Below are 72089 nucleotides of genomic sequence, written 5' to 3'. Positions count from 1 at the left end.
TTGTATATTTATGAAAATTAATGAAAAATCTGGTAATGCCATTGTCAAAATAGAATAAGCTTTGACTTTTCTTCCCGATCATACCCAATATTTTCTTCAGGAGTAAGCTGAGATATAGGCTTCTTTGAAGTGTCTTATTTTAAACCAAGAGTTTCAACCTGTAGAGGATTATATCCTTCCAACAACATAATCAAATAGTTTGAAATGTAATTCAAATCTCTTGATCCATTTCAATAAATCATAAAAGTTTTTCAACTTTGAAACCTTGGCATGTGAGCCATTCTTTGTGTCAAATTTCAACATTGCTTGAATTGTTGCGTTTTGAGAGGCTAAAGCATAGCAATCATATATCTTGTAGTAGTTCAAGTGAGAAATGTGAAATTCTGTGAATGACAAGGGTGAAATGTGAAATATTTGAAAGCATGAGGGTCAAACTTGTCAAACAGTAAAGTTTAAGGATAAAACTGATAAATTAAAAAGTTTAGGGGGTGTAATATGTCAAATATGACATATTTAACAAGTCATTTTCTTAAATGAATAACTGAATAAGAGAATGAGACATTATGAGGCGAATGTCTTGGAAGTGAATGAGATCTAGTCAGCAAATGAGTTTTAATATCCACAAAAAGCGAACGGATAACAAATCATCTGAGGCGAATGGGTGTTTGTTATGCTTTGTCGGCAAAAAAGGAACAATTCCACATGCACTCTGTCCCAACAACTAAGAGAATGATGATCAATCACCAAAACAAAGTAAGCGAATGAACTCAAGATACCAGCGAATGAGTTCATTGTGATCTTGAAATCTTCAAATCCTTTCCAGAACACATATTAGACTAAATCAATTGCGTAGATACATTCAAATACCTCGAATTAACAATCCGAACACCACAACTTCTACAATTTTGACCAATTGTAGTAAATATATGTCCAAACCACACCTCTGTTTTACGCAGCAATTTTAGTTTCAAATCAATACTTGATGATTGAAGGAATTTTATGAATCTTATGCTTTGATTACTCGTTCAATACAAATCCTAATCATCGAATTCATCAAATAGTCAATAATATGGTCCAGTTTTGATTTAATCACAGTTTGTCTAACTATTCTCTCAATTTGACCAAATATGTCGTTAACAACATCAATTAATCTTCTATTTGAAATCAAAAATCAAAAACACTTAATCAGAAAGCCTTAAGATCTGATACCACATGAGAATCCATGTAGCATCCTACTTATGATAATAATAATAGTAGTAGTAATAATAATAATAATAATAATAATAATAATAAATAAAAGAATTTCGTTTATGTGACAAACTGAAAATTTTTGCCTTTTTTAGGCAGCCATCGAGACATGACACAAATTTTCGGGACGAAAATTCTTTCAGCAAAGAAATGATGCGACACTCGTCAATTTCAGGTCAACTCCGTTAACCCGAACTATGTTAATTCAAACTCAAGATCACATGAACTATGTCATTCCAGTTAACGCATTCCTCATTGCATTTAATTAGGGTTTAAATCAAATGTGTCAATTATTATACAAATAGTCTTTCGAACTTTCACCGAACCGCACACGAGTCGACTCAAACCGTTGGTGAACAAACAATAATTAATATGGACAAGTACTTGGTATGAATACATATTATGTTGTAATAATATATGTTTATATGTGACTACGTTCTTGCATGTGTAACATTATATCATAGAAGTAAACAAAGTTTGTTCTAGAATTAAATTAACTAGAAGATTAGGGGGTAAAGTGTAACATGTTAATATTTAACAACTTATTTACCCAACCCTAATCCCACCCCACCCTTGGAACGGCTGCCCATCCCCTCCCCTCCCCATTTTCTGCCACAAACACACACACACCCACACACACAAAATAGTTTTCAAGCTTGTTTGAAGGATCCAAGGTGCTAACTAGGTAATTAACACCCTCTCTAGCCTTCCTATTGATTTATTTGCATCATTAAACATGTTAACCAAAAACCCTAAATCTTAAAATTGATGAATAATGATGAGTTATGGTTTATTTATGCATTTATCGATAAACACAAGTAAATGGATTACTAGTTATGTTGAAATTGATTGTCAATTGCATGTTTGTTTGAAATTTAATTTTTATGTAAACCCTAGATATGCATGAAAAGTGAAATTGAGATTCAAGGTTGATGGATTATGGGTCTAGAGGATTGTACGCATGATTAATTGTTCATAAGTTATTACTTTGTTGGAGTTTCGTGAAAGATGCTGGACAGAATCATAGATGCGTGTTAATACAGCTGGAACTTGATATTAATGATACGTTTTGAAGTGGTTATCGATTCTATGGTGTAGTAGGTCGAGTCTAGTTTCTAAGGAATCCAAATTCCTAATTTTTGGACGTGTGGAAGTCACTTTTTATGAATTTACAAATTGGTTGCGCAGTTCTGATTCGGGAAGCCTTTTTATACACTCATTTGTTAATAGCATATCTCACAAACAACAAGACCAATTGAATTGATTTCACCTCTGGAAGTTAATAAATTAAGTTTGGAATCTAACCCAATTGGTATTGCATTAATTGGATTAACCATGTAATGGAACTAGTTGAGAATATTTTGTTGCGCATGTTAATGACTGCTTTGTACCTACTGTGTTGATTTAATTCTTGTGATAAAACCGTAGATGCTAAAAATATAATAAAAATATTTCCCAAACTCTAACTCATTTTTTCTTCTTCGGTAAATTTTTGTGATTTTATCTGCATGTTATGAATAGTGAAATAGAGTCTTCTTACCGTGCTAAATTCTGTCTCGGAAAACTTAGCTGCTGAATTCTTGTTGGAATGTGAAAAATTGATTGCTTGATCGATGTTTGAGTTGTGTTTGACATATATGCCCTTGTAATTGATGATGTAACGAAAATATAACGTAGTGACATTAAATGTCATACTTGATCACACCCGTAACTTATCACCAACGTGTTTTTGAGTCGCACTTGTTTCTCAAACGTAACACGAACACACCTCATGCAGAATTTTTATGTATCGAGTCTAGAGACTCACTCATAGTTCAAAACACTTAGAAATCTCATTTTTTTTAGAGCACTAGTGAGGATTTCCTTTACGCACGCTTTTCTCGGACTTCAGTAACTTCGCAAACAGTGAGTTTCACGGCCCCTTTTACCTTTTAACGTTTTATTGGGGGAGATAACATACTCCAAAAGCTATAGATTTTGTTTATTATGTATGTATCACTTGTAAGACTAAGTGGCAACAAACCAACTAAGTCCTTCAGAAACAATCGAACCAGTTAATATTGGATAATAGCGGGTCAGTGTTGAGTAGTACTATTGGGTTTGACAAACCTCACCCGAATCTAAACTCAACTGTAGGTCGAGTGGGTGTAATTTTGGCTAACACATTACCATGTCGTGGTTGACATGGTGGCAAGGAAAACGTTTAATCAGTCAGCTTCGGTGTCAAACACTGAGTAATACATGCTTAATAGGTTAGCTACCTACTGATATATATTTGAATAACTAAATCTGGTAACGCTAAAACGCAACGATTGTTTTACTTAAACATGTGAACTCAAAAACCTTGTATTGACACTTTTAGTATGTTTATCTCAGGTAGCCGAGGCGGGCGCGCGGTTTAGGACATGCATGCAAAATTCTCATATGTTTTAGATTGCTTTTAGCTTTATCATATCAACTGTTGCTTTAAGTCGTCCTGTGTTGACGCAACAATTTACTTTACTATTTATGCATCCGCATTGTTTCAGACTTGTATGTTTTGTTTGTTTTTAAAACTTTAGTAATGATGTTTGATATAACTAACGACTACAATCCTTTTAGTTCACACCCTCTAACGGTAAAATTCCGTTAGTGGATTTTGAGGGTGTGACAGTTTACTTAATAACGTGTTATTATTTAGTTAAGTTAAATTCAAATAATAATAATAATAATAATAATAATAATAATAATAGAGTGTGGACTTGGACAATAATATGTGGAATAAGGGATGGTGATGGGCCTTAGGTCCATGGGCTTAGGGGTATTTAAATACTCTTAAACCTCCCTAAAACCCTAACACCCTCATTTCCACCAACCATGCCTCCTTGCACACTCAAAAACACACACAAACACTCTCTATCAATCCGAATCCGAATCCAAATCTGAGCTAAAGGAGGGCAGATTCATGTTCAAGCATCATTAAACAACTCGTGAAACACCTATATTTGCGTGTTGAATCAAGTCCGAAGCAAAATGAGCCATAAGAGGTACGCTTGAAGTTTAAATGCCATGTATGTCATGTCGGTTTGCCAAACACTTTTGTTGGATGATGAATCAGACCTCATATTGTTAGAAAAACACAAACTTTGTAATAAAAACGAAATGAGTGTGATACGGGAGAACGGGTAACGTTAGGGTTGTATATAAGCAAGAAAATGAAGTTGTTATGGCCAATAACTTGTTTCATCAGTAAATCGGGCATAACGGGATGAAAGAGTGATTACAATGGATAGGCATGAAAACCATATTCGAATCGAGTTCCTGGGAAACTCGATTCGTTAGGAGGAAGAACGAATCGAATCGAAATGAAACTCAGTTCGATTAGAATGAAAACCCGATTCGATTAGACTAAAACTCGATTTGTTTAAACTTCAATTTTCTGATGAATTTTTAGTAAAGGCTTACTAATGAAAGTAAAATTCTTCCAAGCTAACCTGGAATATCGACCCCAGCCAGGTGCTCTGCCTCTTGGAGCATGCTAGGGGTTGCCGCCCCTAAAACCCCGCTGCCAGGGGCGCTGCACCTGACCCCTGTCCGTTAGGGGTTTCACTTACTTAGAATATGATATAGTTAGGGGTAGTTAAATTGACACTTATAATTGTTACATGGTTAGCCGTGCATAGCTTAGGAGGGGTGTTATAGTTAACTCCGAGAGAAACACGATCTAGATGAGTTTCTAGCCCCTTTTCTTTGTTATGTGTTCGGGGTTGTGTGCATACTCTATGTGATAGGTTAATACACTCACTTATATAGTAAGTGTATGATGTGTGAATGTTGTATGTATATAAAGAGATTAAGATTATGTGATTATATATATATGTGTGTGTGTGTGTGTGTGTATTGGAATGTATGTATGGTTGTATGGAAAGACTACACCGCACGCTAATAACATCTAAGGTCTGCAATAGTATGGTATGAAAAGAAAGGCGTCGGACCCTAATAATATTTGAGGATGAATGACACCGGGCCCTAATAATATCCGAGGATAAATGGCACCAGACTCTAATAATATCCGAAGTATGTAGGGCAAAATGCTCTTTAAAATGTAGAACGACTATGTATGTACTAAGTAATGAAGGCAAGTTAAAAATACGAAAGTATGAATGTTTGAAAGAATGAAAGTATAAAAGTACGAATGCATGTATGAAGAAAGGTAAACAGGTTAAGTATATAATGTGTTTCTTCGGATACGTATATGAAAGTATGTGTATATAATGTGTGTTGCATGATTAACTAGAACACATTCAGTGTAGCTGCCTTTTAGTATGCACGCAGGAAAATGAATGAGACAGCTGGCCTAAGATGGACACATGGCATAGGAAGAAGGTCTGGCATTGAAGGAACGAAAAGTTTATGTTATTTCATATTTTGTTTTGAGACTAGTTTGAGTATTGACTGAGACAAGATTTGGATGTTATGTAATATATGGTTAACTTTTAATTATTCCGCAAAAGTTTTAATTCACTCTGATATTTAGAATTGTGTTTATGAGTGAATCCAACACCCAATGTAAGGCACCAGGACCGGGGCCTTACAATCCATGTGCACTCGGATATAGTCTTTGATATAAGTGTTAATTGAGTCAATTGTGTATTGTAGTTAATTGTGTTACTATGTGTATTAAGAGAGAATTTAAACAGAGTAACAATGTATGAATGTAATAAAAACCATTAAATTATCACACACCAAACAGGATTGCATACACATAAATAATAGACTCACTCTCTGAACATACTCACCAAATGACTCTTCATACACTGACAAAACTATCATGTTAAGCGAAAGACACACCATACGCCAACTACATAGGCGTATGGAATTTCTAATAAGTGAATGGCTGACATACGCTTAGACTCTAAGCATATGAATCCATTATCTTTACATAAATTACCCATATGGTCCCTACACATTCAAAATATGACCGTATAAGTACAAAGTACAAGACAGATTATATAAACATTGTAACAAAAATATGCGTGGTCAAGGCTAATTGTAACATTCGTCAGTTTCTGAACCCGAAAACCCGACCCATTTAAAGTTTTGGATCTTTAATATGGTTATTTACTTTAATATAATTGAATTATATTCGTTTGTTTATTGGTATTTTATAAACTCGATCGCAAACTCTATTTCACGTATTTTGTACTTAAATTTGTATTTAATCAAAATCTTGAGGTCAAATCTGTCAAATGCTAAACTTTATGTGAAATCTCAATCCTTCACACTATGAGATGGACCTAAGCCTAAGTCTACATGATGCGCGACGATTTTAGGGTTTGTTGGGTCACGCTACACGACACAACACCAGTTTGCGATAATTATATTCCAAGTCAGTTTGATTCACCAAATCACCTTCAATCTTGATTATAATTCGTTTAGCCAATTTCTAGATGATTCTAAAGCATATTCCATGAATTTCCCTCAGCTTATTCTCCATGATTTACCATTATTCGTTCGAATCACCTAAACTTTTTCTTTAAGTTAGGGTTTTGATCATTTTAACGAATTAATGCGTTTCTATCTCAATTATTATAAATAACCACCATCCTAGCATATGTTTCTTCGTTCACAACTCTCAAATTATCTCCCTTTTTCACGAATTCTTCATTGATTTTGGTTCTTGTCCATCTTTGACCAATAAGCATCATACTGAACCTTATTCTCTTCATTAGTTGGTATTTATTGTTCTTCATCTATGGATAAAAGGCACTCTATCAAGTTCATTGATTTGAGGTGTTGGTGTGTCCAATTTTAATCGATTTCAAAGTTAGGGTTTATGTTCAATTTTTCATATTTTTCGTTTAATTCTTCGTCTAATTGTTTTAAAGCATAATAAATACTTAATATTTGACGTTTTTACATAGCGAGTTTGTTGAAAGCGAATCCGACCTAGTTCTAGGTTGAAGTCCAATAGAACCGAATCACTCGCTTGACTAACTTCAATTGTACAAATTCGATGTTCTGTTTAAATTAATCAGACTAATATATTTAAAAGTTGATTAATAGTTATTCACCAAGTTTCATTAATAAACCCAAACCTCTACTCGTTTAAACTTACTTTGTTTCATTTAAACTTGATTTTTAATTAATAAATATTTTACCCAGATTCAAGAAACTAACTCATAGTTTTATCTACTTATTGTTCCCATTCTTTTCAATCTATTTCTAAAAGTTTGATATTTTACCTAGAGTTTCTCGTTTGACCGAGATGCGTCCCTTTGCTCGCTTAAAAGTTTGTTTTGCTCTTTTACATTTGCTTTTACTTTTAAGATGAGTTTGCATACCCCTTTGCCACATTTACATATTTTGGGGATAGCATGTATACCGTATTTAAAATATTCTAGTTTTTTTTCTCATTTATTCAAATACAATTAAACCCCATTTTTATGCATGATTATTTGTATGCTATGTGTTTATGCCTCATGATTATGTGCATGTGTTTAATTCTGATTGGAGCCACATCCTTATCATCATTTAAGCATGGTTACGCTACCCTTAGTAACTTGGCTTTGTGCTAAAGAGAAAAAGGTCCATTGTTGATATTCAAGTGATACAAGTTATTCTATTTACACACTCATATGTGCTTCCAAATTAACTTTCATAATCATGTGAGTTGTAATTCTTTTTCATGGTACTATATATATATCAAAACCTATGTATTCTCACCAACTATTCGTAGTTGAAACTCTTTATTTTTTATATATGTTACAGGTAAAAGTGTTTAATGTATATCAAGATTGAAGTCATTTAGATTTACCATAAGGTTATATTCAAAAGACAATGTATCATGTTTTATATATATTTGGTAACGTGTAGTTGAGACTGATATGAATAAATTAAATAATTATTATCGTTTTTAATAGTATCTTGATCTTTTGAGCAATCAACGTTACGCCCCGATGTATAATCCACCTAAGGCCGGGGTGTGACAACAATGGAGCAAACATGAAAGGAAAACATAGTAGAGTTCAACGAAGATTCTTGAAAAAAAAACCTTAGAGCTTTGTATAGTGCTTATGGGTGTCATGGTCTTAATCTTGCATTACGTAACATGGTTAACACTATTACTAAGTCTAGAGATTTTTTTGGAACAATACAACGGATTTATACTATCTTTGCCAGTTCCATTAATCGGTGGCAAATTTTAAAATAAAATGTTGAAGGATTGACTCTTAAGTCATTCTCGCCACTCATTGGGAAAGTTGTGTAAATAAGTCTATTAGAACTTAACTTGTAGATGTAAGAAAGGTTTTGAAACAAGTTAGAGCCTACGATAAAAATCCTAAAATTCAAAGCGAAGCTAAATCACTAGAAAAGTATGAAGTTGGTGAATTTGAATTTTTGGTACAAATTGTCATTTGGTATGAAAGAATATCAAACGAGAACGTGGTAAGCAAAAGTTGCAATCAAATGATGTGGTTCTTGATGTTGTTATTGATGAAGTGAACAAATTGATGAAATACTTCAAGAATTTAGAGTAATAGGGTTGTCTAAGGCATTTGATATGGCTAGAGAAATTGATAATGAAATGGGTGTTGATGCGGGATTTCCTTCAAAGTGTGTGATACATAGGAAAAAAACAATTTAATGAGAAGTTATATTTTAACCTGACGAGGATTTTAAAGTCAGTTACTATTAATGCATCGTTGATCAAGCTATTATTTTTTTTGAAACAAGATTCGATCAGTACCAAAAGTTCAAAAAAATATTTGGTTTTTTATTTCCTAAAAATTTGAAGACACTTTATGAAAACAATCTTAAGTCTTGTTGTTATCATCTTCAAGATGTATAAAATTCAAAGAAGAATCGGCCGTTGATGCTGATGAACTTTATCTAGAGTGGAAGTTGATTGAAACATTCTTACCAAGTCACAGCCCTTTTGATGCTTTAAACAATATCAAGCGACTGGGCCATTTTTCTAATGCAATAAATGCATATATATATATATATATATATATATATATATAAAGTGCTTTTGTCGAATTAGGTAATAGTGGCATTGACATACATAAACTTTTCAAAATTGAAGTTGTTGAAGCCTTATTTACGGTCGACAATGTCCCAAGAAAGATTTAATGGATTGACGACGATATCTATTCTATTGAAAACGATATATTAGAAGGTATTGACTATAAAGACTTGATGGAGAGCTTTGCTTCCCAGAAAGCATGGGGAGCCACAAAATTCGCTTAAGTGAGTCTGATCGTTTTGAATCACTGCTTTTGTTTTGTTATGTTTTGTTTGTTTTATAAAAATTATATTCGTATTGTGGTTTTTTGATGTATAATTGACAAGTTTATATTATGAAAATGCTGCAATTTTTTTCGTACGAGGCCTAAATTTTTTTCATTCTCGGGGACAGGCTATTAGGGATTGGACATTGAAAGAAGGTCACGAGCGATATCTTCGTTTCCAGAAGCCGAGGCCACGAAGGATGAGAGTTTGGGACACTTGTTTGCAAAGTGTCCATTGGTGCGGCACAGTTGGCAATGGGGTGGCCGACTATAACAACTCGGGTTTTGATTTATAATTTTAATAATTGTTACCCGACCTGTTTCGGGTTATTCTTGATAAAACTTCACTTTTATCGAGATATTTAATTTTATTATTATAATTATTATTATTTATTTAATACACATATAATTAACTTAGATATATATACAGTTCTAGCCCAAAAATATACTTTAAAAACGTATTGCTTCCACACTTAAACTTCAAGGACTAACTTGCAAAATATTTAGAGGATATATTATAATATCTTTAATCTTCAACCCAAACTCGTATCCATATTTAAACCCGTAACCCGTTTTAGGTTTTCTTGGTCCTTAATCTTCGTTAAAATCAAAATAGATCTTACTAAATCACGGATAATGTTTAACCGATCTCAATTGTAGCTTATAATTGGAAAAACGAATATTAACTGATCATAATTTTTAATTTATCAAATCGTCTCTATACCCGTTTCTCATTACATGCGTAAACAAACACCAAAATTCAATTAAACCAGCATACAACATCTTCTCATCAACGCAAACACTAACCCTATATCCAATTGTGTTTTAATCACGAATCTGTGGGTGTTCTTGAGCCTCTTCTGTCGTCACCTGTCTATACAATTAATCCATCGTTCTTTAATTGTTTAAGGTAATATCTAGATGCATTATACTCGTCGTTCATCGTTCTGTACTAACCCTTTGACTGATTAAACTAAAACATAACGAATCGATCGATTAATAAATTAGGGTTCTTATTATTGAATTGGGTTATGGTAACTGATGTATATAAATGTTTCTTCTCAATCTTTAACCATCTGGCACACCAGCCCAGTTGGCTAGTGTGGGTGTGCGTTAAACCTTGGAGCCGTTCATTGGCGGGGGTTCAAGTCCCGGTCATGGCAGTTTTTATTTTTATTTTGTGTTAATTATTTTAATGGATTTTTAAGGTTTTATAAATTGAATATTAATTATTAGATAAACACTATTTTAATAAAACCGATATCTTGGAGTTATGTTTCGTGTCGAATTTCGTTAAAAGTTTTCATTTACATGTGTGTGTATGTGTGTGTGTGTGTATATATACCAACCTTTAAAAATTGTAATAATTGTATCCTCAACGTATTAATTATATTTATAAAATATATATTTTAACGTTTGTTTTAAATTATTTGATATATTACGAGTTATATTTAGATATGCACACATATATAATTTCATTATATTTAATTAAATATTATTTAAATAATCATATAATTATTTCAACTCATATTCATTCATTTAAGCTAATAATAATGATTTCATCATATCAGTAACCTTATAGTTCGATCGATCAATCAATAACACCTCAATCTCAAACATAACTCAAATCACATCGAAACTTTAATTCATTATACGTGTTGACTCATTATTAATTAATTCATATTAATATTATTTAACTAAGAATCCTTGATGGTATATCCTGAAGGGTTCATCTTTCTCATCATCATCCTCACTTATATTTCGTTCATCCGATCAGGTGAGTAATCACTCCCCTATTTTACTTATTTTTAAACCTTTTTGGGGACATGTGCGTATCATATATATATTTAACTATTATCTAGTATTCAAAACCACAACTGTTAATCCTTGTGTGTATATCGGTATATGCTTAACTTGTTATTTGTTTACTTGCTTTATTTGAACGCTATTTGCTTACTTCGGCAACCGATGTCCATTTTTATGGCACGGTTTAGTCCTTGCTTAGTAACCAATGTCCATTTATATGGATTGGTTGTGCCCTTTCTTTATGATTGATTATTTGTGAATGTGCTATGGCTTAACTGTTATTCTCACAAGAACAGTTTGCATATTTCTTTATTTATTATATAATATTATTGTAGTGTCTTAAACTGGTGTTTTACTCACTCAACATGTGTTTTTGACAAATATTTTATTTTATACGCATATGCAGGTTATCGTAGAATTTAATGCAGGTTGGTGAAGACTTAGTGAAAAATTTAGTTAGAAGAATATTTTAATCAATAAATATATAATTTGTATTATTGTACGAAATATGTACTTGTTTGTAGTTGAATTATTTGATAATTGAATTTAAATTAATAGATATTGTCATTTAAATATTGCATGATAGTACCTTGAATGCTGTGACTATCAGCTCACGCCCCGATATTTCCGCCTTAGGTTGGGGTGTGACAAATTGGTATCAGAGCCGAAGGTTTATGATAGGTCGTTAGTGGTGCCCTAGTAACATGCTTAGGATCCCCATACGTGCTTATTTGTTTACCTGATGTTTTATATTTGATTGTTACAACTTACGTAATTGCTTGCTAGATTAAGTACTTGTTTAACTGTTTAAATAATGATTATTCTTATTATTATATTGTTATGCACACACACACAAACAACTCCGAGGCTATGCCTAAACCTTCAAAGAAAATTTTTCATAAATATTTCAAATTAAATTAGATTGCCTTTTATTTTTGGGAAATTCCTTAAGAATTTCCTACTTTTGTTTTTACTCCTTCGTCTTAAGGCTAGGTAGCATGACAAGTTCCTCTTGGCTAAAGAGGAACACAACTGTCATACGACCGACACCTTAGGCTGTTTTTAAACCGAATTCACGATGGATCGTGGCTTAAATTCGGTAACCTTTCGATTATGGTTTTTACGTTATTTTAAATGGTTAGTCGGAAATCCCGACTATTCATTTCTCACATTGTTTTAAGTTTTTGTTGGAGTCATCCTACGTGGTGATTCACGAGATGCTCCAACTACTCGTATTTTTCTTTCGTTTATTCGTTATTTTGTTTGGTCGGTTAAAACGTCATGTAACGCTCATGGGCCGACTAACTTCATTACATTGTTGATTCATTAATTAGTTGGGACAATCAAATTGCCATGTAACACTCATGGGATGTCCAACTCAGTTATTTTATTTGTTAGTTCGTTGGGCTATTCAAATTGCCATGGAAAGCTCATGGGAGGCCAACATCCATAATTTATATTTCGTTAGTTTATTGTAAACTTAATAAATAAAAATCTAAATTTTTAAACAAACTTATCTACTCGTGTAGTCATCACACTTTAATCATATTGACTACATCATCTAAAAAATCTATTTACGCTAGATACCCCTTACCTTATAAACTCTTATCTTTATTCCTCATGATACGACGCAACATTTATGAAAAACAAAGTTATTATAAAACAGTTAAACTTTTATTATTTAAATGATTTCCTCAACTCATCCTTCATCTTATTAATCTTTATTTTTTGTCCTCATAGAATGTCTTAACTAAGAAATCACCGTCGTCCTCGACATCAATCGTCTAGTTCTCATAACCAACCCATGTATATTCAATGAGTTAACTGCTGCAACCTCTAAAATGTAAACTCAAATTCGAAACAATAATACAACCAATACAAACTTGTTCATTAACTTCCTTGATTGAAATTTTAATTCATTTACTCCTACTCATCTTCGCGTCAACAACAAGCGCAAGTCTAATTATAAAAACTATGTTGTTAATCAAATCAATTATCAACCTCAACAAAATCAAAGTATCCTGAGCAAGAAACTATCCATTGGTATTCACTCGTTATGCGCCACTAGTAACTTTCATCATTCGACTCAATCCTCATGTCGTTTTTGCACCCAATGTTATCGCTTCGATCATCCTTGCATATACTTGCTCTACACCACCGAATGCACAAGTTATCCCGCAACAGCCTAACCCTCATTCTCAACCTAATTCCCCTACTACCCGTGCTTGCTGCCATTCCGGAGACCCTAATCCTCTTCGAGATATGTGCCCTCAAATTATCCAAACTAATCAAGTTCAAACTATATTTACACCCGACTACATTACCCATCAAGTCCAAACCTATAAATCCCACTTCCATCAATTTTCTCTCGTCAAATCATTCACGCTCAAGTTATTCAAGCAACACTGAATCAATCTACCTCGACCACTCAATCTCTCATGAATCAAATCACTCAAGATGCTCAAGTTTTAGGGTTCCAAGACATGTGCAACTGAAGATTTAAGCTACTAAGAAGACCTCTTATCCTATCTTAGTTGAATTAGATTTTTGCTTATTATCAACTATCTAATAAATTTTAAATTAACGCTTTTATTAATTATTGAAGTACTAACTACGATTTTCTATTACTATGCCGAGTAAAGTTTAAAAATTATCGAAGGGTTGTTTTATAAAATTCCCCATTTTAAATAACCAAACTATAAACTTTTGTCTATTTAAAGACGTCTCACTTAAAACTCCTTTCCCTAAAGGATTTCTATTTCTATAATTTTACTTTCAAATGTTTGTAAACCCACATGATAAGACAAGTTATGTGAACCATCCGACGATCTAAATAATTATGGTCCGGAACATAATTATCAAAGTCCTCGCATGGAAATCATGATGCGTAAGATTGTGTGTCACAATATAGAATCGAAAGTGGCTGAGATAACGGTACAAATGTAAAAATGATAAGGACATGGTGGATACGCCGCTGGTACATCCTATATATAAATGCTCTTATCGGATTTTCATTTGAAGCGTTGTTTTAACTATTCAAAGTTCTATGTCATGATAAAATTTTATATTCTATTTTAAATTTTTCCTTCAAAAAAAGGAATATTTAATTGTGTTGTTATAGTATTCTTTAATTTCGGGATGAAATTCCCTAAAGTAGAGGAGACTGTAACAACTCGGGTTTTGATTTATAATTTTAATAACTGTTACCCGACCCGTTTCGGGTTATTCTTGATAAAACTTCACTTTTATCGAGATATTTAATTTTATTATTATTATTTATTTAATACACATATAATTAACTTATATATATACAGTTCTAGCCCAAAAATATACTTTAATCACTTATTGCTTCCACACTTAAACTTCAAGGACTAACTTGCAAAATATTTAGAGGATTATATTATAATATCTTTAACCTTCAACCCAAACCCGTATCCATATTTAAACCCGTAACCCGTTTTAGGTTTTCTTGGTCCTTAATCTTCGTTAAAATCAAAATAGATCTTACCAAATCACGGATAATGTTTAACCGATCTCAATTGTAGCTTATAATTGGAAAAACGAATATTAACTTATCATAATTCTTAATTTATCAAATAGTCTCTATACCCGTTTCTCATTACACGCGTAAACAAACACCAAAATTCAATTAAACCAGCATACAACATCTTCTCATCAGCGCAAACACTAACCCTATATCCAATTGTGTTTTAATCACGAATCTGTGGGTGTTCTTGAGCCTCTTCTGCCGTCACCTGTCTATACAATTAATCCATCGTTCTTTTATTGTTTAAGGTAATCTTTAACCATCTGGCACACCAGCCCAGTTGGTTGGTGTGGGTGTGCGTTAAACCTTGGAGCCGGCCATTGGCGCGGGTTCGAGTCCCGGCCATGGCAGTTTTTATTTTTATTTTGTGTTTATGCTTTTAATGGATATTTAAGGTTTTATAAATTGAATATTAATTATTAGATAAACATTATTTTAATAAAACCGGTATCTTGGAGTTATATTTCGTGTCGAATTTCGTTAAAAGTTTTCGTTTACATGTGTGTGTGTGTGTGTGTGTACCATCTTTTAAAAATTGTAATAATTGTATCCTCAACGAATTAATTATATTTATAAAATATATATATATATATATATATATATATATACGTTTGTTTTATATTATTTGATATATTACGAGTTATATTTAGATATGTACACATATATAATTTCATTATATTTAATTAAATATTATTTAAATAATCATATAATTATTTCAACTCATATTTATTCATTTAAGCTAATAATAATGATTTCATCATATCAGTAACCTTATAGTTCGATCGACCAATCAATAACACCTCAGTCTCAAACATAACTCAAATCACATCGAAACTTTAATTCATTTTACGTGTTGACTCATTATTAATTAATTCATATTAATATTATTTAACTAGGAATCCTTGACGGTATATCCTGAAGGGTTCGTCTTTCTCATCATCATCCTCACTTATATTTCGTTCATCCGATCAGGTGAGTAATCACTCCCCTATTTTACTTATTTTTAAACCTTTTTGGGGACATGTGCGTATCATATATATATTTAACTATTATCTAGTATTCAAAACCGCAACTGTTAATCCTTGTGTGTATATCGGTATATGCTTAACTTGCTATTTGCTTACTTGCTTTATTTGAACGCTATTTGCTTACTTCGGCAACCGATGTCCATTTTTGTGGCACGGTTTAGTCCTTGCTTGGTAACCAATGTCCAATTATATGGATTGGTTGAGCCCTTTATTTATGGTTGATTATTTGTGTATGTGTTATGGCTTAACTGTTTATTCTCACAGGAACAGTTTGCATCTTTCTTTATTTATTATATAATATTAATGTAGTGTCTTAAACTGGTGTTTTATTCACTCAACATGTGTTGTTGACAAATATTCTATTTTATACGCATATGCAGGTTATCGTAGAATTTAATGCAGGTTGGTGAAGACTTAGTGAAGAATTTAGTTAGAAGAATATTTTAATCAAGAAATATAAAATTTGTATTATTGTATGAAATATGTACTTGTTTGTATTTAAATTATTTGATAATTGAATTTAAATTAATAGATATTGTCATTTAAATATTGCATGATAGTACCTTGAGAGTTGTGACAACCAGCTCACGCCCCGACATTTTCGCCTTAGGTTGGGGTGTGACACCGATGGGTTCCATTGGAGGAGGAGCTAGAGGAGCCGGATGGTTGACCACGGGTATAGGAACCGGATGATGAACCACGTTTTTTACTACGGTTTTGGGAAGAGCCAGTGGATCGGTTTTGGTTATTTTGAGCAATAAAGGCCACGGGAGGGTTGGTTAGGGGGTTAATGGCCAAATGAAATTGTTCTTGGCTCTCAGCTTTTGTGAGTAAGTCACGGAAGGGAAGCGGATCGCGAGTGGTGCGGATAGTGGTGGACCAACTCTCAAAAGTAGACCCGAGACCACAGAGAAACCAATGAGTTTTGTCTGTGTCTTTAACGGGATGGCCAATAGCAGAGAGTTGATCACAGATGGCCTTGAATCGACGACCATAATCGGCTACGGTTGAGGATCCTTTCGTCAAGCCACGAAGATTATCACGGAACAAATGCATCCGTTCAAGAGAGGTTGTTGGTGCATGTTTTGTGACCGTCGCTATGCAATTCTGTTCAGCGTTGTGGAAGTACAAAGTTAGAGCAACTTCGCCTACAGGCCCAAGCCCGCGAAGTTTATATATATATATATGTGTCTTGTTTAGGTTTGGAATCCAGAAATTAAGAGTTTTGTGTGTTAAGTTCAAGTAGCTAGAGAGAAACCGAGAGAGAGAGTCGTGTGGGACGACCCAAGGTAGAGCTCACCTCGGGTCGGCCGTCATTTGTTTTCATGTTTGGTTTGTAAGTGTTTCGGTTATTATGAAAAGATCTGCAGATGTGTTTATTCCATTCGTGTGTTTGTTCGTGTATGTGTTTGTGTGTAATCGTGTTCTTCGTCTTCTACACCATAAACGAGTCTAGGAGGATTCCGCACTCCTAGACCTCGTGCGGATCTCGTATCGATCGGCGACGCCCCGCGGGGGACCTACAAGTGGTATCAGAGCCTTAGGCTCTTATGCTATGGTTCGAGATCTGCGTTTTGGTGTTTCTGGCACGTTTCTGATGCGTTTCTGGCCGATCAGCACCGCAGGCGAAGTTATGGGGATCAGGCGAAGTTGTCGCTTAAATTTTAGGGTTTAGGCGAAGATATAAGGTTAAGCGAAGTTATTCACAACTTCGCCTACCTCACAAGTTCGCTTATCTCAGGCGAAGTTATCTGTCAGGCGAAGTTTTGGATAGGCGAAGTTATGGACAGGCGAAGTTAAGGAGGAGCGATGTTGACTTTAGGCGAAGTTAACGAAAGAAAAAAAAAGAAAAAAAAAGGAGTGTTTTGGAGTTTTCGTCTGTATGGCCAGGTGTACACGATTATTGTGAGACCGGAGATGTTGTTCCGTCAACGAGTGAAACTTGTTATCTCTGGGTCTTACGTGTGAACAAATACGTGTCAACTCTGGATATGGAGTTGAGTTTGTGAATGGGATATTGATTGAAACTGGATATTGACACATATTTGGGTGTTTGTGGGCAATGAAATTGTTGTTGTTCAAGGTTGACCAACTGAAGAAAGTCAAATTGAACTGAAGGTTTTCGTCATTACTGGATTGCGGTCAGAGCATATTATTTATGTTATTTTCAAGGCGTTCGAGAATTGGATCCTGAAACGTGATGCTTATTTATTAGAGTGAAAATTCTGGAACAAGTTGGATTTAATCGGGATTTAAAGTGTTTATGTTCTTGATCTTTATCCCTGGTGATTGAAGATGCTTCGGATTAATTAATGGTCATGTGTGTTAGATTCTGTCAAGGTGGTTTTGTGATGAAATTGATCACTTGATGTTGAGTAGTTGAAGATTAAACCTTATCGTATGCCGACGTGTTGGTGAAGTTGTGGAGGGAGCCCAACTTGACGTGTTGGTGAAGTTAGAAGAACTTCATGTGTTTGTGAAGTCAGAAGGACTTCACGTGATTGGTTGAGATGATCAATTAGGCACGGGGATGCATGCATTTCAAAGACCTCAATCTATTTAGTCGGAGAAGCTTACACTGAAGGGGAGATCTGATATGGAAGACGCTGGGTGATTGGTAGATTTGTGAAGCTACAAGACAGTTTCAGACACGGCTGGTTGAAGAACAAACAGAAGATCATCAGTTAAGAGGGAGTCTGTTGGTGCATGTTTTGTAACAGATGATCTTTTGTGTTTGTTAGAATTGAGAGAAATGGTCAAAGGGGAGTCTGTTGGTGCATGTTTTGTGACCGTCGCTATGCAATTCTGTTCAGCGTTGTGGAAGTACCAAGTTAGAGCAGCTTCGCCATAGGCGAAGTTGTAACAACTTCGCCTACAGGCCCAAGCCCGCGAAGTTTATATATATATATATGTGTGTCTTGTTTAGGTTTGGAATCCAGAAATTAAGAGTTTTGTGTGTTAAGTTCAAGTAGCTAGAGAGAAACCGAGAGAGAGAGTCGTGTGGGACGACCCGAGGTAGAGCTCACCTCGGGTCGGCCGTCATTTGTTTTCATGTTTGGTTTGTAAGTGTTTCGGTTATTATGAAAAGATCTGCAGATGTGTTTATTCCATTCGTGTGTTTGTTCGTGTATGTGTTTGTGTGTAATCGTGTTCTTCGTCTTCTACACCATAAACGAGTCTAGGAGGATTCCGCACTCCTAGACCTCGTGCGGATCTCGTATCGATCGGCGACGCCCCGCAGGGGACCTACAGAGGTGTTGCTGTAGGCCACTTCAAGGGTGGTCCAGATTTGGCGAGCCGTGGTTAAGCCAAGAATTTCAGCAACAGCCTCTTCGGTGAGCGAAGAGTTAAGAATGAGGATGGCCTGTTGATCGAAGATCGACCAGGCCGTGAACTCGGGATTAGGCTGCTCAACAGAGGCAGCGGTAATTGATTTCGGGGGTGGAGGGATAGAGCCATCGACATGGCCGAGGAGCTCTTGGTTGGCGAGAAGAGGAAGTAATTGATTTTTCCAATAGAGGCATTTAGTGGAAGAGAGTTTGATTGTGAGCATGTGGAGAATGGTGGCCATGGGAAGCTTAGTTTCGATGGTGGTAGAGGAAGAGGATGAAGCGTTGGTGGTCATGATGGTGAGGGTGAGGGTGAGGATGATCGGCTGATTTGAGAGTTACAGGGAATAGGACCTTGAGGGTGATACCATGAAAGAATGTAAATCTCTCTTAATTTTATTAATGATTTAAAACACTATAAATAATAATACTAGGCTAGTTACATGGAGAGAAATATGGTAAGTTACAACTAAATATTGACTATACAATTTGAATTTGGAATTGAGTAATTCTAAAAGAGAATGGTGGATGACTATTGACTTTGTTGATTTGATTTACTATGTTGAGTGATACGGTTGTTAGACATCACCAAATAGAAGCAATATGTAAAAGAGTGTATGTTTGCTTTCGAACCTGCGCTTAAAGCTTCATTCATACAATGAACTTTTGAGTATATACGTCTTATTATGTTGTTAGTTGATGCGTTAGTTAACTAAAACACATCTCGGAGGAGATCCCAACCACAAATTTTGATCGAGTCAACATCTTTTCAAGCTTTCATCAATCATCATTCTCAACCCATTTTTTTTAAAATGTTGGGAACTTTCACTTATGTGAACTCTTTTATTATTGACTTAATTTTTAACATGTTAGTTTTATTCAAATAAAAATTTTGTACAGTATTATCACGTAAAGATTCTGAATAGTCTTTTATTGTCGAATAGAAGTTATTAGTAAAAAAGGAAAACAACCAACCTATAACCACACAACAACTATTTCCAATACATAGGCTTCACTTTTTTAAGAGAAAATCAACTAATTTTTCAAAGTTGAGATAAGATGATCCACCAATAGCTATTGCGTCCTGGGCCTTTTTCTTCCACTCCAAAGCCTTGTTTTTCATCATCTTCCCTTTCTTCCCATCCAACATCTCTCTCACTTGAGCTTCCACCTCCTCTCTCTTCACATCGGTATCGATTTCCATTCCAATGCCCCATTTTACACAACAATACCAACAATTTGTTTGTTGTTCCGCAAAAAATGGCCAACAGATCATCGGAACACCGCTACTAATACTTTCTATAGTCGAGTTCCATCCATTATGAGTCAAGAACACCCCTATTGCTGGATGTTTTATAACCTACACACATAGATTAATAGAAAAACAATTTAGCGTCATATATTCATGATCATGACATGGTGTGTGAATTGTCCACAAGATTGAATGATACATATATGATCATGACATGGTGTGAATTGTACCACAATAACTCGTTTCCCATCTATATCCCTATAATTACACTAAAAAACACTATATTTCTCTCTCGTGTTTAATTAAATAATATTTTTTATACATTTATCATTACAGTTTTCTCTCTCATCTACTCACAACCAATCCAACAATATTAAAAAATAAATAGGGAAAACAATGTCTCCCCAAATTTACAGAAAATCACTATATTTCTCTCTCTACCCTATAATTTACACTCACAACCACTAATCACCACACCCTATAATTTGCAAACTTTCCTCACATAATTATAGGGAATGGGATGAGAATGCTCTTAGTAGATGTCTCTACACTCAATATATTATTATATTTGTTTCATCTAAATTTTTTTGTGTTGTTGATAGTAGGAAACACGCATTTCCTGTTGCTTAGTTTATTGCATGCCAGAATTAGTATGAATCAATGAGGAGTATTTTTATAACCTATATGTAAAAAAAAGTAAAACAAATATCAACAATTTGCTTCCCTCTTAGAAAATTCAGTTAGTTCACTACCCACTCCAGTAAGCTGTCTAGTTTTACATGTAGTTTCGAAAATACCTAGAAGTGTTTTGGTGGTTTTATATGAAGCACTAGTAATACTAAAGGAGTGCCCCATGTTGTATGTCTTGTCAAAAATAATCCAAAAGGTTTTTATTTGTAAATTTTTTTTCTAATGTAAAGCAGATCGATTGCATACCTCTTCTTGAGGGCACCAGCTAGTGACCATGCCTCTTCCTCTTGTCTCATCGACAAACTCTGGTGGCATCATGGCCTCATCGCCTCCAACAATATCCGGCCTCGTTATCCACAAGAAATCCTTCTTGCTATTAGCAAGTCCCCACCCAAACTCAATTAGTTGTTCTTTTGTCATAATCGTAATACTTTCGAAGTTCACATAAACAACCGAGCCAGGGTCTTTTGTGTCAAGCCAATTGACGCAACTCGTATCTTCCTTCCAAAGGTTGGACCCAATGTTTTTAAGTCTGTCGTCGTGAACATATTGTTGCATCATGTGTAGTGGACCTATGGTGAAGATGTTTGGGTTCAAGGCAAGTAACGGTTTAACACTATCTTGTTCTAGCTGTCAAAGGTGTTCAGAATGACGGCAAACCCTCGAGGGATAGCTTCTGCTTCCGTAGTCAGATAGTTGAGCATGACGTCGTTAATGTCTGTGGTTCGAATGAAGTTAGGAAAATCCTTTAATCGGATGTTTTTCATTTCAGGAATCCAATCCAGGCTTGTCTCTGAATACCCATTTGTCATATCGCTCATATCTGTAACATTTAATCATATAATATTAACTATTAGTAGTACAATACACAATAAAATCAATTTATAACAAAATTTATTGTTATTTTATCAAATCTTAAAAGACAAAATTTAATTTTATGAGAACATCTTTTTGTCTTCTTCAGTTTATAAAATAGTCGTTGAGTAAAAGTTTTTCAAATATTCCATAACTAAAACATCGCCACGTGCACGTTTTTTTGGACCCACCACGAGATCATCGATATTTCAAGATTTTGTTCCAAGAATCAAGCAGATCTAAAAGATCACATTTTTTAATAACGGGCAGGTTGGTGGTCATTCAAATCACTATTCCATGTGATTGACACACATTTCAAAATTGCATATAATAATAAATAAAAAATAATTAAAGAATAATGAAATTCAGTTATATCCTATTATTATTATTATTATTATTATTATTGTTGTTGTTGCACGACTAACAAATAAAACCAGACTACTCGAGGAAACCCTATAATAAATGGCGACCTTATACACCAACGTCGCTAACAGTGAAGGGTAACACAAGACAGCATCTTCGGTTCCAGAAAACCAGCTTCCCAAATGGTCACTGCAATAAAAGCCAACTGAGATCGGATTTTGAACTCGAAACCTTGAAGCCTCCAACTCAAATCTTCGATTTCTCTTTTAACACCAACTTATTGTAGTTAAGAGTATCACAACTTATATGTTGTCATGTCGTTTGCGTGGAATAGATATAATTAATAATTAAGCGGTGTTACAAATGCGTAACTAATTTTTTAATCTAAATTTACTATTTAAAGCATTAAAGAATCTCCTAACGTTTACAAAGAAGGAAGGTGAAATAGATCTAATACAGAGTGATTTATCATCTATTAATTTTTAATAGTTCTTTTTTGTTTTATATCTGAAATATATATTTTATATAACTTATTTTGAAAATAATTGAATTATTTGCTATATATATACAAGTTAATAATTGGCTCGTACTACTCAATCGTTGCTTTTCATATTGACTATCAATTCTCAATCATTGCTTTTTGTGAATTATTACGATTTTTCCAACTGCAAACAAGTTGTCGGAAATTTAAGAAGTATGCTACGAAAGTTCACGGTTTGACACTTTGATCCATCGTAAAACATATATATTTTTTTATTTACCGATGAGTTTATTTAAAAAAAATTATACTGTTGCAACAAGCTAAAGAGTTCATGAAACAAATCTCATTTCTTAGTAATTTTTAAACCTAATATTATATTCAGTCTTATATCCAAAAGCTCGTCTTATTATCTATATCGTATGTAAAGAGTTCTAGAATTCTAGTTTAACCATAGTATTTGGGTTAATTTGCCATCCTTGTAACTATCGGTGGAAGATGAATGAGAAAAGGATGTAAGTTAAAATACATATACAATGCCATTTATATATTTGTTGTCATGTGTACCTTTGAAGATATGAATATTTATATTGTTGCAACAAGCTAAAGAGTGGGAAGACTGGGACGGAGAGAAGGAAGAAGATTCCAAGTAACAAGAGAAAAGTTTGATGAATTTGTAAGGATTATGATTAGGAATTTGTCCCTCCTCCTGGCTAGTATCGATCCCACTTGTTAGTTATATGGTAGTGAGAGAGATGTGCTCTCTACGGGTATGACTCATGGTCGTCTATTTTATAACTCGTGTAATACACAGGTTGGATAAATTATATTACATATAAAATCAAATATAAAGATGCATCTATAAAATCTAATAAATTACAGACTAAAGAAGACAAAAAAAAATTACATGAGGTTCTCATAAATCTCTAAAAACATTAAAATATGGATATTAGCGGTCTGGTTTTGACGGTTTTTAGGTCATATCGTGAACTAAATCGTTAGCAACGGTTTTTTATTGTAAACGAAACCGAACTTTTAAAATTTAAAACCGAACTGTTATTTACAGTTTGGTTCCAGTATTGTTTCGCGATTTGAGCTCGTGGAGTCTTAATAGTTAATATACAAGATGTTCAAAATATGACAAATATATAAAAAAAATTTGCTTAAAACAAAGTTACAATTATTATATATAACAATAGCAAACTATCTAACAGGGTAGTAGAGATGGGAGATCTTCATAAACTTGAGGTTATAACTTAACGTTGGATTGTGTTGTACGATGATGAAAAAATGAAGATTGACACAATACTGACAAGGTTTTATTAGACGACATACTTTGATACAAATCTTACACAACTGATAAAAACCCACTCGGAAATTTAGGTTAATATATTACAATTAATTAACAAAGCACAATATATATAATTATAAAAATTATAAAATTTTATTGTCCGGTCCGGTTTTAAACTGTCGGTTTTTGAAATAAATCGTAAACCAAACCGTTTGATATGGTTTTAAATTTTCAAACCCGAACGACCAAAAGTTAAGAAAATCAACCATGAAAGTTATAGTAGATGGTAATCAAGTTGGGTTTTATTTAATATCATGTCCATCTCATATCTATAATAATTTTTAAAACTAGTATCATACTCGATCTCATATCCATAAAGTTATGTAATTACCCCTTTGTAATACGTGAGTGTAGGTTTACCAGTTGCATGTAATATGCGCTCATTTGCCGTCCAAGTAATTGTAGGTCGACAAATGCTATAAGGACGTAATATTTAGAATATAGTATTATTTATATTTATTTGTATCTTCCTAGATGTAAAGATCATCGGAAGCCAAAAGTGTGAGCCTGAAAAGTGGGACCGGGAGGAAATTAGAAGATTACAAAAAATAGTTAATTGATTTGTTTCGACTATGAATAGCCCCGTTACCGGTAGCCCTACTTTCGTGTTGGATTTACTCATAAACGCAGTTCTAAATATCAGAGTTAATTAAAACATTCGCAGAATATAAAAGCTTTCATAAAACATTTCATAACAAAACACGTCTTGTTTTAAAACATCATTTTGTCTTTCAAAATGAACGAAACATTAAACTTAAACGTCTTGAGTCTTCCGATGCCAGCCTCTTATTCAGTGCCACGTGTCTCCTCAAGCGAGCTGCCTCATCCTACTCACCTGCGTGCATACTAAAAGTCAGCTACGCTGAGTGAGTTCTAGTTAATCATACATTATACAATACACATAAACTTATATTCTTTCATTCATACTTTCATACTTTCTTTTGTATTAACTTATTTTCATATCTTACGTTATAAAGAGCATTACGCCCTACATTCCTCGAGTATTATTAGGGCTCGGTACCCTCCTTCCTCGAGTATTATTAGGGCTCGGTACCCTCCTTCCTCGAGTATTATTAGGGCTATTATTAGGGCTCGGTACCCTTTTTCCTCGAGTATTATTAGGGCTCGGTACCCTCTTTCCTCGAATATTAATAGGGTTCGGTTCCCTAGTTCTCGAATATTAGTAGGGTTCGATTCCCTCTTCGTTAACATACAACCATACATCATACCTCGAGTATTATTAGGGCCCGGTACCCTCTTCGTAACCATACAACCATACAACCATCCTTTCCTTCTTTTATTAACTTTATCATATTCATACACATAAGCATACATATCATACTTACCTTATACATAGCGTTACAACCTGACAGTACGTGCAATATCCGAAGATCGTTCACGTACCATCAAGCAATCATTCATATATTTCACATTATTTACATAAGGCATACACTTATCTCGTAGGATAAGCGTATTAACAAACATATCGAGTATGCACACAGCCCCGAAAACATAACACATAAATGGGGCTAGAAACTCACCTGAACACGGTTACGTTCACCGTTAATCGTAATCCCTTTCTTCAGTTGTGCACGGCTGACTGTATAACAAGTATACGTATCAATTAACTATCACTACTCATATCATCTGTCTAGTCTTAACTAATACCCACAACGAACGGGGGTCCGGGGGCAGCGCCCCTGGCAGCGGGGTCTAGGGGCGGCAGCCCCTAGCAGGGTCCAAGGGGCAGAGCCCCTGGCTGGGGTCGAGCTGCCAGGTCAGATTGGAAAAATTTTATTTACATTAACTGTCTTAACACATTTTCCATTATGTTTTTAATTTATTTTCTAAGCGAACTTAACTTTAGGCGAAGTTAAACCTTAAGCGAACTTAGCTTTAGGCGAAGTTATCAGTTAGGCGAACTTGGCCTTAGGCGAAGTTATCAGTTAGGCGATCTTGGCCGTAGGCGAAGTTATCAATTAGGCGAACTTGGCCTTAGGCGAAGTTACCAGCTAGGCGAACTTGGCCGTAGGCGAAGTTACGCTTGGAATGCGAAGTTAAGCTTTTGCAGGCGAAGTTGCCCAGTTCAGCTACGAGTTTAGTTTTTATCAAGCATTTTGGCGATTTTAATACCCTTGCTATGGTTCGACATCACCCACTACGTTCCCTAACCGTTTTCGGTCGTATATATATCCCGTATATACTATAAAGCTTGGACCTTTAAGTAAAAACGTTCAATACTACGTAAACTTTAAAGGTCAAGAACATACCTTTAGCGCTCGTTCGATCTTGGTTAGCTTGTTTATGCACTCTAGATCTCGTGTAATAAGATCTAATACCAACTAACGTTTACTCTCTCTCGGGTCTTGCTCGTTTATGGTGTGTGTGTGTGTGTTTGGAGGGTGTAGAGATTATGATGGAAATGAAATGAGGGTTTAGGGTTTTAGCTTGGTTTAGGGGATATTTATATCCCTTAAAGCCCATGGACCTAAGGCCCATTCTCATTTAACCCATCTTAATTAATCTAAGTCCATGATCCGTTCTTTACTCGACATTAATTAATTAATAACGCGAAATCACTAAACGTAACTTTCTTTATTCAACATTATAAATTTTAGGATGTTACAAGTCTTCCCTCCTTAAAGAGGTTTCGTCCCCGAAACCTAACTATTACTTAAACAAACTAGAATAGAACTTGCTCATCTCATCCTCAGCTTCCCAAGTAGCATCCGATCCTTTGCGATGTTTCCATATCACTTTTACCAAAGGTATAACCTTGTGACGAAGCTGCTTCTCCTTGCGATCAACGATCTCTATCGGTTGCTCGATGTAGTTCAATTGTTCATCAACCTCAATGTCCATCAATGGCACGTGAGACGTGTCATCAGCTAGACACTTCCTCAGATGAGAAACATGGAAGGTTGAATGAATTCCTTCTAACTCATCGGGTAAATCCAGTTTATAAGCTACTTCACCCACACGATCTACAATCTTGAACGGTCCAATGTACCTCGGACTCAACTTTCCTCTTTTCCTAAAACGGATAATCCCCTTCCAAGGCGTGACCTTGAGCATCACATTGTCACCAACGTTAAACTCAATTGCTCGTCGCCGCTTATCTGCATAAGACTTTTGTCTGTCTTGAGCGACTTTCATTCTTGCTTTGATCTGATCGAACTTTGAAGACGTTTCTTGAACCACTTCTAGGCTTCCCATTTATTTCTGACCAATCTTACCCCAACACACCGGGGTTCTACATCGTCTACCGTAAAGCATCTCAAACGGTGGCATACCAATACTTGAATGGTAACTGTTGTTATAGGAGAACTCTGCCAGATGCAGATGATCATCCCAACTTCCACCAAAATCTAAAACACAAGCACGTAGCATATCCTCAAGGGTTTGGATCGTCCTTTCAGACTGTCCATCGGTTTGAGGATGATACGCCGTACCGATGTTCAACCTTGTCCCCATAGCTTCATGGAATTTCTTCCAGAACCTCGAAGTAAACCGTGTATCTCTATCAGACACGATCGATAACGGTACTCCATGCTTGGTTACAACTTCTTTAATGAACAAGCTTGCTAACGTTTCTGACGAGATGGCCTCTCGTATGGGCAGAAAGTGAGCACTCTTGGTCAAACGGTCCACAATCACCCAGTTGGTATCATGTTGCTTAGCTGTACGATGTAGCTTAGTTATGAAATCCATGGTGATGTGTTCCCATTTCCACTCAGGTATCTCTAGCGGTTGCATCTTCCCATAAGGCTTTTGGTGTTCGGCTTTGACTTGTAAGCAAGTTAAGCACTTACTAACATAATCCACTACATCATTCTTCATTCCTGGCCACCAGTAATCTCTTTTCAAGTCTTGGTACATCTTTGTAGCTCCAGGATGGATTGAGTACCTTGACTTATGAGCTTCATCTAAGATTCGACTTCTAAGATCACCATGGCGTGGGATCCACATGCGGTCGAACCTAGTCTTAACTCCATGAGTGTTTTCCATCAACTCATTTTGCTGGCCATGCATCCTTTCTTTCTTTACTAACCCTTCATCTACTAACACCTCTGACTGCACCTTGATGATTTCTTCAAAAAGACTTGAGTTCATAATCAGCTGGTATGACTTCACTGTTGCAAGGACTTCCTCATTCTTACGACTTAGCGCATCAGCGACCACGTTAGCTTTACCGGGGTAATACTTAATCTCACAGTCGTAATCCTTTATCAATTCTAACCATCTTCTCTGCCTCATGTTCAATTCTTTCTGCTCGAAGAAGTACTTTAAACTCTTATGATCTGTATAGATAGTACACTTAGTACCGTACAGATAATGCCTCCATATCTTAAGAGCATGCACTACAGCTGCTAACTCCAAATCATGCGTCGGATAAGTATTCTCATGGACCTTCAACTGTCTAGACGCGTAAGCTATCACCTTCCCTCGTTGCATCAACACGCAACCTAACCCTTGATGCGAGGCATCAGCACAAACAACGAAATCCTCGTCACCATCGGGTAGAGCAAGGATTGGAGCTTGCGTGAGTCTCTTCTTTAATTCTTCAAAGGCTTCTTCTTGAAACTTTCCCCAACTGAATACTATCGACTTTCGGGTCATACCGGTCAGCGGTGCGTCTATCTTGGAGAAACCTTCGATGAATCTCCTATAGTAGCCAGCTAACCCTAGGAAGCTTCGTATATCAGTCGGATTCTGCGGAGTTTTCCAATTCGTTATCGCTTCAATCTTAGCTGGGTCCACGGTAATCCCTTCCGGATTAATCACGTGACCTAAAAATTGCACTTCTCTTAACCAGAACGCGCACTTCGAAAACTTGGCATACAACTTCTCTTTCTTCAGAGTCTCCAATACCTCTCTCAGGTGCTCAGCATGGTCAGACTCGCTCTTTGAATAAATCAATATATCATCAATGAAGACGATAACCGACTTATCCAACATCGGTCGACACACCCTATTCATCATGTCCATAAATGCTGCAGGAGCATTTGTTAGACCGAATGACATTACGAGGAACTCGTAGTGTCCATACCGCGTTCGGAACGCTGTCTTAAGGATGTCTACCTCCTTCACCTTCAGCTGATGGTAGCCTGATCTGAGATCTATTCGTGAGAACCAACTTGAACCATGCAGTTGGTCAAACAGATCATCAATCCTTGGCAAAGGATATCTATTCTTTACCGTAAGCTTATTCAACTCACGATAGTCTATGCACATTCTCATACTTCCATCCTTCTTTTTCACGAACAATACTGGTGCGCCCCATGGGGAAACACTTGGTCTTATGAAACCTTTGTCGAGGAGTTCTTGCAGTTGAGACATCAATTCTTTCATCTCGGACGGTGCTAGACGGTAAGGCGCTTTCGCGACGGGCTGGGCTCCTGGTACTAAATCTATCTGAAATTCTATCTCACGCTCCGGTGGTAACCCCGGAAGATCCTCAGGGAATACTTCTGGGTAGTCACACACGATAGGAACATCTTTCATTTCTTTCGTCTCGGCCGTAGCGTTGACGACATACGCCAGGTAGGCACAACACCCTCGCCATAGCAAACCCTCGGCTTTTATCATCGAAATGACATTAAGCCCAGAACTTTCCTTATCACCATAAACCGTCACCGCACTACCATCCAAGGACTTTAACCTTATTATCCTACTCTTACATACTATCTGAGCCTCAAACTCAGACAGCCAATCCATCCCCAAAACCACATCGAACCCTCCTAAGGTCATAACATACAAGGTAACAGGGAACTCATGTCCCTCAAATTCTATCCTACAGTCCTTAACCATTTTCATTATTTTAACCGAAGTGTCACTAGCGGTTTCTACTATAAGAGTCTCAAACACTCGGCAACATTTCATTTTAGCTAGTTTACTAAATGTCGTAGCTACAAAACTTCTATTCGCACCAGAATCAAATAATACGGAAGCAGAAATGCCGTTTACTAAGAACGTACCGGTCACAACATCAGGAATCTGTCTCGCTTGTTCCTGGGTCAGCATTTAGGCTCTGGTTCTTGGCCTAGCTTGATCGGCATCCTTCCTTCCACTACCTCCAGCTTCACCCTCGGTGCATTTTCTAGCAAAGTGACCTGTCTTACCACACTTGTAGCATGCAGGCTTAGAACTGCACTCATGAGCATAATGACCAGCCTTCCCACACTTGTAGCAAACATTCGACCCAACTCTACACTCTCCAGCATGCATCTTTCCACACTATGACATGAATCCGAACCCTTTCCCCACCTACACTCACCACTATGTGCCTTGCCACAAGTCTTGCACGACCTGTTCTCCCAAACTCTCGGCTGCTTGTTCTTAGGGTTCCACATCTGGGTACCGGGTAGTTTAGCAGGAGCGACCCATTTCTTCTCTTTCTTCTCGTCTCCCACCACCACATCATCCGCAGCCAGGTCTGCATAGACCATCTCTGCGAGTTCGACAGCAGAATCGAAAGTAGCATGTTTACTTGTCCTGACTAACATGCGGACTCTCTGTGGTAATCCCCTCACATAACACTTGATTCTCTTAGTCTCAGTGCTGACCATATCGGGTACCAACCTAGACATTCGATTGAACTCGGTGGTGTACTCACGATGTGTCATTGTCCCAGCTTTCAAGTTCAGGAACTTCATCTCCGCCCTTTCAACCTCGGCGTCAGCACAAAACTTCTTCATCACTAATTCCTTCAGATCCTCCCACTTCATCGCTTTGATCTCTTCACGGGTCTTCCTCTGCTCCACACTCTCCCACCAATACATAGCCTCATATTCAAATGATTGGGTGGCATAACCGACAGCTTGGTCAGGACGACACTCGCTGATTCGGATAATTTTATCCATGGCAGTTATCCACTGAAGAGTGGCGATTGCGTCTCCTAAACCAGTCAGCTTAGGCGGGTCACAACCTTTGAAGGACTTATTGTTGCAACCGCCTCGGCCCCTCTTCCTATCATCAACTTTCACAGACCTTACCTCACTTGAATCACCCTTTTCCCTCTCATCATCTTTCCTACCATTACCACCTGCCCCTTCAACAGTTCTTTCACGGCTTCCAGCAGACCCTCCCGGAGTAATATTCTTCACAGCAGTGGCTACAGCTTTGAACAATAGCTGCTTGAATTGCGGGATCCAGTTAAACTCCTTCATTGTTTTCCGGGTTTCTTCCAGCTGCGCTTCCTTCAGCTTCGGTGTTGGAAGCTGTCTCAACCGAAGGTTGCTGGACACGACGAGGCCTGCCGCGTCGTCCAGTGCGACCTCCAGCTCCAACAATGTCTCCAGCTCCAGCCATCGTATTCTAAAAGGGAAAACACAAGCATCATCACTCAATGAACTATTTAGTACAATGATAGCAAGGCTAACAGGTAATAACAGTGGCCAGCTGTGACTAGCTGATCAAGTTGCTTTCCGTGTCCTATACACTTCCCTTTATGAGTCTATTTGTGCTGGTTCTACTTAAGCAGTCAAATCAAACAATCAATTATTCCTATCCCTATCGTTCACATATCTTTTCTTTCTCATTAACATATATCATTTAATTATACACTTTACCTTTACTGATCTTGCTTGAGCGACACATGGCATTCTTGAACTGGCATCTTCTTTCCTTTCTTACTTAAATCTCATTCTCTGTTCGAGTCTAAGCATGTAGGATGCTTAAATCTCTCGAACTTTGCTCTGATACCAACTTGTAAGGCCCCGTTACCGGTAGCCCTACTTTCGTGTTGGATTTACTCATAAACGCAGTTCTAAATATCAGAGTTAATTAAAACATTCGCGGAATATAAAAGCTTTCATAAAACATTTCATAACAAAACACGTCTTGTCTTAAAACATCATTTTGTCTTTCAAAATGAACGAAACATTAAACTTAAACGTCTTGAGTCTTCCGATGCCAGTCTCTTATTCAGTGCCACGTGTCTCCTCAAGCGAGCTGCCTCATCCTACTCACTTGCGTGCATACTAAAAGTCAGCTACGCTGAGTGAGTTCTAGTTAATCATACATTATACAATACACATAAACTTATATTCTTTCATTCATACTTTCTTTTGTATTAACTTACTTTCATATCTTACGTTATAAAGAGCATGTGGAGAATGGTGGCCATAGGAAGCTTAGTTTCGATGGTGGTAGAGGAAGAGGAGGAAGCGTTGGTGGTCATGATGGTGAGGGTGAGGATGATCGGCTGATTTGAGAGTTACAGGGAATAGGACCTTGAGGGTGATACCATGAAAGAATGTAAATCTCTCTTAACTTTATTAATGATTTACAACACTATAAATAATATGACTATACAATTTGAATTTGGAATTGAGTAATTCTAAAAGAGAATGGTGGATGACTATTGACTTTGTTGATTTGATTTACTATGTTGAGTGATACGGTTGTTAGACATCACCAAATAGAAGCAATATGTAAAAGAGTGTATGTTTGCTTTCGAACCTGCGCTTAAAGCTTCATTCATACAATGAACTTTTGAGTATATACGTCTTATTATGTTGTTAGTTGATGCGTTAGTTAACTAAAACACATCTCGGAGGAGATCCCAACCACAAATTTTGATCGAGTCAACATCTTTTCAAGCTTTCATCAATCATCATTCTCAACCCATTTTTTTTAAAATGTTGGGAACTTTCACTTATGTGAACTCTTTTATTATTGACTTAATTTTTAACATGTTAGTTTTATTCAAATAAAAATTTTGTACAGTATTATCACGTAAAGATTCTGAATAGTCTTTTATTGTCGAATAGAAGTTATTAGTAAAAAAGGAAAACAACCAACCTATAACCACACAACAACTATTTCCAATACATAGGCTTCACTTTTTTAAGAGAAAATCAACTAATTTTTCAAAGTTGAGATAAGATGATCCACCAATAGCTATTGCGTCCTGGGCCTTTTTCTTCCACTCCAAAGCCTTGTTTTTCATCATCTTCCCTTTCTTCCCATCCAACATCTCTCTCACTTGAGCTTCCACCTCCTCTCTCTTCACATCGGTATCGATTTCCATTCCAATGCCCCATTTTACACAACAATACCAACAATTTGTTTGTTGTTCCGCAAAAAATGGCCAACAGATCATCGGAACACCGCTACTAATACTTTCTATAGTCGAGTTCCATCCATTATGAGTCAAGAACACCCCTATTGCTGGATGTTTTATAACCTACACACATAGATTAATAGAAAAACAATTTAGTGTCATATATTCATGATCATGACATGGTGTGTGAATTGTCCACAAGATTGAATGATACATATATGATCATGACATGGTGTGAATTGTACCACAATAACTCGTTTCCCATCTCTATCCCTATAATTACACTAAAAAACACTATATTTCTCTCTCATGTTTAATTAAATAATATTTTTTATACATTTATCATTACAGTTTTCTCTCTCATCTACTCACAACCAATCCAACAATATTAAAAAATAAATAGGGAAAACAATGTTTCCCCAAATTTATAGAAAATCACTATATTTCTCTCTCTACCCTATAATTTACACTCACAACCACTAATCACCACACCCTATAATTTGCAAACTTTCCTCACATAATTATAGGGAATGGGATGAGAATGCTCTTAGTAGATGTCTCTACACTCAATATATTATTATATTTGTTTCATCTAAATTTTTTTGTGTTGTTGATAGTAGGAAACACGCATTTCATGTTGCTTAGTTTATTGCATGCCAGAATTAGTATGAATCAATGAGGAGTATTTTTATAACCTATATGTAAAAAAAAAGTAATAAATATCAACAATTTGCTTCCCTCTTAGAAAATTCAGTTAGTTCACTACCCACTCCAGTAAGCTGTCTAGTTTTACATGTAGTTTCGAAAATACCTAGAAGTGTTTTGGTGGTTTTATATGAAGCACTAGTAATACTAAAGGAGTGCCCCATGTTGTATGTCTTGTCAAAAATAATCCAAAAGGTTTTTATTTGTAAATTTTTTTTCTAATGTAAAGCAGATCGATTGCATACCTCTTCTTGAGGGCACCAGCTAGTGACCATGCCTCTTCCTCTTGTCTCATCGACAAACTCTGGTGGCATCATGGCCTCATCGCCTCCAACAATATCCGGCCTCGTTATCCACAAGAAATCCTTCTTGCTATTAGCAAGTCCCCACCCAAACTCAATTAGTTGTTCTTTTGTCATAATCGTAATACTTCCGAAGTTCACATAAACAACCGAGCCAGGGTCTTTTGTGTCAAGCCAATTGACGCAACTCGTATCTTCCTTCCAAAGGTTGGACCCAATGTTTTTAAGTCTGTCGTGGTGAACATATTGTTGCATCATGTGTAGTGGACCTATGGTGAAGATGTTTGGGTTCAAGGCAAGTAACGGTTTAACACTATCTTGTTCTAGCGTGTCAAAGGTGTTCAGAATGACGGCAAACCCTCGAGGGATAGCTTCTGCTTCCGTAGTCAGATAGTTGAGCATGACGTCGTTAATGTCTATGGTTCGAATGAAGTTAGGAAAATCCTTTAATCGGATGTTTTTCATTTCAGGAATCCAATCCAGGCTTGTCTCTAAATACCCATTTGTCATATCGCTCATATCTGTAACATTTAATCATATAATATTAACTATTAGTAGTACAATACACAATAAAATCAATTTATAACAAAATTTATTGTTATTTTATCAAATCTTAAAAGACAAAATTTAATTTTATGAGAACATCAAGTAATTTTTTTTTGTCTTCTTCAGTTTATAAAATAGTCGTTGAGTAGAAGTTTTTCAAATATTCCATAACTAAAACATCGCCACGTGCACGTTTTTTTGGACCCACCACGAGATCATCGATATTTCAAGATTTTGTTCCAAGAATCAAGCAGATCTAAAAGATCACATTTTTTAATAACGGGCAGGTTGGTGGTCATTCAAATCACTATTCCATGTGATTGACACACATTTCAAAATTGCATATAATAATAAATAAAAAATAATTAAAGAATAATGAAATTCAGTTATATCCTATTATTATTATTATTATTATTGTTGTTGTTGCACGACTAACAAATAAAACCAGACTACTCGAGGAAACCCTATAATAAATGGCGACCTTATACACCAACGTCGCTAACAGCGAAGGGTAACACAAACCAGCATCTTCGGTTCCAGAAAACCAGCTTCCCAAATGGTCACTGCAATAAAAGCCAACTGAGATCGGATTTTGAACTCGAAACCTTGAAGCCTCCAACTCAAATCTTCGATTTCTCTTTTAACACCAACTTATTGTAGTTAAGAGTATCACAACTTATATGTTGTCATGTCGTTTGCGTGGAATAGATATAATTAATAATTAAGCGGTGTTACAAATGCGTAACTAATTTTTTAATCTAAATTTACTATTTAAAGCATTAAAGAATCTCCTAACGTTTACAAAGAAGGAAGGTGAAATAGATCTAATACAGAGTGATTTATCATCTATTAATTTTTAATAGTTCTTTTTTGTTTTATATCTGAAATATATATTTTATATAACTTATTTTGAAAATAATTGAATTATTTGCTATATATATACAAGTTAATAATTGGCTCGTACTACTCAATCGTTGCTTTTCATATTGACTATCAATTCTCAATCATTGCTTTTTGTGAATTATTACGATTTTTCCAACTGCAAACAAGTTGTCGGAAATTTAAGAAGTATGCTACGAAAGTTCACGGTTTGACATTTTGATCCATCGTAAAACATATATATTTTTTTATTTACCGATGAGTTTATTTAAAAAAAATTATACTGTTGCAACAAGCTAAAGAGTTCATGAAACAAATCTCATTTCTTAGTAATTTTTAAACCTAATATTATATTCAGTCTTATATCCAAAAGCTCGTCTTATTATCTATATCGTATGTAAAGAGTTCTAGAATTCTAGTTTAACCATAGTATTTGGGTTAATTTGCCATCCTTGTAACTATCGGTGGAAGATGAATGAGAAAAGGATGTAAGTTAAAATACATATACAATGCCATTTATATATTTGTTGTCATGTGTACCTTTGAAGATATGAATATTTATATTGTTGCAACATGCTAAAGAGTGGGAAGACTGGGACGGAGAGAAGGAAGAAGATTCCAAGTAATAAGAGAAAAGTTTGATGAATTTGTAAGGATTATGATTAGGAATTTGTCCCTCCTCCTGGCTAGTATCGATCCCACTTGTTAGTTATATGGTAGTGAGAGAGATGTGCTCTCTACGGGTATGACTCATGGTCGTCTATTTTATAACTCGTGTAATACACAGGTTGGATAAATTATATTACATATAAAATCAAATATAAAGATGCATCTATAAAATCTAATAAATTACAGACTAAAGAAGACAAAAAAAAATTACATGAGGTTCTCATAAATCTCTAAAAACATTAAAATATGGATATTAGCGGTCTGGTTTTGACGGTTTTTAGGTCATATCGTGAACTAAATCGTTAGCAACGGTTTTTTATTGTAAACGAAACCGAACTTTTAAAATTTAAAACCGAACTGTTATTTACAGTTTGGTTCCAGTATTGTTTCGCGATTTGAGCTCGTGGAGTCTTAATAGTTAATATACAAGATGTTCAAAATATGACAAATATATAAAAAAATTTGCTTAAAACAAAGTTACAATTATTATATATAACAATAGCAAACTATCTAACAGGGTAGTAGAGATGGGAGATCTTCATAAACTTGAGGTTATAACTTAACGTTTGATTGTGTTGTACGATGATGAAAAAATGAAGATTGACACAATACTGACAAGGTTTTATTAGACGACATACTTTGATACAAATCTTACACAACTGATAAAAACCCACTCGGAAATTTAGGTTAATATATTACAATTAATTAACAAAGCACAATATATATAATTATAAAAATTATAAAATCTTATTGTCCGGTCCGGTTTTAAACTGTCGGTTTTTGAAATAAATCGTAAATCAAACCGTTTGATACGGTTTTAAATTTTCAAACCCGAACGACCAAAAGTTAAGAAAATCAACCATGAAAGTTATAGTAGATGGTAATCAAGTTGGGTTTTATTTAATATCATGTCCATCTCATATCTATAATAATTTTTAAAACTAGTATCATACTCGATCCCATATCCATAAAGTTATGTAATTACCCCTTTGTAATACGTGAGTATAGGTTTACCAGTTGCATGTAATATGCGCTCATTTTCCGTCCAAGTAATTGTAGGTCGACAAATGCTATAAGGACGTAATATTTAGAATATAGTATTATTTATATTTATTTGTATCTTCCTAGATGTAAAGATCATCGGAAGCCAAAAGAGTGAGCCTGAAAAGTGGGACCGGGAGGAAATTAGAAGATTACAAAAAATAGTTAATTGATTTGTTTCGACTATGAATAGGAATCGGTCCCTCTAGCTAGTATCGATCCAACTTGTTATTTGGACTAATAGTAGTGAGAAAGGGTGGGGGCGCCAAGTTGGACAATACTTGGATTGACGGGCTCACTCTTGTCTCTTTCTCCTCCTCTTTCGTGTTTTTTTACCAAAGGTTAAGATGTAAATGAGTCAAGTTGTTAATGAGCTTAATCGAAATCAACATGCTAAAAGCATGAATCGAGTGAAGCTTGAACAAGAACAAGCCTAAGAATAAGCTCACATAACAAACGAGTCGGAGCCCAATTCAGTTATCAAGCTCAAGCAAGCTTGGGAGCCTAAATGAGATTGTTGTTATAGTATTCTTTATATATGTTTATATGTCTATATTCATAGATGTGAAGGTTGCAAGAAGTTAAAAGAGTGAGTTTGAAAAGTGGGACCCTGGAGACAAGTGGATTACAAAAGCAACCCAAGGGTGTTCTTGTTGTTCAACACCATCAAACTCTGGACATAGCCACCATCATCGGCACGTGCAACCCAAGGGTGTTTACGTTGTTCAACGATGGTGTTTCGTTCGATTATCTCATTTGGTGAACTTGGTGGTGTTTTCGTGGTGTGTAGGCGATGGTTTCTTAATTTAGTTGTGGTTTGACGAGAAGTGAGATGACAACTTCAAATTAGTACTATTTACGAGACCATCTGTTTGTATTTTGGATATCTTGTTAGGCTAGTACCACCTCTTCATCCTCTTTACCGCAAGAAAGGGCTCCCTTGTAAAGCCAAGAGTTGGTATCAACGACAATTAAACAACCCTTAAGATCCTTAATATAATTTGGAACCATAATCGATTTCAGAAGAAAAAGAAGCCCTTGAATGCCCATTGATCTTCTTGAACGAAGAACAATATGATTGTTGTTGGTAAAACCTTAATTTGTCATCAGAAGTGGATACAATTTATCCTTAATTTAGAGGAAAGATGGTGGGAACATTTCTTGGAGTTAATTGAATATGATGATCATATATCAGTTCCACCCCACTCAAGTGTAGCAGATGGTGGCGGCAATAGGTGTGATGGTCGTTAGTGGGAAGATTGTTGCAGGTAATACTGAGATTTGTTGTTACTGGTGCGGCAGTAGGTGCGATGGTGATTGGTGGTGACAAATGGTGGTCGACGGTGGTGGGTTCAGTCGGTTTAGTTGGAGGTGGCTAGGTGAGTGGTGGTCAACATTACGTATATAGTTTAGTACCAGAAATAAATAATGTGAAAGTTGGGAGTAGTGGTAAAATAGTTAGTTGTTATTGTTCTACCTGAGTGAAAGTTGAAGTATTTTAAATCCAATCTATACATACTATTAAAGCAAGGAACAATTTTCACATGTCACCATTCTAGGGTGTCCACATAGAATGCCACCTCAACTCCATGTCACCCATTTCCATTCTTAAGCATGCCAACTCAGCAACTAACATATATCTAACCCATTAACCCATTTAAGCTTATTTTCTCGCGGGTCATAGATATCCATTTAACCCATTAACCCATTCCTTTCATAATTATGCCAACTAATCATCTAACATATATTTAAACAATAACATTTCTTAATTTTTCACCATAATCATGTTTTTCTATCTTTCTCTAATAATAACCGGACCATCTTTCATCATCTCCCATATTCCGGCCACTCCATATCTATCTCTTTATTAATCGTATTCCGGTAAGTTTCTATTATATATTAAATTCCGATTGTTGATCTATGTATTTCCGGCAATAATAAATTTTCTTCCGGTTATTGTTTCCTCATATCTTTTTATGTTTCTTCTAATAATATCAGTTTAAGTTTTATGTAACATCCTATTTTCGGTTATATTAATAAAATAAAGTTCGTTTATTTTATAGCGGGTCGTTATCGGTTTAGTTAAATAGAATACGAGATGGACTTGTGTTGGGTAAATGGATATTGGTTATGGACTTGGGTTATGGAGGAATGAAGGAAAGACCATGGGCTTAAGCCCATGATCAAAAATATATATACCCTTAATCCTCCATTTAATTCATTTACACATATCCCTTACACCATCCAAAACACACACTTAAGATTCTCTCTCTAGTTCTCTCTCTCTCTAAACCGATATCAAGAAGGAAACCGAGAACCGACCCGAGGTAATAATAGTATTTTATTGTTTGAGCTTAAAACCGTTAGTTATGAAGACGAAACGACGAGCCGACACCGTTAAACCGTTTAATTCACGAGATCCGGGTGGATTCGGGTATAAACCGGACCTGTGATGAGCTTAGGGGTCACCCTAGCTCAGATCTGGATCGAACGGGACGAAAAACGGTGAAAAACGAGTTAAAACACGATTTTCCGGCGAATCCGCAGTTTTCCGGCGGTGGCGCCGGAAAGGCGGCGCCAGAAAAGGTTGGTACGAGGTTAGCGATGTCAGGGAATGTTCTGACATTCCCTGACCTAACCCTAATTTGCTAAGGGTAACTAGCGAAGTAGGTGTGATTCGCCAGCCGATTCGCAAAGGAAAGATTAGCGAACTAGCATGTCATTCGTTAAGGAAATAAGGGCGAACTAGGCCATTCGCTAAGAGAGGGACGAATGAACCCCCTTCGTTATAGGGTTCATTCGTTGACCAGATCAGTTCGTTAAGGTCCAATTCGCTATAAGGACTAGTTCGTTAAGATGCCTGATACGTTACAAAGGCAGATTCGCTATAATGGCTAATTCATTATGAATTCCCATTCGTTAAGAACTGAGTGACGAATTAGAACTTTGAAAGAATGACAGAACAGTCCCTGGACTTAGAAAAGAATGATATAATTACAAAGTGACCCTTGGACTTTGATGATTTATGAAAGATGCCTTCAAGGGTTAAAGTGTAGCGATTAACTAACCGGTAATAATCCAATGAAGTAAAACCGGCTTAGATACGTAAGATTAATTAAGTATACGATAGGAAGAGTTAGAGCCGTATTTAATATATGTATGATTATACAGTTAGTCGTGCTCAGCTCAGGAAAGGATTAACTATAAACGGTGAACGCAACCGCCTTGAGGTGAGTTTCTAGCCCCACTTCCTTGTTATGTCTTCGGGGCTGTGTGCATACTCGATGTGATAGTTAATACACTTATCTTAAGTGGTAAGTGTATGCCTTGTATGATTTATGTATGATGATTGTTTGACGGTGCGTGAACGATCTTCGGATATTGCATGTACCGTCAGGTGGTAGTTAAGACATGATTGATAAGTATGATGAAAGATATGATGTATGTATGAATATATGATGTATGCATAATGTATGTATGTTATGATGATGGTACGTGAACGCTCTTCGGAGATTGCACGTATTGTCAAGGAAAGTATGTATGAACAGGTACGGTATAGTTACACGAAACAAAGGGACCAGACCCTAATAATATATGTGATGGTAGGGACCAGACCCTAATAATATCTGTGATGGTAGGGACCAGACCCTAATAATATCTGTGATGTTGGGGACCAGACCCTTTATAATATCTGTGATGTTAGGGACCAGACCCTTATAATATCTGTGAGGTTATAGAGCGGAAGGCTCTTTAAATAGAACGGATAGTTATGTATGAAAAGTAAGTATGAATAATGTACACCCCTTCGGGCACGTGTGCAAGTATGAGAACAGATTGTATGTTGTATGATTAACTAGAACTCACTCAGCGTAGCTGACTTTTAGTATGCACGCAGGTGAGTAGATTGAGGCAGCTTGCATACGAGGAAGCACATGGCATGGACTTCAAGAAGCTGGCATCTCAAGAAATGTTATGTTATTCTAAAGACATTGTTTTATGTTTTAAATGATTTGAATACCCTTTAAGACAACAAAGTATGGTTTTGTAATATGATGGTTTGAATGTTTTAAGATTCCGCGAATGTTTTATTAACTCTGATATTATGAACTGTGTTTATGAGTAAATCCAACGTCCAAATGTGAGACACCGGTAACAGGGCCTTAGATTTTAACTAAAGAAAGGCGATGTCTACAATTTTTCGGCGTGTTTACGTTTTTTCAGGTGAGTATTGATGGTAGGTTTTTCCGGTTATATGTTATACTTATAACAATGATTGTTTTTATATTTTTTTGTATTTTTTAATTTTTCCTGTTTTTTTGTTTGACATGTTATGTTCTATATCAAAATTATATTCATCCATCGACGGGTATCAAAATCTGAGATTGCATGGTTAAAAACCATATTTGTTTTTTTTCCGGTAAGACAAACAATTTTTCCGGTTACAAATAAAAAATCAAATATTCAATAATATAAAAATTAATATTATACTTTCTGATTTCATGTCAATGCCAAGAGTAACAGATCTTCACTTCTTCAATTCTACACAAAAATTCTACATCCGATTGTCATTGTCACAAATCATTTTACCGATTATTAACTATAATTCAAAAAAAAATAATATCAAATATTAATTTTCGATTTTATTATTTCAGGTTATTGTCCGACTCATAGATGCAGGCTTTCACGATTGATCAAGACTTCATAACATTTTTTTATTATTATTTTATCTTGTATAGATTGTTTTTTTTTAATAATCGTGTATTTAAATATTTCAATATAATAGGTACATTATATGTCCTATGTCAATAATCATGTATAGATTATTCTTTCCTGATTGATCAAGACTTCATAACCTGGATGTATATTTTGTTTTCCAGCTCCTTAATAAATTACACAATTAACTATTCCATTAATTCCAATTATTTTCTTTGACTTTCCTACTTTATGGTCATAACGGAATTCCCATGATTATATACATCGACTTTCCTACTTTATAATTTAAATTTCAATTTGTCTTCCTAATTAATGTCAATACTAATTGTTTGACTAATTTAGATTTGAATTTATAATTAATGTTTATGCTTATTTTGACTTTCCCTTTTATTTATCAATTGTTTGACCATATTATTTTTGTTAAAAAAATAATATCAATAGTTAAGGCAAATATAATTTTTTAAATACAACAAACGTAACAGATTAAAATACACTTTATTGTCATAACGGAATTCCCATTTTATATACATTGATTTTCTCAAGTAACTATTTCTTAATTTTGTTGCTTAATACAACTTATTCCATTCAAATTTCATGCACAATTTGTTTCTTTAATTATTAAATTAATAGACCGATTTTACAAATTAAGTTAATTTGTTTCCTCATTTACTATTTTGACCATATCAATGTTAATTATACAATAAAATTTACATATATATAGAACTATTTTGACCATATCAGTGAATTTGACTTCCTAATTAATGTCCATACTAATTATTTGACTAATTTAAATTTGAATTTATAAATAATGTTTATGCTTATTTTGACTTTTCCTTTTATTTATCAATATTAAATTTATTTTCACAGATTATGTTAAATTCAGAAATTATTAAAAATATACTTTACAATTTTAATTTTGTTTCTAAATTTTTAAACGGGTCCTAAACTTTCCTCATTTACTATTTTGACCATATTCTTTTTGTTATAAAAATAATATCAGTCAAGTATAATTTTTTAAATACAACAAACGTAACAAATTCAAATATAATTCTAAATGTTTCGACTTATATTATGATAAGCAATTCAAATATTTAAGTTAATTTGGTATTTGAAAATATTTAAGTTAATATTAAAGTTGATTTTTATATTTTTTGAAAGTAAATAAGTTAATCTTGTATATTTTTTGTACAAGTTAATATTCTCTTACAATCCATTATTATGTTATTAAGAGTTACTAATAATGTTGAAAAAAGTAACCGTAAATTTTTAATGGTTTGTAAGTCAAGCATAATTTATGCATGTTTATATATATAATTGTGTATTTATCAATAGTAATAAATTGGAATTTAATTATGGGTAGATAATAATAAATTTACTAATTTACGTAAACAATTAAATGAAGGTCTCGATTTTCTTTGTAGTATTTTTCTACATTTTTGATATATAATTTAAATTTGAATTCCTATTTAATGTCCATTATAATTGTTTGTCAAACATAATTGTTTCTATATATGTTTTCCATTATTATATTGACTATAACCATATCTTAATAATTACCAAAAATTATAATTCAGATTATGTTAAATTATTAAAATTATATTTTACAAGTATGTTATTACTTTTACTATTTTTTGTTCTAAATATTTCAAAAAGTACTACCTTAGAAAGTTACCATTCAGATTATTATTTTTATTTTTGTTATAAAATTACAAGTTACCGTTCATACTATTACAAATTCAAAATTTGTAATCAATGTTAAAACAACTCAGAACTTCAATTCTATATTTTTGTTTACCCTAATTGTATATAGTTTTTAATTTTTTTCCATTTTTATAAACTCATTCCTTAATATGGTTTGACCGAAATAATAACATAATTATCTCATTATTACAATTTATATTGTTTGACTTTCTTTATTTGTTAAAAAAACCGAATGAAGAAGTTATAAATTAAATAAATTTCCGACCGATTTAAATATTTGACCATTCACATTAAATCATTTTTTACCATTCATATTAAATCATTTTAAATTTTAAATAACATCTACATACTAAATATAACTTTCTTGAAATGTATCAACATTATTTAAGTACTTTTAAATTTAAGATTTGCACTCACAAATTATGTCCATATAAAAATTAACATACATTTATTTTGACTATTGTATCATTTTAATTAAATATTCTCTTAAAATCCATTATTATGTTAATAAGAGTTACTAATAATGATAAAAATAGTAACCGTAAATTTTTTAATGTTCTTTAAGTGAAGCATAATTTATGCATGTTTATACATATAATTGTGTATTTATCAATAATAATAATTTGAAATTTAATTATGTTTTGACAGAAATCAAATAATTAATTTGTACTAATTGTATTAAGTTTGCTTCAAGCAAAAGCAAAAACAGTGGACACATTTTGGATTTAAAAAAAATGCATATATATTATGTTGACATTTTGAAGTCAAAATATGACATTTTAAAATTAAAAGTTAGACTTTTTAATTCAAACATGGTTTGTTAAATTTTTTTTCAAGATGGTAGGTTACTAACTATAATTTTTTCAATATGGTATTATTTAATTCAAACATGGTTTACAATAAATGTTTTAAATTGATGGGCAAATAAACCCGGGTACTATCTTAGAGTAATAAATATTACAGTTATTGATTTGTAATAAATGTCTTAGATAAAGTTCATCTTTTAAATCAACACTGAGATAAAAGTTTTGTTGAATCCACATTGTAGAATTGTTTTATTGATTTGGAGACTAATTTCCTTTGTTTGCTTATTATTGTACTAATGCTATAAGTTATAAATATTTTAACTTTTCATTTATCTTTGTTAGTCTTTGTATGTTTTTGTATTTGATTCAAATAAGTTATGATGTCTTATAATTCATGTAAAAGTATCATTTATTTATAAGTAAAACATTTGCATTTCATTAAATTTATATGATATTACTTATATATCATGTTTTTAAATATGTTGCACCGTGTGTAACACGGGTACTATCCTGAATCAATATTGGAATCCAATTATCTGTTTATTTTAAGAGATTTTGATCACTTAAAGTTTGCTAATGTTAAAAAGAAATGACACATATGAATTTGTAAAATGAAGTTAGTGATAAATGTTTTTCAATATGGTAATATTTAATTGAAACATGGTTTGTATTAAATGATTTAAATTGATGTGCAAATAAACACGTGTACCATCTTAGAGTAATAAATATTACAGTTATTAATGCGTAATAAATGTCTTAGATAAAGTTCATCTTTTAAATCAACATTGAGATAAAAGTTTTGTTGAATCGACATTGTACGTAGAATTGTTTTATTGTTTTGGAGACTAATTTCTTTGGTTTGCTTATTATTGTACTAATGATAAAAGTTATAAAATATTTTAACTTTTTGTTTATCTTTGTTAGTCTTTATATGTTTTGTATTTGATTCAAATAAGTTATGATGTCTTATAATTCATGTTAAAGTATCATTTTTTATAATTACAACATTTGCATTTTATTAAATTTATATAATGTTACATATATATCATGTTTTTAAATATGTTTCACCGTGTGTAACACGGGTACTATTATAAATCAATATTGGAATCTAATGATCTGTTTCTTTTAAGAGATTTGGATCACTTAAAGATTACTAATGTTATAAAAGAAATGACACATTTGAATTTAGAAAATAAAGTTAGTGATAAATGTTTTCAAGATGGTAATATTTAATTCAAACATGGTTTATAATAAATGTTTTAAATTGATGGGCAAATAAACACGGGTACTATCTTAGAGTAATAAATATTACAGTTACTATAAGATTGTGTTTATAAAGTTATGTTAAATTTTATGATTTTCTAAATGTTTTCTTGTGAAATTTTATGATTGTCTATTTAATTTATATGGTAATTATTACATTCACACATTTTGTTTTTAGTTTTACATAATCTTCTAGATATTAATGTTAGCATAAAATTATTATGAAATACATTAACATTTTAGTTTAATACTTAATTAATCAGGTTACATGGTTTGTTTTGTTTTTCAGGTTCTATAGCAAAATGTTCTTGTTTTTGGACGGAAAATTTGAAATTCATACTGGAATAATACGATTTAAATATTTTCATAACTTTGCTAATATAGACAAGTTTGTTTAACTATTAACTTTTTATTTGACAATGTTACTGTCTAATATTTTGTTTAGACCATCCTAATGTTAATATATGGTTGTCTATTTATAAAATTTTATGATTGTTTATATGTATTTTGTTATTTATCTATTTTCAACCCGTGTGTAACACGGGTACTATCCTAGTAGCCCTATATATTATGCTAAATACAAAAGCCATAATTTTAAATATAAATATATAAAAAATAACTATTGATGGTAGAAAAGAAAATTTAATAAAATAATTAATAAAAAATAAATATGTCGAGCCTAAGCCGTGCTCGATCTTAGAAACTACTCAAAACCTGAGCTGAAACTCTAATAAGTTACTCGAGCTCGGTTTGTTTACAACCTTAACCCACGGCACTCCCTCTCACAATACTCGTCCGAGCCCCCCACAAAGGGTTTACTCTTCACATGTGCACTCTTCATACGCGACCGCACCTAAGAGCCTATCAATGTCATTCCACGGCCATGTGCATAGTCTCGTTGGAAATTGTCGTCTTACGTTGTCTCCTAAAATTAGATACCTTGAAACTTCTTTTTCTTTCATTTGTCGTTATTAAACTAGAACATCTGTTGTTTATTTCATATTCTACATATTAGATTTTATCAAAATAAGTATACATAACGAAAAATATGGGTATTGCCGTATGGATCTAAAAGATATCTGACTAATTTCTGACCGAAAAATATGGGTGTTGCCGAATGGATCTAATGATAACTGTTTACTTCAGAAATCTGTCTCTATCTAAAAATACCATCGAAAATCTCGAATTTATTGTAATAAGTAATAACTAATTTAAAATAAGCTAAACGTAACTTCAGAAAATAAAAAAAAATTATAAAAACTCTAGTGATTAATTAATGAATGGGAAACTCCCATACATCTATTTATAAACACGATTTCTTTTTTTATTTCATTTGGGTAAATTAACTAGCAATATTTAATTTGTCTTGAGGTTCGAATCTTATAGCGTCAAATTAATGATGAATGATTCTTAAACATTCGTAATTAGTAGGCCTAATAATTTAGTGCAGAGTTAAAAACATTGCAAAAGAAAAAGAGAGTAAGGTTTAACTTTAAGAACAGGATTTGAACATTTTTACCTTTGAGGGGAACATACTTCTTGTTAACAAGATCACGATAGTGAGTATAAGCCAACACCCCACACCCACTCGGAGTCCAGAACAAAACTTCCGGCAACCCGAACCTCTCGGCCGCTTCAAGCGTAAAGCTCATGCACCCATCCGAAATAATACAACTCACCGGTGGCCCATCTGAACCGTTAAGTCTAGTGATCAACTCACAAAACGGTTCCAAACTATGCTTAGGAACCGATTCACATAAGGCAGGAATCGACTGAGTGGCTTCCGCCTCCGAAGGCGGAAGCCCATCGGTTATGGAGTAGAAACAGAAGTCGGGCAGGCCGTCGAGCGAGGACGGGCCTCGGGATCGAAGCAAGCGTTTGTGGTTGAAGTGGTTATTGACAAAAGAGATGTGGAAGCCTTTACAGTGAAGGAGTTTGGCTAGTTTCATCATGGGGTTGATGTGGCCTTGGGCTGGGTAGGGGATGCATATTGCATGTGGCTTTTCTGTTTCGGCTATTGAACCCATTTGATGCAATATATATGTAATATGTTGCTTGTGTTTTTAGGGTTATGATGGTGTGGAAGAAGGATAGAGGTTGGTTGTATATATAGAGGGGAGGTGGGAGTTTTGTACTTCTTTCTTTCTTTCATTTTTTTTAAATATATTTTGTGTATTTTAAACATTAACGTTTATTGTCCGGCGATGCGATCGTGATGACTTTTTATATAATTGTAAAATATGTTGCGTTTAAAAGATGGTAATGATATTTAAACAATATTTTACTTTTATGGGGCCTTTCTACTGTACCCTCGTATCTACCCCATTCATCCACGACAATAATCTCTACACCACATGATTACAAACATGTTTAGACAGCCTGTTTAAGTTTTTTTCTAAATTGTTAAATTGTTGTAGGTACAAAACTTATTTACCAAAAAGGTGTAGTTTAAAATTACTTACTAAAATGGTGTTTTGGTGTAGTGGTAAGAAACATGAATAATATTTCTTTAATTATTCAAACTTGATAGATTTACATTGTCACTAAACATATCACCATACAAACTAAAATTAGTAGATTTACATTGTCTTAATATTAAAACTTTCAAAACACATCAACAAAATTAGTAATAATGTTCTTTGCTACTAAACCATCATCAACATCTTGAAAACTTCAACCAAAAGAAAATCACTTTTCCTAACACACCTAAAAATTGTTACAACACAATAGCATATTATATAAAATATAACCAAACAAAACAACATGTATAGTAATTAGTAACATGGAAAACATTACTAAAGTTGTTATATGGAACCAATAAATATTAACTTCCAAATTATAGTTATTAGAAAGTGTAAAGAGGTGTTAACCATCTACTACTTGTATTAAATTTAACAATATCTAAATAATTTATATTTTACCTTAAAGTTCATCAATAGACTCCAAATTGTCTTTAAAATCTTCATAATCACTTTCATAGTTACCACATTCTTCTAACCATTTCACCTTCAAACTCACTTCCGTTTTCAACTCAAGATGTGCAAGTTCTTTTCTTGCATTAGATAACTTCAACAGGTCAAGTTCTCTCAACATGATCAAATCATCACATGACAATAGTTGTTTAGGCTTAAAATTCTAATACTCTCCATTCTCCAACCAGATAACAACCTTGTTTTGATAAGGGTAAAAAAACCACTCACTTACATGTTCATAAGGTAAAACCTCTTGTTGAAGATCATGAAGGAAATCATGTAAAACGTTTATGAGATTTGTTTCTTGTTGACATGGAAAATTCTTCCTGAAACCAATCTCATGAATTTGATGTTCAAAGAGGTTGTTGAACATCATGACGGATTCAATATTATCTTTTTCTATCGTGAGTAAATCGCTAAACACGAATTGATATTCCAATTCATAATCGTAGCCATTATCGGAATTTAGTTATATTCACAAACTTTGGATTGTTAAAAAAGAAGAAGAAGATTTAAATTGAAAATTAAAAAACAGATTAATGAGTGACGGTTTTATTTTTCCAATGCGGTTAAAAAATAAATCTATCTAGTAATTACAATGTATAGTTAGCCTATACTTGGTAATATTTAATTAGATAGTATTATAAATATCTTAAATACTTTAAGTTAAAAAGTAATATAAAAATGGTATCTTATAAAACGAATTTTAAACATATAGATTTATATCCAGAATATTTTTGGTTTATATAAACATTAAATAGGTATTTATAATTAATTAACAAATTATAAGTTAGGATAACAAACAAATATTCAAAACAATTTTTAACTACATAAATCTAAAGTACAGACCAAAATAAATTACATTATAACAATTACTGTAGAATATAACAATTTAAATTACATAACAAATTTAAACATTTAACATTCTACGTTTCCAGAAATCTCCTTGTAAACAACATTTGTTGTTTTATTTGTAAGCTTAATTCTAATGATCTTGATTAAAATATTCTTCTAACTTAATTCTTCACTAAGTATTCACCAACTTATATTAAATTTCTACAATAACCTGCATATGCGTATAAAATAGAAAAGTTTGTGAACAACACATGTTGAGTGAGTAAAACACTAGTTAAGTGAGATATACTACATATATATATATAATAAATAAAGGAAAAATGCAAACTGTGTCAAAGTATTTACCAAAATAAGGTTTTTTATTCATACCTTTTTCTAATAATCTATTTTAGAGTTTATTTAACTTTTATTTAGTCCATTAATCTATTATATCATCTTTTTTAATTTGTTTTCTTCAATCAACTAATTATATTTCTTTTTTCCATAACCAATTTCTTTTGTAAACATGGTATCCATCGTCTTTGTATATAAATTTGGATCCAGTTACAAATTATACATCGATTAAAAATGTAGTCATATTGGTATGGCACAAAATTGTTTTTACTGTATAATTATCCTTTATTTCTCAACAGTGTTTAACAAGTTAAGAATCAATATCAAAATACAAACAAAAATAATTCCACCCACTAAAGATGGTAGTAAGAAAACCATATTCTAAAAGCAATGAAATACAAGAATAAAAAATAACGATAATGAAATCAATATTTTTAGAGAAATTTAATACCAAATAGAAAGCCAAAATTGGACATACAAATCAACCTGCAGATTGAAAACTATGAAAATTGATTTAAAAGCTGAATCAAATCGTGTATAAAAATAGAACATAAAAATCGATTATAAAAACCGAAAGTATTAAATCGAACCTGGGAATTACGATTGAAGTCTAGTGGATTGGAGCTGCTATAGAAGATCTGATTATTGATGAAGGGAGAGAGGATAAACTCATAACCGATTAGTAGTTTTTTTCTCCTTTTAAACCTTAAAAATAAAAGTAAATAAGTGATAAATAGAAAAACCTCATTTTGGTAAATACTTTCAAAATCACCTATTATGGTAAATAATTTTTCCCTTCCACCAATTTTAGTAAAAAACTCCTCAACAACAGCAGGATATACATACTGGTATACAAATGTGGTACATTGTGCTTTAAGGGTAGTAACTCTTAAATTTAAGAGTTTTTGTGTGAAATTATTTTCTTGTCCCTCCTATATACATTTTAATATAGTATATATATATATAAGAGTGCGAGAGAGAGAGAGAGAGAGAGAGAGAGAGAGAGAAAGCGAGGATGTAGAGAAAAGAGAACTTATTGGAGTCAATACTAGGACTAGCAATTTATACATGAGACGCGAATACACGACACGTACCTACATGAATTTAACAGGTAACAGGTAAAGCCTAAACAGGCTTCGTGTACTAAACAGGTAGACACAAAATTACCTGTTAATTTTCGTGTCTAAACAGGTATAATACCTGTTTACCTGTTAGGTACCTGTTAATACCTGATTATTTTTAAAATTATATATATATATATATATATATATATATATATATATATATATAGTTATATTAGTTATCCCTAACCCTAAATTCATCCAAATCATTCTTACAAACCAAACCACAGCCGTCACCTACTTCCCTCTCATCATCCATTCCACCGTCGCCGACCATATCTCTCTCCGGCCACTTATCGTCGGCCTTCCTCTTGTCTCCGGCCATCTCTCTCTCCGCCGCTAGTTATGTCCATCATTCCATCTTCAGCTGGCCATAAATATCGTGTACTATAATCGGGTCGTCGGGCATATTATCGTGTATTATCATGTATACCTGGTAGTAACATGTTCGTGTTCGTGTTTGGGTTACATGTGCGCGATAAGTTTTCGTGTCGTGTACAAAGCCATCCGAATTATGAATGAACAAAGTTGTTACCGGTAGCGGGGGTGTTAATGGCCATGATGGTGGTGAGGTTGATGGTGACGATGGTGGGATGGTGACATTTAGGCTATGTGTAGTGGAGGGGCTACAAAATGAGACGATTTTTTACACGTGACAAAAATGGGTGATATGTAGCCCCGGGACGGTGTTGTAACCCAAAAATCGCCCCTCCCACCAATAACTGATAGCCACGTCATCATCACCATAACACAAGCTTGCGACATGTTTGTGTCGCCCACCCATTGTCGCCCCTTTTATCACCTAGGGGAGTGGTGTTCTCGCCCATGTCACCTACATTTATAGCCACACTACACATGATCTTATAGATGTAATTGTTAATAAAATACAAATCGTATCAATTTTAAAAATAAAAGCTAATCACTTTTTAAAAATAAAAGCTAATCACTTGAATTTGATACAAATATAAGGATAATTATTGTAATCTTTTCTATCAAACCGTCACGGAAAAAACTGTCACTAAATTGTAAATGGCTTTATTACGTTTTGACTTAAAAATACATCAATGTCAAAAATAAAAATAAATAGAAATGTACTTCACGTTTTGAAGTCGGGTAGATATTTATAAAACTTTAATTAAATTAATATTTGAGTGTACTTGATATAAATAAAATAATAAAAGGTAAGGTACCAACCAATAACCATGTTTACTGATTGTGCTCCTGAATAAAAAATAATAAAAAGAAGATAAGCAAAAGAAAATTCTAAGTAACTCAAATTCAGTTGTCTTAATTCAATGTAATTTTTCTATAAAGCTAATATATTATAAAATTAAGTGAACCAATTGAGATATATAGCGGTCTTTGTTATTATATTGTAATTATCATTTTCGTGTGTTTGAAAGGCTGTTTGGTAAACCTTTATATCAGAAAATTCTAAATTATTTAGAGGTCTGAATGGTTAATAGACTTTAAGTCAGTGTTGAGTACGTCAGCGTAGTGGTGATTGGTCGTGTAGGAGGTGGTGGTGGGTCGAGAAGGTGGTGCGTGAGTGGCATACCGAGGTTGAAGGGACAATCAATTGGTAAAATTCTCAGTCAGCTTTATTTTGAAGTTTAATGAGTAAAATGTTTGCTGACTGATTCGTAGGTTTAGTCATTTCTTATAAATTTTAATTATGAGTGTATAAAGAATGAAATTGTTGATCAATTTGCAATCTTAGATTAAATTCTTTGATTACTCTGGGAAGATGATACTAATTTCATATATAGATTTGATTTTGTTTGTATTAGTGACTTCAAGTGATGATCTATCTTCATTGAAATTAAACTTTTAACTTGTTACCATAACATAAATAGTGGTTAGAAGTTGTGATTTGTGAATTTGATTTTAAAGTTCTTGCTTTCCATTAAGAGGTAATATATACTTTTGGTGCAAATACTCGGTTTTACCTTTTGAAGAGAGAGCACCAAACCAAAGGTCCATGGTTATTAGTGGCTATGTAGTTAATGTAAAAAAATGTCGGATATCAGTCAAGGACCGATATCTGAGATATCGGTTTTCGCAGTGATATATCTGTGAGATATATATATATATATAATGTTATTTCTATACTTTTTTATGTATAAATTTATAAGTTTAAGGACCAAATGTAAACTAATGAAGATAAAGGGGGTTAATTGTTAAACTATACAAACTAATTTTACACTTATAATGTAAAATTTTATAAAGTTTAGGTATTAAATGTAAACTAGTGAAAAAGAGAGGGTCAAATGATAAAATACCTAAACTTTATTTAACCTAAAAAGTCCAAAAGTGCATCCATCGTTCTTTCTCGCTTCCAAATGGCGCCGATGTCTTCCTTTTTGCTCGTTTCCGTCATAATATTCGCTGTAATTAACAGTCGGAGTTCTCTATTTGATCGATAGGTGATCGCCAAGTAGGTTTGAAGCAACCAAGTAATCAGATTTTGAACGTGTTTTTAAGTTGTGGATATAAAAATGGCCAAATCAAGAAAATCGGCGATATAACCGATATTACTGAAGCAAAGTATCGGCGATATATCGATCATTTCGCCGATAATATCGAGACCGATATTATGACCAATATTTTGGACTGATATTTTTCCTAGGGTCCGATAACCGATATATCGCCTATATTAACTGCATAGATTACTAGGTTAAACCCCTTTGTCTAAAGCCACCATCTTGATATCTTAATTCCAACATTGAGATGGTTGTTATCTTATAAACTGTGGAAACTTTCCAATTTGATACCCGTAATTGGGGTCTTAATTCTCATCTTATTAACTAACACACATTAGCACTTGATCTTCATATTAAAATTTTAGGTGGTTGTCATGTGATTTGACTGTAACAAATTTTTGAAGAGGCGTATGATTTGGTAACCTTAAGTGCAACCATTTCTACTTTTGAAACATTGATCCTCTGAGAATTCATAACTAGAAATCGATTATATCATTGAGCATGAAATTAGTCCTAAGTTATTCTTTGCGATTGATTATTGTCACATTTCACAGATTCTTGTTACTTTGCGCATCTTCACGCGTCTTATTTGATTTCATTGAACTATGACCAACATCGATTATTGAGAACTTTATATCCTTAGATGATATTTGGTATCTTACCCAAGCTATACAATTTATATGATGAGCGCACATGCTTTTTTTTATCATAGCAAGTGACCTATAATACATGTCAAGTGTAATAGTGATTAATAGTTATCAATTTTTGTAATCACTTAAGAACACGTCAATAACTTATGAAATTAAAGAAGAAAACATAATGTCATAATCAATAAGCTTTCCCCTTCGGATACTATATAAAGAAAGATCCATACAATCCACACAAAAGATTGTATCAATATTATTTCGAAAATAAAATATTTAACGATATTTACTAAAAGGTCACGTGTTTAAAATTTTAGTACTTTTTTACCTTGAAGCCCCTACATTTTGTTGCATTATAAGATATTTTGTAATATTTTATTTTAATTCTTTTTATTTAATATATTTTTTCTTTTGGTTTTTTATTTATTTATTTAATTTAAATATGTTTATGTTAGATAGAATTAAATTATGCATTTAACTCTCCTATATTTATTTTGTATTTATATGCATCTCTTTGTATTCTCGTATGATTTGTAACCTCTTTTATATTTGTTTATATGGTTCTGATCCCTTTCGTGAGGGGCATGCCTTTTCATTATTCACATGGTATCATTAGCCTCCCGATCCTCTTCTTAACTCTGCTCCCTCTATCATCTATTTCTGTCTCACAACATCTTCCTCCTCCTTAGAGTTTGCTATCTCCATGAACACCACCTTCCACATGCTCCCTATCAAATTAACCTCACCAAACTTCCTCTATTGGAGAACCAAATGATCCCGCTTCTCTCTTTTCAGAATATGATTGCCCATGTTGATGGATCCGCTGCTGCTCCCAGCTCCTGAAACTAAACAGGGGGATAAATCGGTTCCCAATCTTGACTATTCGACTTGGCTTGCCAAAGATCAGAGGGCCATTATCATCATCAACTAATTGAGGTGTTAGGTCTGACTTTTGCGCATCGAATCTGGGTCGCCCTCAAATGGCCTTATAGTAATGCCTCGATTGAACGGTTTCAAAACCTCCGTGATCAACTTCGGAAAACAGTTAAAGGAACCCTTTCGGTTGCTGATTATGACCAGAAGTTTAAATCTTTGTGTGACCAGTTGGCTGCAGTTGATCGTCTAGTCGAAGAGCATGACAAACTCCATTGGTTTTTATGCGGTCTCGGTGCTCAATTTGAGAATTTTTTGACTTCTACTCGTGTAATCTAGCCACCACCCCCTTTCGTGATCTTCTAGTTCTAGCGGAGAGTCATGAACTCTTCCTCTGCTCTCTTCATGGGTCTAGCACACCCACTGTAGCTTTCAACTCTCAACGTTCTAAGTTCTCCAACTCTAGGGGTCGTGGTGGTCGGTTCAACCGTGGGAATTATTCCAATGCTCCTGGCAGGGGTCGAAGGACTCCTCCTTCTCAACTGTGTCAAAAAAATGCTCATCTTGCTAATGCATGTCCAACTCTCCAAGCTATGCCTCTCGATCTATACTTTCAGAATCTGATTTGGCCAATCTATCCTTGCTCAATGCCACGTTACATCCTCCGGACCCGACTGGTGTGCTGATTCTGGTGCCACTGATCACCAAGATCTCCTACGTCACAAAATGCTCCAATACCAAATCAATCTCATACTCAACCTGAGCCCAATGCCACTGATGTGCTCACTTCCGAACTTGTTGCCCCACCGGTTCAACCAACGGGGTCCTCCACTCACCAAATGGTAACTTGTTCTAAGACGAGCATATTTAAACCAAAGCACCAAGCCGACCTTGCCCACACCAAGAATAATGTATTCTTTTCCGCTCTATCCTCCGCTACCAAACCTAAAGTGATTAAATCTGCTGCCAAACACCCCCAGTGGATTGAAGTTATGGACAAAGAACTCGCGGCCTTACTAAAAAACAATACAGGGACGTTGGTTCATGTTAGTGCACAGTTTTGGTGTCCGTAGCGATCGAATAAGTTATAGATAGTCTAGGTTGAATATTTATTGTAAAATGGCCCATTCGCTATGAGGTGTATAGCGAATGAGGTACATTCATTAGTTAAGTAGACTAATCGTTAAGTTATATGCCCATTCGTTATGTAATATAACGAATGGAGGCCCCATTCCTTATGAAGGCACGACGAATGATGACTTATTCATTAAGTTATTACCCATTCGTTATGGAGGCATTACTAATGGTGTCTCATTTGTTATTACAGTATAACGAATGATACTAACTTAACGAATGGAAGCTTTGGCATATAAATAGGCAGCTCATGTTCATAATTAGAGAGAGATCTAAGCCATAATTTATCATCTATAAGTTATTATCCACCATAATGTATTCATTTCTAAGTTATAAGTAAAGCATTTATTTAACGTATCGATCTCGTGTTAATTGTATTGATTTGATATATCGGGTTAGCGGCTAGATTTTGGCTCATATAAGGTTCACTCAGTTCCTCGCCCCAAAACACATAATGTTGTTGGTTCTAAATGGCTATTTCGAACTAAGTATCGTGCGGATGGTACGATTGACATCATAAGGCCCGACTTATTGCACAAGGTTTTAGCCAAATACCCGGTTTGGACTACTCTCACGAGTTTTGTCCCATTGTGAAAGCTTCCATTATTCGTGTAGTTCTTTCCTTGGCCGTTATACACAGTTGGCGTTTGCATCAACTTGACGTAAACAATGGATTTCTTCATGGCAAACTAGTTGAGGCTGTGTTTATGGAACAACCGTCTGGCTTCGTTGACCACCGATTTCCTAATCATGTGTGTCTTCTCAACAAAGCTCTCTATGGGCTAAAGCAAGCTCCTCGTGCTTGGTTTCATAAGCTGAACTCATTCCTTATTCACAATGGTTTTACAAGTAGTAACGCGGACACTTCTCTATTTGTGTTCAAACATGGCACATGTATCATGTATTTGTTGGTCTATGTTGATGACTAAATTTTAACTGGAAATGACGACACGGTTATGACCTCATTTATTACTCAGTTGCACAAGGAATTTGCCATCAAAGACATTGACAGCCTTAACTACTTCCTCGGTTTGGAAATCTCTCACACTAATGATGGGCTATTCTTGAGTCAATCTTAATATGCGCGTGACATATTCGAGAGAACCACACTTCTTGATTGTATTCCAGTTCACACACCCTTGGCGGCCAATGAATCCTTACATTTGGATGGCAAACTGTACACTGATCCTACACATTATCGTATCTTGTTGGTGCCTTACAATACCTGACAATTACTAGGCCAGACATATCTTATGCAGTAAATCAAGTCAGTCAGTTTTTACAACAACCCACCATCGACCATTACCAATGTTCGAAAGGTGTTCTTAGATATATTAAAGGCACACTTAACTTTGGTCTCAGGTTATTTAACGATATTTATTAAAAGGTCACGTGTTCGAAATTTTAGTACCTTTTTACCTTGAAGCCCCTACATTTTGTTGCATTATAAGATATTTTGTAATATTTTATTTGAATTCTTTTTATTTAATATATCTTTTCTTTTGGTTTTTATTTATTTATTTTAGATATTTTTATTTTACAAAATTATTTTTGTTTTATTTACGATACCATAACGAGTTTAACTGCTATAAACCAAGTTCGCATCGTCTAGAGGCCACAAGGCTAGGGTTTACCCATTTAATTTGTTGTTTTGTTTTTTAATTTAAATATGTTATTTTACAAATTTTTTTTTTAGTTTAGTTTGGGATGTCTGTGCTATTTGTACCACTTTTAAGTTACTGTGATTTAAGGATCTCCCGGTTTATGTATTTTTTAAATGAATTTGATTTGAAACTTGAATTACACTTTATATTAAAATATTGTGTTGGATATATTTTGATCTTTTTACAAAGTTTTTTAGACCATGTGTAGTGAAAGATTTATGTTTGGAGGATTGATATGAATAAAATACTAATCCAGAAGGCGTTTAAAAGAAGGAATATAAGGATTCCAAATAGTAGCAGTGGCGAATTCAGAAATTTTTTTCACAGTGGTCGGAATTTTTTTGGTCGGTACTCAGTTGACTATCGATATATTAATTTTTTCGGTCTAGTTTGGTCCTTTGGGTCTGGTTAAAAATGTACACAATATTTTTTGGTCTAGTTCGGCCATTCTTGTTTGATAATCAACAAAATATCAAATAACAAAAAAAACACCTAAAACGCCATAAAAATGCATAATTGAAATTACAATATATACACAGTTGTTATCTATATGTTTTCTTTCATTTTTTTAAATTTAACTATAACGTTATCTAGTTTAACACTTCAAAGCAATTTTTTCTTTGAAAAAAATCGTCATTCTAAATCTATAATTGTTAATTGTCAAGTTATTATAGTAATACAAATAATAATAAAAAAAAAAAGATAAGAAGAAAACACATATTGATTTATCTAATATTAATACATACAATACATAAATTCATATCTTCTTCTCTATTTTAATTATTGCTTAAAATTGAAATAATTGTTATTTAAAACAATATTGATAATATTTCACTTTTCATAATGCACGTTGAATTATTGAAAGGTCGAGGGAAAGCAAGTGAGGTGACTAACAAAAAGTTACGCAATATTTTATTAATATAATTTTTTTTGAACGGACAACTAAGTAACGTCGGGTACCCCGTACGCGGCCTCTATTGGCTAAAGGTAGCCCAAGCCGGCCACTAGTCTGGACGGACGGAGCCCCTAGCGGTCCACCTGTTGAGGGATTCACAGGATAAAACCCGACCCCCACGCCCGCCAAACGTCACGACAGCGAGGAGCCGGTAAAACCGGGTGAGATCCTCGAACCCTAGCAAGTGAGGGTCATCCCCCATATCTCCCATATAAGTTGATGGCAGTGAGGTTTGATCCCCCTACCTCTCACTTGTAAAGTGAGTGCTCTACCATTGAGTCACAACCAACTTATATTTTATTAATATAAATAGTATCACATTAAAAATCTCACTTTAACCATTTATTTTATTAATAAATTGTTTTTCCATCATCATCATCATCATCATCATCATCATCATCTTCTTCTTCTTCTTATGAATAATTTACAGCAATAAGAAGAACTTTTAGTGGAAGTCTCCCACAAATCTCCTAACACAACTCTTATATTTTCTTTTTCAAAGTTTCACAGGGGTGGACATCAAAATTTCAATGGGGTCGATCGTGATTTGAACATATATATGTGTGTGTATATATATATATCATCAATTTTCTTCTCATCGGGGTCGGCCGACCCCTGTGCCTAAGCAGTGGATCCGCCACTGTATAGTAGCTGTGTTTTTATTGAGTAGAGTTGGGAATTGGTCTGTGACACTCGTCAGTTTCAGGTTAACTCCATTAATCCAAACTCCGTCAATTCAAACTTAAGATCACTTAATCTATAACGTTCATCTCATTACATTTAAAATAGAGTTTTAAATGACGCTTGACAATTACTACATGTGTAGTCTTTCGGGAATTGCACCGAAAAGCAAACGAGTTGACGCAAACCATTGGTGAATAAACGAAAAACATCAAAATAATAATTATGTGATAATTATGTGTTAGACTTATGTGTTATGTGATAACATTGTATGAAAAGTTAACTCAAGATGCAAACAAGTTAATTTAGGCTAGAAAAATAATATTTAGAAGTGGAGGGGCCTTGATGTAACATATTATTATTAAATAATATTAATCAAAACCCTAACTCTCTTTCTCTCCCTCACACCCGATCGGCAGCCCCCCTCCCCTCTCTTGCGATTGGCAGCCACCACCCACCACAATATCACCTTTGTTTGATCTTGTTCTTCATAATCGGAGCATCCCACACTCGTTTCTAAGCATCTCTCACGTTTCTCTTGGTTGTTTATGCGTTTTTAAGGTATAAACATGAAACCCTAACATTGTAAATTATGTATTAAGGGTTTATATGCTTGATTTTGATTTGAGGATGATTGATTATGCGTTGGTTATTGGTTTAGATAATCACATGTGATTTTGAACGGTGAAAGATTGTTAAATCATTGATTGTTTGTAAACCCTAGAGGGTTACTACTAATTTTTATGATTAATGATGTTTATTGCATGTTGGAGTTATGTCGTATGCTTAGGATGCATGTTAGACGATTGTTTGTGCTTGCTGAGTTGTGACAGCAGAGATTGTTAAACTTGAACGACATGTAACTTGTTAAATATAAAAGCAAACTGAGCTATTTATGAGTCTAAAAGGTAGTACTCTGAGTCTAGTTTCCAGAAAACCCAACCACGCCTAATTTGGAGGTGTTTTGGTTGTTCAAACGATTTAAATGTGATTAAAGGTCTAAACTGGTACTGGATAGATTGTAAGTTATGTTTAGACAACTGTAACTAAATGTTAATGTGGAAATTAGTCAAGGTTGTTAACACTACAGGCTACTATGTTGAGTCTAGTTTCTATAAAGTCCAAAATTGTAATTTTTGGACGAGTTGACGCAAACCATTGGTGAATAAACGAACTCAGTAGTGTACACAATGTATTCCATGTATCCAACTTGAAGAAATGCCTATCCGATGAAACCCAAGCAGTCCCTTTGGACGAATTGCAAGTTGATGAACAACTACGCTTCATTGAAGAACCAGTCGAAGTTTTGGATTGAGAAACCAAAACACTCAAGCACAGCAAGATTCCAATCGTTAAGGTTCGTTGGAACTCGAGACGTGGACCGGAGTTCACATGGGAACGCGAGGATCAAATGATGAAAAAGTATCCTCACCTTTTTGAAGGGTTGACCAAACACCGAAAACCACGAAACCCGGCGAACCGTCAGAAATCACCGGAGGTATGAATTAAATTTCGGGACGAAATATCTTTCTACTAGGGGATGATATGACAAACTGAAATTTTTTTTCTTGCTTTCTCAGACACCCATCGCGACTTGACTCAAGTTTTCGGGACGGAAATTCTTTAACATGGGAATGATGTGACACTCGTTAATTTCAGGTTAACTCCGTTAATCCAAACTCCGTCAATTCAAACTTAAGACCACTTGATCTATAACGCACATCTCATTACATTTAAAATAGAGTTTTAAATGACGCTTGACAATTACTACATGTGTAGTCTTTCGGGAATTGCACCGAAACGCGAACGAGTTGACGCAAACCATTGGTGAATAAACGAAAAACATCAAAACAATAATTATGTGATAATTATGTGTTAGACTTATGTGTTATGTGATAACATTGTATGAAACGTTAACTCAAGATGCAAACAAGTTAATTTAGGCTAGAAAAATAATATTTAGAAGTGGAGGGGCCTTGATGTAACATATTATTATTAAATAATATTAATCAAAACCCTAACTCTCTTTCTCTCCCTCACACCCGATCGGCAGCCCCCCTCCCCTCTCTTGCGATCGGCAGCCACCACCCACCACCATATCACCTTCGTTTGATCTTGTTCTTCATAATCGGAGCATCCCACACTCGTTTCTAAGCATCTCTCACGTTTCTCTTGGTTGTTTCTGCGTTTTTAAGGTATAAACATGAAACCCTAACTTTGTAAATTATGTATTAAGGGTTTATATGCTTGATTTTGATTTGAGGATGATTGATTATGCGTTGGTTATTGGTTTAGATAATCACATGTGATTTTGAACGGTGAAAGATTGTTAAATCATTGATTGTTTGTAAACCCTAGAGGGTTACTACTGATTTTTATGTTTAATGATGTTTATTGCATGTTGGAGTTATGCCGTATGCTTAGGATGCATGTTAGACGATTGTTCGTGCTTGCTGAGTTGTGACAGCAGAGATTGTTAAACTTGAATGACATGTAACTTGTTAAATATAAAAGCAAACTGAGCTATTTATGAGTCTATAAGGTAGTACTCTGAGTCTAGTTTCCAGAAAACCCAACCACGCCTAATTTGGAGGTGTTTTGGTTGTTCAAACGATTTAAATGCGATTAAAGGTCTAAACTGGTACTGGACAGATTGTAAGTTATGTTTAGACAACTGTAACGAAATGTTAATGTGGAAATTAGTCGAGGTTGTTAACACTACAGGGTACTATTTTGAGTCTAGTTTCTATGAAGTCCAAAATTGTAATTTTTGGACGAGCAAAAGTTAACTTTTATTATTTTACAAAACTGAAGTGCAAATCTGAATTGTGAGACCTGCTGTTAGGTTGTTTTGTAATTATCATATCTCATGAACTACAAGACCAAATGGGTTCGTTCCACTTCAGGAAGTTAACTTGTTGAGTTAAGAACCTAACCCAATTGGTCTTGCATTAATTGGATTTTTCATTTAACGGTAATAACAAATAACATTCTGTTGCGCATGATTTTGACTGCTGTGAGTTTTCTGTAATGTTTTGGTCATTGTGAGAAATCTATGTGGAATAAAAATACAATAAAATATGTTCTGGAAACCTAACTCATGTATGTTTTTGTGACGATTTTTGGTGAATTATTTGATATGTTTTGATCTATTGAATATAGTAATCTTTCAAGTAGGATTCTGTCTTGATAAAACTAGCTGCTGAACTATGTGAAAATACATGAAACATGCTTGTTGTTAAATAATTGCTACGTTTATGACCAAATTACCGTTGTGGGGATAATTGCTAGTAATGTACAATATTAATACATGATATGTAAATAGTTGTTCACACATGTAACGTATCATCAATGTGCTTGTTGAGACACACACAATTCACAAACGAAACACGAAACGTATTTTATGCACAGGAATTATGTGCCGAGTCTAGAGACTCGATAATAGTTCCAACACTTAGAAAATCTCCTTGTTGTTTTAGAACTCTAGTGAGGGTTTTCTGTGACGCGCATCACTTGGGTGACTTGTTTTTGGAATTCTTCGCAAACAGTGAGTTTCACGTTTCCCCTTTTAACTCTTTTAAACGTTTTTCACTTGGGGGAGAATACATACTCCGAAACGCTTTTAGATTTTGTTATTAGATTATATATCACTTGTAAAGGCTAAGTGGCAAACGAAACAAATGAAGTCCTACACATCGAACCGTTTAGTATTGGATAATAGCAAGTCACTGTTGAGTAGTACTACTGGGTTTGACCAACCCCACCCAACGCTAAGCTCGACTGGAGGTCGAGTGGGTGTAATTTTGGCTAACACATTACCATGGTCGGGATAGACCTGGTGGCAAGGCACATGATAAACAGTCAGCTTCGGTGTCGAACACTTAGTAATACTTGCTTTATTGGCTAGCTACCTATAGATATATAATTGATTTAACACTATCTGGTAACGCAAAACGCTAAACGCTTTATTTTATATAAACTTGTGAACTCACCAACCTCGTGTTGACACTTTTAGTATGTTATTCTCAGGTAGCCGAGGCGGGCGCGCGGTATAGGATCATGCATTACTTTAAACGCTATTGTTTATGCAAACTTGTTTTAAACTATTATTATTTGGGTTTTTAAGTCGTCCTGCGTGACGCAACTTTTGGTTAAAGGTTTTACGCTTCCGCATTTATTCACACTTAAACGTTTTCATGGTTTGAAAACTTTATTTATGGTTTGATTATAACTAATGATTCCGATCCTGTTAGTTCACACCCTCTGACGGTAAAACTCCGTTAGTGGATTTTGAGGGTGTGACAGATTGGTATCAGAGCCATTGGTTATAGCGAACTAGAAATTGCATGCATACTAGACTATAACCGCAACGACCCTTTAGTTATAATTATACGCACTGCATATGTTTTGTGTAGTCTTTCGTTATCTCTATCTCTTTACCTTATTCACTCATACGCGCGCATACACGACTTACCTGTAGGGATGTCGACGCTACCATCATCATCATCTGACCAGATGACTCATGCTCATGGAAAGGAACCGCAGTTACCTACCTCATCGCCACCCCGAGTAGTCCCGGAACTAGAAGCCCCTGCACCGAAGAGGTATCGCCTGTCTGGAGGCATGTACGACGACGACGTTAACTAGGATTGGTACCCGAGTCTGATCAGACGTATGGTCTATCGCGAACAAGTTCCCCGCTACCCCACCCGAGTCGTCCTGCTTACCCCAACACCCTACCACCCATAACCGAACCAACGGAGCGAGTTCTCGCGGCTGTTGTCTCTTGTTTAGAGCGTGACGTGTGTTTTATGCGCTCGGCGAGAGCGGACATTCCCGGATTGATAAGAGATGGAACCGAGGCTAAGGAGGAAATCTCCCGCCTGACAGCAGCTATGAAGGAAATGCAAGATGCTAGCGATCAACAGATGAAGATTATGAGAAAAATGCAAGCCGAGATGATAGACTTGCAAGAGCAACTCCAAGTGGCAAGGACCCGGACAGAGATAGCTCTAGAGCGTTGCGATGGCTTACAAATGCAAATTGCTCAGAACGCAGCAGAACCTGAGGCAGAGCCTGAAGAGGAAGCCGAGGAGGATCCCGAAGAGGAACCCGAGGAAGATCCCGAAGAGGAACTAGAGGAAGAACCGGCTGAGCCGGAGGAACACTCAGAGGTGTCCTCAGACGATGACATCTAAGGATGATAACACCTAGATGGAGGGGTTGTCTCATCCAAACTATTATTTTCTATGATTTTAAGGATTGGTTTAAATACTTTGTAGCGAATACAATGGTTTTAATCATGAATTATTATTTGGATTATTATATGGTTGTGATGTGATGTTTGCTTCTTTTATATTTCTTTCTTACCTATCTTTTTATTACATGTATGGTGTGTTGCATATGAAACCGAAAATTCATGTCTGACATCTTATGCTGTGATTTAAGGAAATGGCTGGAAGAAACGCTGGACACGGTTGCGGTAACATCAACTTAACCGCAGCAGAACTTCAGACCTTACTGAATGACCACGCGGCGGCCGCTTTAGCCGCACATGTTCAGAATCAAGCTGGAGGTCCGACTGGAACGTGTACTTTCAAGAACTACCTGGATTGCAAGCCCAATTCGTTTAAGGGCACGGAGGGAGCCATAGGATTCCTGCGTTGGGCTGAGAAGGCCGAATCAGCTTTCGAGATGTGTAATTGTCCACCTGCCAGTAGGGTCAAATTTGCTGCTGGAACACTGGAAGATTCTGCTCTCACTTGGTGGAATTCAAATGTGCAAATTCTGGGATTGGAATTGGCAAACGCTATGAACTAGGAGGAGTTCAAGAATATGATGCGAGAAGAGTATTGCCATAGAGAGGAGATCGCGAAGCTGGAATCTGAGTTTTGGTCAATGAAAATGGTGGGTTCCGAGATTGAAGCCTACACCACTCGTTCTCACGAGCTAGCAGTAATGTGTCCACGGATGGTAGACCCGCCGAGTAAGAGGATCGAGATGTACATCGATGGGCTGGTACCATAAATTCAGGGTACGGTGACGTCTTCTAAACCGGCTACGATTCAACAAGCGATCCAGTTAGCTCACAAACTGACGGATCAGGCAGTGACCCAAGGTGCATTACCACCTAGAGGTTCGACCTCTAAAACCCGTGATAACACGAGCACTGACAACAGCAACAACAACCCGAGCAATGGAAAGAGGAAATTTGACAACAAAAGGTCCTCATCATCGAACCCCCCACAGCAACAACACTACCGTAAGCCCGAACCCACTCGAAGCTTCAATAATCAGGGTCCCAACAGTAACAACAACGGTAGCGGGCAGGGTTCGAGCGGCTATGCTGGGAAACACCCGAAATGCAACAGGTGCAACTATCACCATGCTGGCCCGTGTGACCGCGTCAAGTCTCTGAGATGCGGAAAAATGGGCCATCAGGCCAAGGAATGTAGGGGAGACCTAGCGGCAAAGGGTGCTCCTAAACCACCCATGGCGACTAAAGGGTGCTTCGAGTGTGGTCAAGAGGGTCATTTCAGGAAGGATTGCCCAAAACTAAAGCAGAATGAGAACAATGGAGGCAGCAGCAGTGGCGGAAGCAATGGTAAAGGTAGAGCTTCGTCATTGGGTCGGGCCAAGCCCGCAGCGACCCGTATGTGGTGACCGGTAAGTTTCCTGTGAACGACTGTTTTGCTTCTGTTTTTTTTGACACTGGAGCTGATAGGAGTTTTGTGTCGAAAGCCTTTAGTAAACTCTTAGACTTAATTCCAACCCCGTTAGATGCTAAGTTTCCTGTTGAATTAGATGACGGTAAGTCTATAGAAACAACTCATGTACTTGCGGGATGTAAGTTGAAACTGTCAGGTCATACTATTGAGATCGACCTCATACCTTTTACGCTTGGTAGTTTCGATGTCGTTGTCGGCATGGACTGGTTATCTGAGAACCGAGCGGAGATTATATGTCACGACAAGATAGTCCACATCACTACCCCTTCCGGCGAGATCATTTCGGTCCAGGGCGAGAAGAGCGGCATGACCACCTGCGTCATCACCCTCATGAAGGCGCAGAAGTATCTACGAAAGGGTCATCCGGCAATTCTAGCCCATATTGTTGAGAAACCCGCGGAGGAGAAGCAAATCGAAGACATACCGATTGTGCGAGATTTTCCGGAAGTTTTCCCAGAGGATTTGCCTGGACTCCCTCCTATTCGACAAGTCGAGTTCCAAATCGAGTTGACCCCCGGTGCAGCACCCATAGCCCGAGCCCCGTATCGGCTCGCACCGGCGGAGCTTCAGGAGCTGTTCACTCAATTGCAAGATTTGTTGGATAAAGGTTTTATTAGACCTAGCTCATCACCATGGGGAGCCCCTGTCTTATTTGTCCGAAAGAAGGACGGGAATTTCCGCATGTGCATCGACTACCGAGAGCTGAACAAGGTGACGATCAAGAACCGTTATCCCTTACCCCGAATTGATGATCTGTTTGACCAGTTGCAAGGATCGAGTTACTACTCGAAGATCGACCTGAGATCTGGTTACCATCAATTAAGAGTGCACGAAGAAGATATTTCAAAGACGGCTTTCAGAACACGGTATGGTCACTACGAGTTTTCGGTTATGCCTTTTGGCTTAACCAACGCACCAACCGTATTTATGGATCTCATGAATCGAGTATGCAAGGCGTACCTCGACAAGTTTGTGATTGTTTTTATTGATGATATCCTCGTCTACTCCAAGGACAAGACCGACCACGAAGAGCACTTGAGGTTAATTCTGGAATTGCTAAAGAAGGAACAATTGTACGCCAAAATATCGAAATACGAATTTTGGCTTCGCGAGGTTCACTTTTTAGGACATGTGATCAATGAGAATGGTATCCATGTCGATCCCGGCAAGGTAGAGGCCATCAAAAACTGGGAAGCACCTAAGACTCCGACTGAGGTGCGACAATTCCTAGGACTGGTCGGCTACTACCGACGTTTCATCGAGGGATTTTCAAAGATTGCTCAACCCCTCACCGCTTTGACTCACAAGGGTACTAAGTACAATTGGGGAGACGCGCAAGAATCCTCTTTTCAACTGTTGAAAACCAAACTCTGTAGCGCCCCTATTCTAGCCCTTCCCGAGGGAACAGAAAATTTTGAGGTACATTGTGACGCATCGATACAAGGTCTCGGTTGCGTGCTGATGCAACTCGAGAAGGTTATAGCCTATGCCTCTCGACAACTACGGATTCACGAGAAGAACTACACGACCCATGACTTGGAACTCGGAGCTGTGGTGTTTGCCCTTAAGATATAGAGGCATTACTTGTACGGTACCAAGTTTACCATTTACACCTACCACAAGAGTCTCCAACATATCTACGATCAGAAGGAGCTGAACATGCGACAGCGTCGTTGGGTCGAGCTGCTTAAGGATCATGATTGTGCAATCAAGTACCACCCTGGCAAGGCCAATGTAGTGGCCGACGCTCTCAGCAGAAAAGAAACCGATAAACCTAGACGAGTGCGAGCATTACGACTTACGATTCACGCCGACTTACCCGATCAGATTCGCGATGCGCAACTCGAAGCCTTGAAGGATGATAATCTCCCATCAGAACTCATGCAGGGCATGAACAAGCAACTTGAAACCAAATCGGATGGGGTCCGATATTTCGAAAACCGGATTTGGGTTCCACGATACGGAGAGTTGAGAACTCTAGTGATGGACGAAGCACACAAGTCCCGATATTCTATCCACCCTGGCTCAGATAAAATGTACCATGACTTAAAGGCACTTTACTGGTGGCCAAACATGAAAGCCGACGTTGCCACCTACGTGAGCAAATGCTTGACTTGTGCAAGAGTCAAAATAGAATATCAGAAACCATCTGGTCTGCTACAGCAACCAGAACTTCCAACGTGGAAATGGGAACACATTTCAATGGATTTCATCACGGGATTACCCAAAACACCTACGGGATGCGATACCATCTGGGTGATCGTTGACCGGTTGACTAAGTCCGCACACTTCTTAGCAATCAAGGAATCAGACAAAATGGAAAGACTGACTCGCATCTGCATGAAGGAAGTAGTGTCTAGACACGGAGTGCCTGTCTCAATCATATCTGATCGAGATTCTCGTTTCACTTCGCACTTCTGGAAATCACTACAAAGCGCACTAGGCACCCGCCTTGATATGAGCACAGCCTACCATCCTCAGACGGATGGGAAATGTGAGCGCACCATTCAGACCTTGGAGGACATGTTGCGTGCATGCGTGTTGGATTTCGGAAAGAGTTGGGAACCTCACTTGCCTTTGGTAGAGTTTTCGTATAATAACAGCTACCAAGCAAGCATTAAGGCAGCGCCGTTTGAAGCGTTGTACGGACGGAAGTGTCGATCACCTCTTTGCTGGGCAGAGGTGGGTGATAGCCAAATCACTGGTCCAGAACTAGTACCTGAAACCTCTGAAAAGATTGTTCAAATCCGAAACCGCATGGCAGCAGCATGAGATCGCCAAAAGAGTTACGCAGACAAGCGCCGAAAGCCTCTTGAATTTCAAGTGAACGACCAAGTATTACTCAAAGTCTCACCTTGGAAAGGTGTGGTTCGCTTCGGGAAGCGAAACAAACTCAACCCACGATACGTTGGTCCCTACCGGATAACTGAGCGCATTGGTCCGGTGGCGTACCGACTGGATTTACCAACAGAACTCAGTAGTGTACACAATGTATTCCATGTATCCAACTTGAAGAAATGCCTATCCGATGAAACCCAAGCAGTCCCTTTGGACGAATTGCAAGTTGATGAACAACTACGCTTCATTGAAGAACCAGTCGAAGTTTTGGATTGAGAAACCAAAACACTCAAGCACAGCAAGATTCCAATCGTTAAGGTTCGTTGGAACTCGAGACGTGGACCGGAGTTCACATGGGAACGCGAGGATCAAATGATGAAAAAGTATCCTCACCTTTTTGAAGGGTTGACCAAACACCGAAAACCACGAAACCCGGCGAACCGTCAGAAATCACCGGAGGTATGAATTAAATTTCGGGACGAAATATCTTTCTACTAGGGGATGATATGACAAACTGAAATTTTTTTTCTTGCTTTCTCAGACACCCATCGCGACTTGACTCAAATTTTCGGGACGGAAATTCTTTAACATGGGAATGATGTGACACTCGTCAATTTCAGGTTAACTCCGTTAATCCAAACTCCGTCAATTCAAACTTAAGACCACTTGATCTATAACGCACATCTCATTACATTTAAAATAGAGTTTTAAATGACGCTTGACAATTACTACATGTGTAGTCTTTCGGGAATTGCACCGAAACGCGAACGAGTTGACGCAAACCATTGGTGAATAAACGAAAAACATCAAAACAATAATTATGTGATAATTATGTGTTAGACTTATGTGTTATGTGATAACATTGTATGAAACGTTAACTCAAGATGCAAACAAGTTAATTTAGGCTAGAAAAATAATATTTAGAAGTGGAGGGGCCTTGATGTAACATATTATTAAATAATATTAATCAAAACCCTAACTCTCTTTCTCTCCCTCACACCCGATCGGTAGCCCCCCTCCCCTCTCTTGCGATCGGCAGCCACCACCCACCACCATATCACCTTCGTTTGATCTTGTTCTTCATAATCGGAGCATCCCACACTCGTTTCTAAGCATCTCTCACGTTTCTCTTGGTTGTTTCTGCGTTTTTAAGGTATAAACATGAAACCCTAACTTTGTAAATTATGTATTAAGGGTTTATATGCTTGATTTTGATTTGAGGATGATTGATTATGCGTTGGTTATTGGTTTAGATAATCACATGTGATTTTGAACGGTGAAAGATTGTTAAATCATTGATTGTTTGTAAACCCTAGAGGGTTACTACTGATTTTTATGTTTAATGATGTTTATTGCATGTTGGAGTTATGCCGTATGCTTAGGATGCATGTTAGACGATTGTTCGTGCTTCCTGAGTTGTGACAGCAGAGATTGTTAAACTTGAATGACATGTAACTTGTTAAATATAAAAGCAAACTGAGCTATTTATGAGTCTAAAAGGTAGTACTCTGAGTCTAGTTTCCAGAAACCCAACCACGCCTAATTTGGAGGTGTTTTGGTTGTTCAAACGATTTAAATGCGATTAAAGGTCTAAACTGGTACTGGACAGATTGTAAGTTATGTTTAGACAACTGTAACGAAATGTTAATGTGGAAATTAGTCGAGGTTGTTAACACTACAGGGTACTATTTTGAGTCTAGTTTCTATGAAGTCCAAAATTGTAATTTTTGGACGAGCAAAAGTTAACTTTTATTATTTTACAAAACTGAAGTGCAAATCTGAATTGTGAGACCTGCTGTTAGGTTGTTTTGTAATTATCATATCTCATGAACTACAAGACCAAATGGGTTCGTTCCAATTCAGGAAGTTAACTTGTTGAGTTAAGAACCTAACCCAATTGGTCTTGCATTAATTGGATTTTTCATTTAACGGTAATAACAAATAACATTCTGTTGCGCATGATTTTGACTGCTGTGAGTTTTCTGTAATGTTTTGGTCATTGTGAGAAATCTATGTGGAATAAAAATACAATAAAATATGTTCTGGAAACCTAACTCATGTATGTTTTTGTGACGATTTTTGGTGAATTATTTGATATGTTGTGATCTATTGAATATAGTAATCTTTCAAGTAGGATTCTGTCTTGATAAAACTAGCTGCTGAACTATGTGAAAATACATGAAACATGCTTGTTGTTAAATAATTGCTACGTTTATGACCAAATTGCCCTTGTGGGGATAATTACTAGTAATGTACAATATTAATACATGATATGTAAATAGTTGTTCACACATGTAACGTATCATCAATGTGCTTGTTGAGACACACACAATTCACAAACGAAACACGAAACGTATTTTATGCACAGGAATTATGTGCCGAGTCTAGAGACTCGATAATAGTTCCAACACTTAGAAAATCTCCTTGTTATTTTATGCGCAGGGTTTTCTGTGACGCGCATCACTTGGGTGACTTGTTTTTGGAATTCTTCGCAAACAGTGAGTTTCACGTTCCCCCTTTTAACTCTTTTAAACGTTTTTCACTTGGGGGAGAATACATACTCCGAAACGCTTTTAGATTTTGTTATTAGATTATATATCACTTGTAAAGGCTAAGTGGCAAACGAAACAAATGAAGTCCTACACATCGAACCGTTTAGTATTGGATAATAGCAAGTCACTGTTGAGTAGTACTACTGGGTTTAACAAACCCCTCCCAACGCTAAGCTCGATTGGAGGTCGAGTGGGTGTAATTTTGGCTAACACATTACTATGGTCGGGATAGACCTGGTGGCAAGGCACATGATAAATAGTCAGCTTCGGTGTCGAACACTTAGTAATACTTGCTTTATAGGCTAGCTACCTATAGATAGATAATTGATTAACACTATCTGGTA

General features: G+C 35.4%; 1 protein-coding gene and 1 pseudogene across 2 annotated transcripts; both read right to left on the bottom strand.

Moving 5' to 3' along the window:
• Window positions 1-20207: 20207 nt before the first annotated feature.
• LOC143612146 (UDP-glycosyltransferase 85A8-like) lies at window positions 20208-21994 on the bottom strand (annotated as a pseudogene). Its single transcript, XR_013149900.1, has 2 exons — window positions 21420-21994; window positions 20208-20591 (listed from the first exon to the last, which is right to left on the bottom strand). The product of XR_013149900.1 is annotated as a UDP-glycosyltransferase 85A8-like (transcript).
• An 11038-nt stretch (window positions 21995-33032) lies between these two features.
• LOC143612147 (UDP-glycosyltransferase 85A8-like) lies at window positions 33033-48039 on the bottom strand. The gene is made up of 3 exons (XM_077086201.1): window positions 47432-48039; window positions 34238-34815; window positions 33033-33410 (listed from the first exon to the last, which is right to left on the bottom strand). Exons 1-3 carry the CDS (start codon window positions 47937-47939, stop codon window positions 33063-33065), a joined length of 1434 nt encoding a protein of 477 aa, XP_076942316.1. The 5' UTR covers window positions 47940-48039; the 3' UTR covers window positions 33033-33062.
• Window positions 48040-72089: the final 24050 nt, after the last annotated feature.

The sequence above is a fragment of the Bidens hawaiensis genome, unplaced genomic scaffold, assembly GCF_021521415.1.
Source record: "Bidens hawaiensis isolate Kalapana, Puna unplaced genomic scaffold, B.hawaiensis_p1.1 tig00033589_1, whole genome shotgun sequence".
In the NCBI taxonomy this organism is placed as follows: domain Eukaryota; kingdom Viridiplantae; phylum Streptophyta; class Magnoliopsida; order Asterales; family Asteraceae; genus Bidens; species Bidens hawaiensis.
The sequence above is the reverse complement of the archived record's forward strand: the minus strand, read 5'-3'. Positions and strand labels throughout refer to the sequence as shown.

Excerpts from the sequence above, each read along its gene's own strand:
- LOC143612147 (XM_077086201.1), bottom strand. The coding sequence starts at position 47,939 with ATGGGTTCAATAGCCGAAACAGAAAAGCCACATGCAATATGCATCCCC. Across the intron at positions 34,816-47,431 it reads GAAGTATGTTCCCCTCAAAG|ATATGAGCGATATGACAAAT; the intron begins GTAAAAATGTTC and ends TAAATGTTACAG. Across the intron at positions 33,411-34,237 it reads GCTGGTGCCCTCAAGAAGAG|GTTATAAAACATCCAGCAAT; the intron begins GTATGCAATCGA and ends CTATGTGTGTAG.